The following is a 72,089-nucleotide window of genomic DNA, read 5'->3' as shown; positions in this document are numbered from 1 at the left end:
CGATGCCACCGAGTGCTTTGCAGCAAATGGACCTTTTAGGTGGTCAGATGGGTGGTGATGGTGGCACTGAAAGAGCAACACGATCCGTGTTTGTAGGTAAGAACCTCAAATCAGCGAGATTTTTTTTTGGTGTCTTCGTTTTGCCAATGAACCGGCGAATAATTTCTAGCAATTTAGAATATCTTTATTGGAACCAGGTGTTGGAAATAGCAACATTTGTGTTTACCTGGAGCATTATTACAGGATTTACATAAGATCTCACTGACTTATGACACATTCAACTTTTCTACTCATCTCATGATAACAATATCATTATTTAGCATCAACAAATGAAGTAGTGATTGACAGGAAATTATTTCATTAATAAACTGTTTCATTTGATGATCACATTTTGTTCAAAGAATTTTTTGTAGGAGAATTGGAATATATAAACTTAAAATTAATGTAATATCTTATCTTTTTTTGCAGGCAATATTCCATATGAAGCCACAGAAGAACAGTTGAAAGACATATTTTTACAAGCTGGGCCAGTAGTTAGTTTTAGGCTTGTGTATGATAGAGAGACTGGTAAACCCAAAGGTTATGGTTTCTGTGAATATCAGGATACTGAAACTGCTCAAAGTGCCATGAGAAATCTTAACAATCATGATTTTAATGGAAGACCATTAAGAGTAGGTGTGGCTGCTGGAGAAAACAGTAAAGATGATATGAAAATGGGTATTGCTGGACAAATGATGGAGAGTCCCTATGGTGATCCAGTGGAACCAGAAAAGGCACCTGAAGCTATTTCACAAGCTGTTGCCAGTTTGCCTCCAGAGCAGATGTTCGAGCTGATGAAGCAGATGAAATTATGTATTCAGAATAATCCAAATGAAGCTCGCAACATGCTGCTTGCTAATCCACAACTGGCTTATGCTCTCCTACAAGCCCAAATTGTCATGAAGATTGTGGACCCACAAGTGGCCTTAACTATGCTTTACAGAGAAAATGACCAGAGCACTGCACCAATACAACAGAATAATCCTCCTCAGCCAAATATGGGAATGGGCCCTGGACAACAACAAGTGGGTGCACCAAGACCTTTGATTGGTGGAGTTAATCCTCAAATGGGTGGACCTGGGCCTCAGATGGGTGGCCCAAGACCATTGATGGGCGGCCCTGGTCCTCAAATGAGTGGAACAGGACCACAGCTGGGAGGACCTGGTCCGCAAATGGGTGGTCCTAGACCATTGATGGGCGGAGTTAATCCATCCAATGGGTGGCACTGGGCCTCAAATGGGTAGAGGACCACCAGGACCTGGAATGATGCCAGATATGAGAGGACCCCCAACTTCACGATCAGATGCCGGAGGCCAATTCCCAAATCAAATGGAATCATTAGATCCAAGAATGATGAGTGATAGAAACATGCCCAATAGGTCTATGGCATCCAGTATGCCCAATTCAGGTGGCATGCAACCAAATACTGGAGGCATCCCTGGACTTGGAGGAATGTCAGGAGGTGCCATGCCCAACTTAGCTGGTCTAGCAAACCTTACTTCTGGGTCAGGGACTCAAATTTCATCACAAGACCAAGAAAAGGCTGCACTGATTATGCAGGTTCTGCAATTGACTGATCAGCAGATAGCAATTTTACCTCCGGAGCAAAGACAGAGTATTCTTATTCTAAAAGATCAAATTGCGAAATCTGCCCAGTAAATTCTAATAACTGTAGTTTTTGTAAATCATACTCTGTATTTCTTGATCATTGAATATTGAATCATTGTTAATATGCATTTGTTTACAGTGTTTATTAAATTACTTCATTATTTTTGTTTTTTCTCACTGGACGATATTGATTTCAGTTAAAATGAAACTGATATTAATTCGGATTATGTTCCCCGTTCAATTAGTGTTCCAACAAGTGGATAGATTTTATTGCTGCTGAAAGTGGCTTTAAACCACCAATGTGAATGGATCAAAATTTGACAATCTTCTCTAGTATGCACCTAAAGTGACATTTCCAGTATTTATTATTAATGGAAAGAACTCAACTTTGATAAATGAAAAACAAATATATTTAACATCACATTTGTAAACAAAACAATTATTTTCACTTATATCAACTTTTTTTTAAATCCAGTATTATTAGACACCTCTGTCAAAATGTCCACAAATACACAAAAACCATTCATAATACCATTAAATAGTAATAGCTTTTCTCTAGCCTAAGAATTTCTTAGTCACATACATGTATATTCAAAATGGTTGTTGTTTTCTATGCTCAGAACATATGCCATATCTATTTGAAGAAGGGTTCATCTGTACTGCATAATTCACTGTCAGGAAGAACTTATTTTGAATTCTTTCATTCTTTGAAAACTGCTTCACGTGGTATATAGATATTAACTATCTCATCTACTGCTTTCTCAATAGTTGGATATTCAAATTTAAAACCAGATTCTAATGTTCTTTTTGGCATAACATTCTGTCCTTCCAAAATAACTTTGGCCCTCTCCGGTCCGAAAATTGTATTCATGGCAAACGCTGGAGTAGGAAAAAAAGCAGGCTTGTGCATAGCTTTAGCATAAGCTTTTACAAACTGAGCATAAGTGGTAGCCTCAGGGGCCACTCCATTTAAAATCCCTGATACATTGTCATTTTGTATGGCATGATCAAAGATGCCTGCGATATCACTAAGGTGTATCCATGGTAACCATTGTTTTCCACTGCCTATCACGCCTCCTAGACCCATTTTAAATGGCAAGCGAATATTATCTATCATTCCACCATTTCTTCCAAGTACAACACCTACAATAGCAAGTAAAATATATTAACTTAACTGGGAATTTAACATCCTACCCTGTTCCTCCTGACAGGGCTAATGAAGAAAAGAAAGAAACAACTATATTTTTCAAGGATAACAACTTAGGTTCACAAATAATCCTTTCTACCAGCTGGTTCTTTTCCCTAACTTCTTGACATTGATCTTGAATGAGATTGGTTGACTGGAACCTATTCAAGGTCATTGTACATTCACATCGACCGAGATTAGAACCCCCAACCACCATTTGTTCTATATAACCAATTGAAATCATGTAAAGAACAGATGATGTATGTGCAATGTCAAAACATTAACAAAATCCAGAATGATCCAGCAGCATACCTGATCTGACAGTAACTTGTCTAACACTAACAGAATCCGGTAAATTACTAGCAGCTTCCCAATCCTTGGTTAATTTAGATAAAAAATCATATTCTTCACATTTATTATCTTCATCATATACTTTATTTTCATCTGGTGGATAATAAGCTTTAAAATATATATAAAAAATACATTTAGGTTACTGGTAATATAAATATGATTAATTCTGGATATTGGAAAAATAATGCACCTCTTGTAAATTTGGTGTGGGTGCCATAGTTTGAATCCTCAAGGTAAAAATTTCTTATCAATGGCCCAGTGACGGCTTTTCAACCCCTATCACCACACCCGCTTAGAATTTTGAGCTGAGTAGAATCAAAATGTAAATGTCTGAAGGAATCTCAATAATTTTAATGGTTCATAGTAAACAGATATTATTCCGTGCAATACATACCAACACCAGACATAGTGACAAAAACTTGTGGTTTCTTCTCGGCCTTAACAATGGCATCAGCTAACTTCTTAGTAGTATCTATTCTACTTCTTCTTACTTCTTCTTTAAAATCTTCAGAAAATCTACAAAAATTATGTCACAATTCAATTTACGCCTCAATATTTATCATAAATTTTAAAATTGTAAACTAATTGAAAATAAAACGATATTTTGTCTGATTAACAGCAAAGCTATAACAAAAAGGAGCACATCAAAATTACCTTTTCAGTGGATTGAGAATATTTTCACCTGAGAGATTGACAACTGCAATACAGTTCTCAGGCAAACCTCGTCTTTCCAAATCATTCTAAAAGGTAAAAAATATAAGAGGTATAACAATGGTTATAAACCTTTACCTACAGCTCTAGGGCTTCATATTCATGTTTTGAGTCTTCCTATGCTTTATACGGAAGTCAACTGTCATAATGAGGAGTTTGTATCCAAAACACCTGTCAACAGCACGAGATGAGCTTTTGTCTAATATACATCATTGTATTAATCTTCCATGACCACATTAAAAGTAAATTTTACCCAAGTTATTCTCTTTTCTCCAGAACTTCTAGAAACCAGTATTGAATTGATGTTATGTTTCATACGTAAATGTTTGACTAGTTCTTTACCAATAAATCCACTACCTCCTCCTGTGCAAAAAAAAAAAAAGATTTTATTAGGATGTACACATTGTATGAGATGTAGCCAACATTGATAAAAAAAATTTCAGGATTATAATTTAATGAATTTGAATAAAAATAGTCTTGTAGGACTGCATATGTCTGTCCATTCATAAAATGCTACATCTGTCCACTTCCTTCCCTTCATGATTGTAAGCTGACACATGCTTTTCACTTCCAGTCATTTCCATTGAACTTATCTTTGACTTTATTATTTCAAAGTGCTCTACTATATGCTGAATAGCCATATATAATAAAATAAAATATATGAAGTTTTACGTGGTAATCAAAATATAGGGACCTAGCTGGAGTCAGTGATACTTTTATTTTTGAGCCTTTGGGGAAGCAACATCCAACACTGAGGGACTGACACTACACAACTTAGCCAGTGCAGTAAGAGTCAGTACCGGTACACTCAATAGCCCATATGAGTCCATGTACCCGAAGACTACATACCAATAAGGACATTGAAGTAGGCATTTGCCTTAAGTGCAGGATTCATGATTAGTATTTATTATGCAGCACTGGGCATTAGATACCCTGAGCCTACAGGTAGAACTGTCCTTTCATAACATTCACTGTTTTAGTCTTTTCTACGCATGCTCCAAAATCGACCTTCACCTCAAAATCAAAACTTCCGGTTTAGTAAACAGGACGGCCATGAAAATGAAATATTGATGTTTATCATATCAAAGTAAGAGAATATATGACAAAAACTTTGAGACATTTTTTTTTCAAATTGTGTCACCTTTCCTTTACCAGTGTAAGAAACGGGTGTATATTTTACAGGTAGTGAAGGCAGTGAGATTTTACTGACAAATATGTCAGCCATTTTTTTTATGCCAACTCTCTAGGATAGGATGTAATATGAATGAATCAAAACAACTCGAGGCTAGGCGAAATTAAAGATGTACCGGTAATGAAAAGGTTTAAGATGTTGATCTTTATACAACGTTTAAGAAACCAACATATAACTGTACACTGTGTGAGAAAGTCTCTGATATTACTAAAGCCATGGGTATTAGGCCTAAAGTGACAAAGTGAGATTTTTCATTCTGTCAAATCATGCATGTATCATTTCAAAATTTAATTTAATTGCTACTCATTTCCTTTAGAATGTCTGAGGCCCATAGACTTGAATGTTCGCAAGGGCAAGTAATAATCTGCGTATAGTGTATTGTTGTAGTAATGGAAGTGTTTGGGTTTTATTCAGAAGCCTGGTGTGGAATGAAATATATAAGTTTTGAAATGATATAGTCATCCTATGCACTCAATAATAACTTATAAAGGTTTGATCGACTAACTTAATGAAATGATATCATAGGTTATATGATTGCAGACAGTTCCTGTGATGACACCATATCACCCCAATATCACATACCTGGCATTAATACCAACAACACTAAATAGGTTTATTCTTGTGCATTTCAGTTGCTCTACCAGTATTAACAAGTTATGCCAGCTATATCACTAGAAAGAGTACCGTTACCTAGTCTTCAAACCTATACCTCTATTTCTGTCATATTGTTGGCATGCTGTTTATTCTATGCTCACCAAACTGTCACCAATGAAGATGCAATTCTGGGAGTGGCAAACAATGCTGACCTCAAGATGATATGGAGTGAGATGGAAAGCAAAGACACTCCCACACCTCAGGAAGATTTGGCAGCTTTCCTGAAGGAAGATGTGAATTTGACAGAATCCACAGAGCCACCTGATCAGAGCAGTAAAGAATATAATGAAAATACTAGAGTGCCTTTAGATGATGAAGATTCTACGCTAAAGTTCCCTGAAGAAAATCTCAATATTACTTTGCCTTATGATGACTATATGTGGAACATGATTTTTGTGTTAACTACCGAAGTCTGGTGTGTTTGGGTAAGTTTGATTAGGTTAAAACTGTATTCAAATTGCCATTTTTTGAAATTTGGTTTATGGTCAAATGATGACAAAATTGAAGGGAATGGAGAAACTAATCTTTGAATTTTTGTTATGGTCAAGGTTTCTTCATCAGTCAATTGTTGATTTAATGTTCAAAACATCCAATTCAGAGAATCCTTATACCTAATAATATTGTAAATTTGATTATATTTTCATTTTGTAGACTCTTGTCAATACAACCTATTGTATATTGATATTATTAGCCAAGGGTATACAGAAAATCATATTTGGTGAATTGAGAGTTAGTGAACAACAGGTAATGATATATTGGGTTTGTGGGTTTTTTTTTTTAAATAAGATGTTAAAGGATTTTTTTAGCTAAGCTTTTCAGTAATAGTGTTCACAGCTCACCATCAAAATTTGAGCCTTTAAATCCAAGTGTGTATAGAATTATTCATGTTTGAAAGTTAACTCATCTTTTTGTGAGACTCTGCTATATATATAGAAAAGACATATAGAAATAGAAAGTAAACTTTCTAGTTTGAGGTATATTTGAAGGGATTTCTTTCATACATTTCTAGTACTTCTGAAGACTATTTACATATATTCAAGACCAAAATCAACCACCAACAATGGTGAACCTTGGCCTTTTAGCTAATTTAAACCAGCAAAATAATTTAAGTGATATTTGATGTCCTTATTTTTGTGAAATGTTTTTATATTTTCAGCATTTAAAAGACAAGTTTTGGAATTTCGTATTTTATAAGTTTATATTTATATTTGGTGTTATGAATGTACAGACTATGGAAGAAGTAGTACTGTGGGTTGCTTGGTTCTCTTCACTTGGCTTTTTCCATCTCATGACTCAGTTGTCTAAAGATAGATTTGAATATGTAAGTATTTAGTTCAAACATTGCTGACTATGAAGTGTGTTATTGTCAAAAACTCTAGGCAATGTATATGAAAAAATGTCCAATTTTAAAATTTTTAATGTCATATTTTGTGTTTTGTTCTTTACAGTTGTCATTCTCTCCTACTACATCAAGAGCATCTCATATCAAGTTATTATTATTATTATCTATTGTTCTAATATCATGTGGAGGTCTGATGGCTGTATGTATTTACACTGGTTTTAATGCTGGATTAACTATATTCTCATTTATGGCAGCAGAGGTAAGTTATTGCAAGCGATAGACAAGGATTCTCAAGCTACAGATTTTTAAAATCTAAAATTATAGTCAACAATTTTTAATGGAGGAATAAATTCTTGGTTATTTTAAGCTGGTCTGCACTAAGCATGATTAAATACCAAAAAGGAATACTTTGAACATATACAACATTGATATTGTGACGTTGAAAGGATTAGGGCTTTCCATTCGCGACCTTCCAATTAATTAAAAAAAAAAAAAACAGCCTGTCAATCTTGACTTGGGAACCTCTATTAAAAATGTCAAAAAAATTTTGTCACTATATATAGTGTGCACTTCCAGTATATCAAGCTTTTTTAGGTTAAAAAAAAACTAAATTTAAGAATTCTGAATTTAACAGTGTTAGATATACTGATTTAAGTAATATATTGATTTAAATTTCAGTGTATACTGTTAAGTATAAGGACTTTATATGTTCTTGTAAGGTAAGTTTTATATAATACTATTTTGACCTATTGTAATTTTCACCTGTTGATAATGATATGCGCATCTGTGTTTTTAAAAAAACTATCTCGTGGGGGTAAAAAAGTCTTAATTGTATTAACTATGGGTATTTTTGGTGAAAGTTTTGTACAATAATGGTGACAATGTGGCTTAATTTGTTCTGGATAAATTTCAGTGACCTGTTAGTAAAGAATTGATCAGAAACTTGACGAAAAAAATTTTGGGTCATTTACAGACAGTTTCTCTTTAAGCTTCTAGCCTAATAAATGACTTTGAGTACATGATCATTTTGGTTTATAATTGTATTGGTTCCATGCATTAATTACAGGTATTTCATTCATCTGTATGATATGAATATGGAAGGTGTATGGGAAAATAGATCTACCTATGTATATTTTACTGAACTGGTATTTGAATTAGCAGCACTCTCTGTTGATTTCTCACACCATCTTCATATGTTGGTAAGTAGCACTCACCATTTAGAAGGATTTCTTTTGTTATGTGTAGGGAACATTTATGGCTTCTATTTGCATTATTTAAGTTTTGTCAGATGTCTCAATGTGATCCATGTAAATATAGAAAAGCTTAACTATTTTATGACATTACTATCTTAAAAGCTGATATTTAGTTTATAAGGGACACTGATAGCATTGATTTTCCTATTTCAATTGTAAATGGTTATTGCACTTGGTTATTATTTGCATCCTTTTTTCCACCTAGGAAAGATTTGCTGCCAAACAACTTGTTAAGCTACTCAGTTGGTTCAATCAACTTGATTCACTAATTAATTTATTTTTGCAGCTCTGGGGTAATATTTTCCTCAGTATGGCTAGTTTAGTGATCTGTATGCAGTTACGTTACTTGTTCTATGAGTTCCAGAGAAGAATTAAAAGACATAAGAATTATCTGAGAGTTGTGAAAAATATGGACGCCAAGTAAGTGAAAAATATAAAGATAATCACTGGCATATTGAATTATGTTCTTTACATTTTCTAACGTAAATAATTTTTTTTTTTTTTTCTGCTGCCATTGATGTATGTGCTTGATTACCAAAGGGAGGTAATGTGCATCTTTAGTTTTTAAACAGTAAAAAAAAATCTACTGATGCATCCCCCTGTGTGACTGTATACAAATTCTTATTTTTAACATGATCACCCTTTGTTTTTTTTTGGTAATTTTTGCAGATTTCCTATGGCAACAGTTGAGGAATTAGAAAAGAATGCAGATAATTGTGCTATTTGTTGGGAAAAAATGGATGCTGCTCGAAAATTACCATGTGGTCACCTCTTTCACAAGTAAGCTCTAATTTTTTGGAATATTTCATAATTTTTTTCATTAAATGTGAAATTATCTTGTGCTCAGTCTGTAGATCATCAATCGTTCATGAAAGTCTTTTTTGATTGATTTTGTTTATGCTACATTGGAGGTATGAGAACACTTCTGTTTGGCTAGCAACCATGGAATCAATGGTTATTTTTATGTGTTTCAGTGCTTGTTTGAGATCATCATTAGAACAAGATACAGCCTGTCCAACATGTCGAATGTCTTTGGGTGATGATCAACCTCATGGTAGAGATGGTGCTATACCATTACCAAACCCTAACCCAAATAATGAAAATCAAGCACAAAATCAAGCTAATAATCAAGCATTGGTTAACCACTTCTTTCATTTTGATGGTAAGTTAATGCCCCCTATTATTAGTTCTTTTACTGGACAAATGCTGCCTATTTCGTCATAACTATGTGAATAAAGCAAAAAAAATGTTCCTAATTTGAGATGACTGGCAATTACAACCAATTCGATATCCCTTATCAGTATTTTTCAGGTAATGGTATGATTCATGATTGGCTGCTATAAAAAGCTTGTAGCACCACTAGAACATTACAGCAGTTGATACCTTGTTAGATTATAATGGAGAAGAAAAATATCAGAATTCAGACTATCCTAGTACTATGATTCTCAATGTCTGAATGTATAAAAGTATTAATTATTACTATAGGTTCTCGCTATGTTAGCTGGTTACCAAGTTTCTCAGTAGAAGTAACACATACCAGTTTACTACCTGGTCAACAACAACCACATATACAAACTTCACAGTTAGATAATATGGTAAGACTTTCATTCCTCTAAATTACTTACATATTATAGTTTACTTCACATACCAAGTTGTATCATAGAAACAAGATCAAAATAGTTAATATTGTCAAAAAATCTTGAATCCTTTCAACAATAGCGGTCTTTCTACCAGTTACATACCTGGCATAGGTCGAGATAATACTTGAAAGTCAAATTTTTCAACCCAGGTTTCCCCCTGTCAGTGATGCAGGTAAGAGGGACTGACATGGAAAAAGCGTCTTGTTCTTCTGATGGGACAATAAACCGAGGTCCTGTGTGCTACAACAGAAATCAAAAAAAGAGCAGGCTGATGCCACTCTCCTGGCAAATTTTCCCTCATTCCACACTGCATAGTGTTGCCTGTCTTCATTTGCCCACATGGTGCAGAAAAGTAAGACATTTTCTACCAATTACATAATTGTGTAGCAGCCGGCAAAACCAAGTAACATCTCATAAAATACACTTTAAGTCATATTTCTGAGGATCTATGATGTATCATATACTTCAAAAGATATTTGTAAAAAAAGCCTTGCAGTCATTTTTTGTATATTCACTTAAAACATCTTACCAAACCAGTAATTTTGTACTGGTGAGCACTATGCAGTTGTCTTGAGGATGTCTTGATTGTGTAAGGAGTAGTTAGAACAGTAATAGTAAGATGTTTATATTTTATTCAGGCTAGACAAGTACAGAATGTGTTCCCTACTATGCCACTACCTACTATTATAGATGATTTACGTACTACTAGATCAGTAGATTTAACTATAGATAATATATTAGAAGGCAGACTTGTAGCTCCACCTGTAAGTTATGGACCTTTATTCTTATCTGTGAGCTTTATAACAGTAATAAAGCGCAATCCTAGCTAACCCTCTCACTTTTCAAAATTAAAGTACTACATCAGGTTACTCTGCAATTAAATGAATGCACACTATGGAGGTGCCAATTTTTGCCACTATTGAGGTGATTTACCTACAAAGTTAGTTCCAATATTATGATATGTGGAATTTGCATTGGAAGACGTTTTTACCCTTTGAATTTGTTCAAAATATATTTCATGCTCTAAAAATTATTTTTTGTATTAACAATATGAAACTCTGACGGTTAAAGTCTCGGCATGTATGTTCATTCAATGTTGTCGTATTTTAGTCAACATCTCTAAGTTTGAGAACAGATTCCAGTGAAGCACAAGGTCTTGATTCCATTCCAGTCATGTCCGAGGTAATGGTGTTTTAGCTAAGATTCCTTGATCTCATCTAATCTTGATGTTTCATTATTTACCCATTTCATTGATAATTCATCCTTTATGAGTGGTGCTGCCTTATAAAGACACGTGTAAGAGACCTTTACTGGCCATTAAGGCGAAAGAAAGATCTAACTTAGAATTCATTCATTATTGTGTCTTGTGATATCACAAAATGTAAGGGAATTATGTTTGTTCAGTAACTTGCTATCCTGGTAAAATTTTCCTCATTGCACACTGCAACTGCAGTCATTACAACCAGAAACTGGGATGTAAATCTCATTTCATGTCATTTCTTACAGCCTACAACCACTACAACAACAACAGTTCAATCTTCTAACTTTCCTTCAACAAGCAACTTACAGCAACCAGAAGATCTCTTAAACTTTCTGACAATAGACAGTATGGAGAATGAGTTTATAGATGATGATGAGGATGATGATGATGATATGATGGCTGAGAGTTATCTCCCCAGTTCTGTGTCTGCTACTAATGAAATATCACTGTAAGTATTAAGATATAAACCTTTGAAATATTCAATTTCCAAAGTAAAGCTGGTAGTGTTGCTTTGCTCATATGCCGAGGGTTCATCCCCTTAACCAGTTGTCCTGATGGGGATATTTTATCCAAAACATGTCACCGGCATTAAGAGATCCTCAATCATTCAATCATAAAGCTTTGAGGTAAGTGCAGAATTTAAACACTTGGAAGATACCACAGCATGCTACGCACAAATTATTTAAAATATCTGGCGTCCAAGTTTTTAAGCAGGTATATTCTACATGAGAGCTTGGATTAAGAATAGTTTATTGAAGTATAGTTAGTCCAGTGAGGCTGATTTATATTAAGACCTGTGAAATCTTTTTTTTTCAATTATAGAGATGATGGTAGTACTTCATTACATACATCTGGTGGAAGATTTTCAAAATCATCTCAAGAAAGAATGGATATGTTAAATATAAGAAAAAATAATATGTTGGCACACGCAAGAAGGTAAATTATTTTTAGTTAAACCTTATCTATGAAGATGAAATACAGTTTTCCTAAATTGACTAATTTAGAGGTCACCATGCTGATAAAGTTTTAAAGGTTTAGATGGCTGCTTACTACTAGACCTACAAGGTGCAAGAGTCCAAGTTTTTCTAATGAAGTTATTTCTATTGCAGGCGTTACCTCTCAAAAACAACTGGTACCACAGATACTACTGATAGTACCATTGAACCACCACATACAGCAGAGTTTGATACCACATCAGATAACCCACAAAGACACCAGATATTACAAGCCACTCAGAGACGTTTACATCAGGACATACCTTACCACGATCACACCAGTTAACTTTTTATATCACCAACAAGGTAATATTTCTGGGCTCATTTAAATCACTGTTAGCAGGGTTCAGGTTAGAGCTGTTTCAGACAGTTTCACTGCCAAACTATTTGGTTTGCAACTTCTAACTAATTGTCATCATGAGTATGAAGAAATCCTCTAAACTTGGGCAGGACAGTCAAATTTTGAGCTTTTTCGAACTAAAATTACAGACATTTGAGGTGGATATAACAAGGAAAATTAACTAAAAAATTAAAAGATCAAAAGGTGAGCTGTGGTTGCTTCAGTAAGGTTTCAACTCAATTTTTCGAAAATTTTCTTGTGAGAACTCTCTAGGACTCTCCATGAGATGCCTGCAGCTATGACATCTCCACAGAGTTGCCGCATTGTCTAAAAGGTGGCCACCCCTTTGAGTATGTCTGTGATCTATTGTACCCCCAGTCTCTTAACTAATCCATGCAACTTAGCGGTTTCAAATTCACTGTTGCTGAGAGCTGGAATGAATTACACACATTATTGCATTATTGGTAATCCATCATTTCATGTTGAAAAATACGCCAATTTTAGTTGTCATGAATTTAACCTGGTTATTGTGTTATGATTTATTTCTTGTCGAACTGAATTAATGCTTTAATATTGAATGAAAGAGATTTTTATTTAGATATCAAAGAACCTATGATAGAACTATTTACTATAATCCTGTTTCTATTAATAATATATTACATTTTCAAATTATATTGATATTTAAAGGATTGTAAAGAGGTTTTCTAAACTCTTATGTATATCAGGGACACTGATAGCATTTGCATCATTCTAATTTTCAATCGAATGTTTGCAGTTCCTGCAATTCCACTAAAACTAAGCTTCTTATGACGTCAATATCGCAAAGTGCCTTATATGATATAAGCAAATTTTGCAATGGTGACGTCATCATTAGTTTTTGTAGAGTTGCAGGAACCACAAGCATTTGACTCAAAATCAGACTGGTGCAGAATTTACAAGTTTAGAAACCTCTTTACAAAGAAATGATCAGTGGAATGCAAGGATGCACTTTATCCTATTCATAGCCCATTGAATAAATCATATCATTTTGCTTTTGATTTCTTTTTTTGTGATAATTTCTTTTGTGATATACTTTGCATATTTTCCAGTCATGTTTATATTGGGAATATTTTTGGAGAATTTTGATTCTATTTTCTTTGAAGTTTGTTATTATATTTATGTTCTCTTGTCTTTGGAAGTGTATAACAGTAATTGAGTAAATTGTATATATCTATTTTAAGGTAATGTAACTAACTTAACAACTTTGACTCTATTCCACAGTTTTTAATCAAGATTCAAATGTTAGGATAAGGGTTTAGGTATTAATACACCTACATCTTAGGGCCCTGATTACCAACACCCCCGAAGGTACCCAAGAGGTATTATTGAAATATCTTGACAATGTCTATAACTTTGAAGTAAATAAATCCATAATCGGTCATATAAGAAATATTAAAACAGAACCTGAAACATGTTGTTACAAAGAAATTCATGGTTGCCATCTTCAGACTGATCCCTAAGGAAATTTGATGAGTTCTTGTGTCTGCACTTCAAGACAAGTTCAGATCTGTTTCTATTGTAATATTTTTATATCGCTCTACAATTGATGTATTGAGCACTATTTAATCAGTGAAAATATTTTATTATGTAAGACATATTATCAATAATATTACTAAATTTGTATTTATTAAAAACGAGACTTAATTGATTTGAAGTAAATGTTTTGTTTTGTATGATTTAAATCCTAAAATAACTTTATGAAAAGAAAAGTGTATATTCATTTAGTCAGTTGACAGTGTCCCTTTAACATAAAAAAATATATTCTGCTTTGTGTTTTTCAGTGCCGATTTTTCATCCTATTTTCCTAAAGCTAAGAATGTTTAAGGAATTGCATGGTGCATTAAAAGCATAATATTTCTAAATTATTTTCATTTCTATTTCAAATCATAAAAAAAGCATGTATTTTTTCTAGTCCAATTTTAACCTTTTGACATCTTGAAAATTATAAAAAAAATATATATTCAAACTTGTTTTGAGATATTTGATAGGATAGGCTCCACCTTGAAGATAATGCTTTAGATATGTGTGTTAATACATATATGTCCTTGAAATTATCAAATTGTAAAGAAAAAGTTAAGAAAAAGATATAGAATTCTAACCAAATGAAGTTTTTGTATGCATGTAGATAGACCATTCTACATGATTTTAATTACTTTGAATGCTGATATTGATTCTTGAGGTTCGAGAATTTGTTCAATTCCTCAAAATACAACAATCAGAATTTTTTGTTTGATGTCGAATTGAGCGACTTTTTTGCCATTAATCTTAGTACTGTCCTCAAATCAATCTAGGATGGCTACTATTTGTATTAATCTCTTAATTATTACTATGAGGGTTTTATACTGAATCAAGCACAACTCTCCGTCTTCACAATGTCAAACTGCTTAATACCTTGACTTCATTAGGCTCATCTTGCATTACGGAAGTTAGTAACTGCAGCGATTTGATTGGATTGTACTCCACTGAATACAGTCAATCTAACCCTCGACGGAAAGTTTGTAAACAATAATAGTTATAACATTTACAGTCTTTCTGTCCAGGGCTCTGATTGGCTGTATTTGGTAGCATACAATTCAATCAGCTTGCTGCATTCTGTAATACAAGAAAAGGTAGCTATTGCGGTCAAGGTATTAGATGCAGTTCGTGATAGCTTGACATTATGGAGATAACCTTTTCCACACTGTATGTTTTGTATATACTTATATTGTATAAATATTTTTGTATATTAATTGTATAAAGATGAATATTACTAATTTGTGTTGAAGAAAAAATGATAGGGCAAATTACTACAGTGCTTTGAATTCATTTAATTATGATATTAATTACGTTTCATATTTGGTTAGTTAGATTTGAATTTTTTTTATAAATATAACAGTTTTAAAAGCTTAAATAAAAGGTTCCATAAGATTTTTGATTAAATTGATTATGACCCTTATTCTCAAACTTTAATCATGGTATTTAGTTTTCATTTGTTAAATATTTATTTGAATTCGGATGAAGATTTTGTTATATATCTGTTTTGGGTGGTGTTTCCGGTACCATATTTGTAAAACTACATTTTTGTTGTCTTGTCAAGAATCATATATCAATGCAATTAACATTTTTCGATCATGTTGCGCATGTAACTGTATCTTATGAAATAAAAAATAATGGTTTCTGCCTTATGTTTATTTTCTACGAATGCTCAAGTATTTATCAGATTGCTTTCAAAACTAATCTATCCCTGATGTTTTTGTACATACCATGAATTCATAATTATGTATAGCTTATAGTATATTTATCTAGTCACTACCACTAATGCTTAAAAAACTTTTAATTGTTTCTCAATAAAACCTGATTCTCAGTTTGTCTACAAATAAAGCATAGTATAAAATGAAATGAAATTTAACTTTTGGAGCAAATTGTCACTGGTTGTCTAGCAAATGACAACAGGCCTGCATAGTTGAAAAATACGAAATAATTTTTCAGCAAATGAAAGCATTTTGTGCAGAGTTTTAGCAACTTCTCGTTACATGAGAAAAAATTATCATGTGCTTTATTTGTCGATTACAAACAATCAGTTGTTTTGTGTTTTGTTATTGCCCCTTCCCATTACAAAAAAAGAAATGAAATACATAACAAATTTATTCTAAATACATGTACATGATTGGAATTTGAAGTTGACAACCCTCTTTCGCTCAGATGAAATCCATAATTCACAGTATAGTTCTTTGATGAAAATTTTTAAGAATATCTGAAAAATACAAACAATATTGTCAGATATTTGTAAAGAAAAGAAGTAATTTTGGATATTTTTCACTGATTATTTAAGCCATTATGACATAAACAGTCAGTCAAAGGAACAGACTGCTCTTTGAAAATTGTGTGTAATGTTTCTGGCTATTTTCTTTCAATGAGCACAAAATTTGCCAGGACAGCAGTATTTATCTATCTCTTTCATGGAGTCAGCACAAAGTGCCTTGGTTTATTGTCCCTTGACACTTTTTCCACTTCAGTCTCTCTTTCAGTCCTTCATGAGTGTGGCCATTACTTTCATCAATGTAGCTTTATTGTCTTACTGGACATCCTTAAAAATTACAAGACAAAACACTCTTACCAAAATAATTTAACCAATAAAGTTAACAACAACTAAATGAAGAATAACATGGGCAAAAACAAAGTCAGCAAAAGCTCTTTCAGGACTGATACCAGAGAAATCTGATTTATTCAATGGATTTACTTGTAATCTTAGACAAACTGAAAAAAATTGAAAAATTTTCATTATAATTATATTGTGGAAGAAAGGACTGCTGATGATAATCAACATTGGTTTAATACGAGACCGAGAGTGCATGATCGTCCTAGCACAGCATTAAATGGTTTCAGCAAATCCAAATGTCTTGGCAACAGCCAACTAGAAATGATGCAGACAGAGCAAGAGGAATCTCCAGCCCCAGGAATGAGGGGTGTTCTCCGGAGCAGAAAATGTTGAAATCTTAAATTAATCAAATTAATGTTTGTTAGTGCACAATTTCTTCAATTGACCAAAGGAAATGCTCTTCTTTGTTTCAATGTTCCTCTCTGGTGCTGTGTTCCTTCACAGAGCCAGAAAAATCTTAGCAAACTCTTCAAATGGAAAGAGATTAAGATTACCTCCTAATACAAAGGTTCCTACTGTTGAAATAAAACCAGATAAGAAGGAGTTGAATGGAAAGGTTCCAACCAGTGCACAGTACACAAACTGAATAATGCCTGTCAAAAGTACATAAACCAGGTATGCATCAATAATTTTTAACTTTTTAGGTGTTGAATGAACATATTCGTCGTATAATTTTCCTAAAACGGACACTAAACTTTCAGGCATTTTGATAATATTTTAATTTTTCTTCTAACTCAACGTGGCAAACTTTGTTTTGCTCTGCCGGCTTCTCAGTCTTGATTATCAAGGTTTGTTTTGAAACGAGATTTGACCATTGAACTTGATAATGCTGTCTACAACAAATTGCCGAGGTTTCCCGATATTTGTCCACTAATATTTCCATTCTTAATTTTCATACCTTAAATTAGACTTTTTCAAAGCTATATTGAGTAAAATGAGACTTTGATTTAAAAATAATGCTTATTTGAAAGTAGATATTAAAATTTAACCACGTGACTTTCTCTGGCGTACAACCCTGATCACGTGACTTTCATACTCGCCATCTTGGCCCAAATATTTGTCAAAATAACGATGTAATTAACTGAAAATACCACAATATGTAAGTGTCAGTTCATTATGAAAATTAAGAAATATATTGTGCTATATGTAAGGAAGTCCCTTTAATGTGGTTCAACTGTTTTTTCTCCTAATGTCTATACTAACATTGGTTCCAAAGATTTAGGCAGCTGTCAAGAACTCGAATCGCGCGTTTGTTTTGTTTCATCAGACCATGTGGCTCCATTCATTACCATATTTAGAAAACGGCACCATTCTCAAATGTCTAAAATTTCTATCTTTTCTCACATCAATCATATTCTAATAAAAAAGATTTGGAATATTGGATGTAAGTTTAAAGTAAATTTGTTGAAATTGGCTGACATGTTATGATTTAAAGTAAATGCTCAATTCACATTCTCTTAGCCATGTCATAGTAATTCCCCACCCTGTACCCATTCCACCTCAATAAAAAAACGTAGAATATAGAGTTAGACTGCAACTCTTTCGTGCCCAGGAAAAAATTATAGATGTCAAGTTGGGTTTCACATTTCTAAACTTAAAATGAACTAATATTGTTGTCATTACTAAGTGAACAGGGTGCAGGTGTAGGCCTATTTTGCTTCACAAATCTTGAATTTTGATTTTGGTATATTAACTAGCAATTGAATATTGGACCTGGCTATACACATCACAAAGCCTAGTAAGAACTGCTTATGTACAGAGGATGAATGGGAAGCCAGTTTATCAAATTAATTGGTCTTTTAAATCTTTCGTACCAGTAATAGTTTATGAATCAACCCATGCTGGAGGATTCCTTGAATTATTTTGAAATCAATCGAATGAGCTTATCACATAAGCTTTTCATAAATGGGGTCTAAAATGAATATAAAAATCCTGTGTATTAAGCACTTTTTTATAAGATATTTTGACTAATAGTTAAAAAACTAGTGACACTGCCATTTGAAGTTGAATGACTAGTCAACAAAGGTTCCTTAGCAAATATGCACATTCAAAAAAGTGGAAAGGATCCTTTGATGTTAATTAATGAGAAAGTTTAAATGTCCACTTAATATTTTATTTATTTCTGTTTCAGATAAAATGGGTTAGACAAACTCTCAAAACTATACCAGAATCAACTGTAGATCTGATATGAGCTGCATTTAGTTTGAAAATGACATCTGAAATGGTTGACAGATCTGAATTGATAAATATTGAAAATGAAATACAGACCCCATCATCTGCACCTGAACCTAAGTTGCTTGAATCTATGGACATTCAAAGCATCTCAATACCTAATGCTACTGGAGGAGAAACAGTCTATATCATTGAAAAAGTTCATAAAGGTCCAGTTGATAATGTTCCAGTTCACAACCCTATCAGTAAAACCCCTGTTGCCCTTAACACTGAATCAAAGATGCACATTATCAATGATTTTCAAGACACCCAAGCCTCCTTGGATGGTGAAGTCATTCACATCAATGTGGAATCCAGTGTAGATGTGAAGACAACTAAAAGTGAAGCAGAGTCTGAAGTCACTCCTGGTGTATTTCAATGTGAGAGTTGTGACTATTCTAGTAACAATAAACACTATCTCAAACAACATGTTGACTTAGTACACATATCTGGTAGACCATATAAATGTCCATTTTGTGACTATGCTGGAAAGAGAAACCACTCTCTACGAGAACATTTAGTGGTGCACTCAAATGAAAGACCTTATGAATGTAATCACTGTAATGCTACATTTAGAAAAAAGGGACACCTTACCAACCATGTAAAACTTCATGCTTCCCCCAAATTGATAAAGTGTGCCCTTTGTACAGATACAGAGACTCTCCTTACAGACCAGAAAAGCTACCTTGAGCATATGCAATCCGTCCATAAAACCAATAAACTCTTTGCTTGCGATGTATGTGAATTCGTCACCCAAACAGAAGAAAGCATCAGGGACCATATTGCCCATCATAACTCAGACACCAATATTTATCAGTGTGGTATGTGCTCATTTGTCACAAAGGACTACCCATTAATCGAAGCTCACCTTGAATCTCATTCAAACCAGCCACCAAAAACTAGTCCCCCAGTAACAGAAGTAACTTTGCAATCTCTTCAAACAGCTAGACCTGTACTTATAAAGTGTTCAGAATGTGGATTCACAGCAAGCGAAACAGAAAAAATGAAAGAGCACATGATTCAGCACATTGAGCAAGATGAAGCATCAAATGTAAGCAGTAAACCAAAGAAAGACCCTCAATCATTAGTACCATCAAGAGCATCTTATAAGTGTACAGATTGTTCTTTTGTCAGTAATGAGGCCACTGCTTTTATTCATCACATGCTTATTCACAAAAGAAATGCAAAAGAAAAGGGACAGAAAGAAGCTGTCAAGGCCTTGTACAACATCAAACCAGTATCTAAAGAAAACAGCTGCAAGACTGCAAATGCTCCTTTTTACCACGACGAAAGTACTGGACGTTTCATTTGCACCATATGCGGTTATGGTTGTGAATATCAAAGAACTATTAAATCTCATATATGGAAGCATTGTGGTAACCAAGATGTTGTCTATCCAATGTTTCAGAACGGACCTTTGAGTGTTTATGAAGATAATGTTAATATCACATCTCAGACAGAATCTATTCAACGAATCATACCACCCAAAGACTTGTTTCTTCCCGTTAAGAAAGCAGTTGCCTCTGTTGATGTTCCTAGTCCGAATTTGAAACCTGGTACAACCATCTGTAAAATAAAAATTTCAGAAGACAAAATGATCGCCTATATGAAGGAGGAGCTGAAACCAGAAGATTCAAATACCAATATCCTCAAAACTGATTCAAAGTCACAGTCTGATCAGTCAATTTTAAAACGTCATTGTCAGAAACAGTCAATTGATCTAGGATCAGAAACGAAATTGCAAGAAGAGAAGCCAAGATCAATAATTCCTTTGTCAGAACAGAAGCAAGTTCTAAGTTTGAAACCGGTGGGAAAAAACTTGACAGCAATTGAACCAAAAGTCACAATCATTAAGATGGACGAAACTACTTCAAAGCCAAGTACCACAAATGAATTAAACACACAAGCTGTAGTAGTAGAGGAGGTGAAGGCCATACCATGTACTCAGGAATTCACTGGCATGAACAGCTTACAAAACAGTCCGAAGAGACCACTTAGTCCTGTTCTTATGGAAAATCCACAAAGAAAGAAATCTAAAACAGAAAAGGAAGATTCTGGGCAAGAGGCAACAAAGACGTCTTCTGAAAAGACTACAGAGAATGTGGAAGTCCAAATAGACACACCCAACAAACCTCAACAATCACATAAAACTGAGCATGCTCATCTATCAGGAAGACCTGAAACAACAGAAAATGGCCCAAGGACAAGATCGAAAGCATCATCAGAGAAAAAGAAAAAAGAAAATGTCCCCATGTCTAATGAAAATGAAATGGAAGCTGAAGATGGTACTGATAAGGGTCAGAGTGGTATGGCACCAAGCGGAATATGCTCTTCATTACTGGCGGTCATCGAACAACTAAGAGAGCGGTCAAAGACGGATGTCGATGTTGAAAATTACAGTAAACTGGGACTTAAAAAGGCAACAGTCAAAAGACGAAGCAGTCGAAAAGATTCTAGTGACGACGAACTACCTCCAGAATTTGCTGAAAGTATTGAGAAGATCAGTGAAGAAGGAGAGCTCCGTTACCGTTGTAAGTTTTGTCACTATAGTAATCCGAAGCCTCTACTTATTAGAATACACATGCGGTTACACAAGAGCAAAAAACCCTTTGAATGTTCTCTCTGTGACTTTGTAGCCAGATCAATGGAAGGTCTACAGATGCACATGATACAGCACTGCAAGGTTCGTACATATCAGTGCAAACTCTGTCCGTCAGCATTTAACTATAAAAGTCAACTAAGAGCCCACATGAGAGCACATACAGAAAAGGATACATACATCTGCGACTTTTGTGACTTTGTAACTGCTAACTTGACAGCTTACCGTCAACACACATTGGTTCATGTTGACAACTCGTCGTTTGCTTGTGTTAAATGTCAAAAGAAATACAGTTCAAAGATCAATCTACTCCGTCACGTCTGCGAAGCGAATCCGGGAGATTCAGTCGAAGAAGAACAAGGATTGAGTTCAGATGAAGAAACCAACCCAGCTACGAAAGAAATGAAATGTCCTCACTGCAGCTTCACCACTATTGACGTATCAGAGTTTACATCTCATTCTACTGCTCATGTTGATGAAGACTTAGTCCCTGTTCCTTTGAAGTGTGAATTGTGTGACTTTACTGCAGTATCTAATCGTAGTCTGAAATCTCACATGAAACGACACATAAATGACCAAAGGTATGTTCAGCAACCTCTTGAACAGTACAAGTGTAATCTCTGTGGGTATGTTTGCCACCATCTTCCCTCTTTGAAATCTCACATGTGGCGCCATGCCAGTGACCGGAATTACAGCTACGAATTCACAAATGATGTCATAAATGCTGCCATCGACTACGATATCCGGATTGATGGTCGGGACATCAATGATCCCGAGATTTTGGATAGAGTTTTGAATTCTGAACGTAAGATTGTTGAAGGAAGATTAAACAACACGGAACAACCAGGTGGTAGAATGCCCGTTTGCTGGGTTACGTTTCGCTGTTGTCAGTGTGGTTTTGAGACCATCAACAAACCAGAGTTGAATGTTCATATGAGGTCTCATTCAGACATTATTAAGCAGACACTGGATGTTTCAAAGACGCCTGGCAAAAGTGTCATTGACTCTGAATTAGAATCTCAAACTGCTCTCTCAACAATTTCAGCAAATTGATTTTGAATTGGTGTTCGTTATATTGTGTGTATTTCCATCAAGTCATTTTCTGGACGTATGAAGTTTTTAGAATACTTTTGTAGTCCTGCTCAAAACACTTCTATTAAATTAACGGTAAACTCAAACTTAACATGGGCTGATATTGCTTATCGGACATATCTACTTACTCCACGATTTATATATATATGTATTGATCTTGTATTTACATGATATCTGGTCACGTGATATGAGTGCCAAAATTTTCTGATATTGACCAGGTAGCATGTTTGATATTTGACCACATAACTATAGTTGAACCAGATCTGACTATTTAGGTTTAGGTTTTGAAGCTACAATCTTTTGAAAAATCAAGTTTTGTCTTGTGACTTAATTCGTTAAGCAACCATTTAGAAGTGGTCTTGTATTTGTGTCAAAACAGGACTGTGAGAAGTGTTCCGTTATTTATTTATCTTGATACTATCCAGTAATGTAATGAAATTGCCTCGCCCACGTATATGTGGAACAGGTATATTTATAGTGCTTAGTTGCGTCATTTCCATTTCCAATGGGTAATGAAACAAAAGACTCTGAGCCGGAAGTCAGAAGGGTGCAAATATAGCATTGTCCGAGGTAGATGTGTGGATATTATTATCAATAATGATTCTATATTTTGAAAATGATCTGATCAAAAATTGGTATCTTTAACTGATTGTTGACTCGACGATGTTGTTAATGTTGTGCCCATGTTCCTTTAAGCAGCATTATAAGGCTTTACTGGCTGATTTAATTACTAATTTGTTTGGCGGAATAGCTCTCTATTAGTTATATTCGTTGGAACAAAGCACGACAGGAATGTTTTCCCTGATTGCAGGAATGTCGATGTCACGCTGCGTTAACGCCATATGCCATTCTTAATGGGTAGAAATGCCGAAAAGTTGCTTATTGGAACTTGTGTTACCTATGTACATTATGTTCAAGAGATTATTATATTTGCATGTTATTTAATGATTTTATATAGACAAGCGGGACAAAGATATTCATGCGCATCTTGGAACGATTCTAAACATGAACAAGAACAGTCGACTGTGACATTAAGTAAAGTAGTAATGAGCTCAATGCACATTTGACCTGTGTAGGTTCAATAACCGTTTATTAGCTTCAGAGACTGTCTTTGTTTAAGTTTAGAATCGTACACAAACAGGTGCAAAAAAATCTTGTCCCGGCGATACCCCGAGTGGAAATTATACCTTGTTAAAGTATCTAATCAATTTCTTAGGTTTAGTTTGGTTCTTTTGGTTGTGTTCTTAGACTTATTAGTCCACTGGTTTTATTTAAGCTGACAGAGATTTAATCTATTGCGTCTGATATATTCTGGCATATCTTATGAAGTTTCTCAAAGTTATTGTAAAGTGGTTTTCTAAAAAAAGAAATGTGTGTGTGTTATTGATAGCAATTATTTGCATCTTTCCAATTTTAAATCGGACGTCTGTGGTTCCTGTGATTCCACAATACCGGAGTGTTTGATGACGTCACTAATCGTGAAATAGTCTTTTTCACACAAGGCCCTTTGCGAAATCATTAAACCCTTAGTTTTAGTGGAATTGCAGGAACAACAGACGTGGTTGATGCTATCAATGTCCCCGATAAATTTCATTTCTTTAGAAAACCTTTTTACAATCCCTTTAAATGTAATATGGATACAGTTACACGTACTTTACCAGCTAATACAGCATATTAAAACCGCTATCCCCTTTAAAATGAAACCAGTGGATTAATCGGGATTGGTTTCCCATGACATTACTTATTTAATTGTTAATTTTATTTAATTAGTTCATTTGACTCTTCACTATGCCCCACGTTGTAAGGTGCTCTTTCATGCCCAGTGCTAAATACCATTACTTAAAGCTGAAGTGTGGATATTTCTAGACATGGAATGTATATCCCTTATCATCTTCACAATGTCAAGATATTACATACTTCATTTTATACCTTGATTTCAATAGCACTTGTAAACGCAGCAATTTGATTGGTTTGTACACTAGCGGTTACAGGCAGTCAGAGCCCTCGACAAACATGACTTAATGTATACGACTTTCTGTTGAGGCTTCTACTTGGTTGTATTCACCAGTGTAAAACCCAATAAAAATGCTGCATTTACAAACTTCGGTGATACTAGACAGGCGGCTATTGCAATCAAGGTATAAGACGAAGTTCGTATTATCTTGATATTGTGAAGGTGATCCCTTGTATATTATTGAGTGTTTTTACATTAATGTTAAAAAATTTGATTTGATCTTGTCGATCGACGAATGAGATTAGGCTTGGTCCTTGGTGCAATTCTTTTCGATTGAAGATAAGGAAATGGAAAAGGCAATGGCAAGAAGCTTTGTGTATAATTACGTACGATTGGTGTATATTATAAAAGCTAGTCATTGTTTTGCAAGATTAGGTTTTCGCCACAACCTCTGCATATTATGAGTCAATTCATGTGTATGAGGCGTTTTTCTTCTCTCCTTAGTTATACTTGCAACGTTTAGATTATCTGTTTATTTGCTCTATACAATGCTCATTCTCACTTTAACCCCTTTTCGGGGAGTTGGTATAAATTTACATAATAGGCGTAACGAAAGGATCATATGACAATGAAGGAGCGACCTTTTTTGAAATTTATCTCATATTTTAAACCTGTTGGTTCTAAAACGAACATGGAAAATGTCGTTACTTCAATATGAAAGTGAATTAAAATTTGACGTATTATGTCGACATGGAATTTGGACTTTCGATTATACATGATTTGTACAAAAGGGGAATACTTTTTGCCCCCGTCGGTGACACCTTTTGGCAGAAATACAAGAATTTGTTTTCTTTTTTTTTAAAGATATTAATTATTTCCTGGCTAGCACTGTTCAAGTTACAGTTGCTTAATTTTTGTTCGATATATTTCGCCGATCTTTTAAATCTTCAATTGTCCATATCTATTTTAAATTATAATCCTACGCTTAGTTAGACTGTAATTAAATTTGGCAATTTAACGGCATAAACTACAACTGTATTTTGTCAGTTAAAAGCTCAAAAGGCATTATCACGTGTAGTAATTTCTGTTGATATCTAGTCTGTATACCGATGCGAATAGTTGAAATTGAGTTTTATCAGCTGAAATAATAAGACTACTATATCCGTTAAGGTTTTTGATGATCATCCTCTAATGTTCAAGATTTTATCTTTGATAACCGTGAGATTTATTCCTTAAGTGTTTATATCTTTATTAAATTCCTTGTTTGAATCAAAAAGGTATTATTGCTGTACTGATTTGTTAGTTCCTATTGGAGCAATGAAATGATCCTACGTTATGAATCTTTCCCAATTAGCACTGATTCCTTGACCCATTTCTGCCCGTCTTCATTAACCCACATTATGTGCAGAAAAGTAGGACGTAAAACTCCATTCAATTCATTTGACTTATTTCCGTGATCTGTATCGAATCTTTTCAGATGAATGATCCACAAGATTCTGAAACTTAGAACATTTTGAAAGGCATACAAAATGGTATATCCATTTATTCTCTGTAACTATTTTCACTATGACATCTATATTCGACACTTATTTGAATATAATTCCACCTCTCATTGAGATATCCTTTGGTAGTAGCAACTTCCGGTTTCAATTACAGAAATAATAGTATGGTCCCAATTATTACGTTCGCCAACATATTTTTATAATATTTGGACTTTTATTGTACGAACCCATGTCCAACCGTCCATCTGTTTCTACAGCGATTGTACCACCATTGATCATGTTTTCTGATGGAACTTTCTGTTTTCATTGTGTTACGAGTGCTATGAGCTTTAAAATTGCTTTCTGAGGTTGAAGGGGTGGACGAATCACTGAAGCCATGTGTAAGATATAACTGGAAGCCCTCAAAAGATTATTTATTTACATTAATATACAAGTCATGTTTGTACATATTTCAAAATTTAAAGAAATTCGAGTATTGACCTATACCAGTTTTCGATTATTATGCTGAATATCCTATAGTGTCCCAGAAATCACAAAATCTTTGTTGGTAGTCGTTATCTACGGTGGAAGCCGGAGTTTGAAAGTGAAGGATGGGATAATTACCTTTCTCGTTATAAGTAGGCCAAACAGGCGCATCTTGTTGGAACTTATCCTGAGGGGATCTTTTATTTGGATCACCATATTTTGCAAAATTTGTCCAATATTGAATGATCAAATCACTCAAAATGAGTTCCTCTGGCGTATATTTGAAACCAGCAAGCGAAGCTGTTTGGTATACAAATGGTATCTCAGATCCGTGGCAAACATGACCCTCGCAAAAAGTAATGTTGCCCCATCCAGGAAAGGAGAAAGCGTGATCCCATAAATACAACCAAGTATTAGCGTTGCCATATTTCACCATTGTCCTAGATGCATTTCTGGTGGAGCAAACAAAGACTAAATCTGTTGAGAGTTTGGTCATTTGGTCACGCTCGTCGGTTGGCATGTCTGGTGGATACATATACAAGATTTGGAACCCGTGTCCAGGGTAAGTGGCAAACACAATCTCGAAATATGATAAGTTGTCAATCCTCTTGTTAAAAGCACTGTAAATATATATTCTGGTTTCTTCTGAAGTGGTCCCTATCATGATAGGTTTCTGTGAGAACTGACCCTGAGCTAGTTTGACCAGAGGTTGCTCATCCAACACTTCTCCATCAACAACAGGACCCCAAGGTTCAAATGCTTCTAATAATTTAACTGAAGCTATCTTTGATCTTGCTTTGAATTGTGCCTCGACTAAGACCTCGGCTGATAAGTTTCTCAAACAGTTAGAATCCAATGGTGGACAGTTGACCAGATTGGAAAATTCGGCACTTAGGAGTAATGCTTCTGGATAGGATTTGTAAGGGATTGTGAAAGGAGAACTCTCAACAATGGCTTGTTGAAACAGAGGTTCACTCTTGGCATTGGTAAGATGAATCATGGTTGACTGACCTCCTGCTGATTGACCATATAGTGTTACCTACAATGACAAAGATGTCATCGTTAATCCATGGAGGAAATTCATCAAAAGGAGCTCCATTGCAGAGTGGCACCATATTTGGACATGACTTTCATTACTAGAGCTCAACCGTTCGCCATATTACCTTGTTAGTTAGATGGTTTAGTGAATTTGGAAGGATCATTTCTCAATTTACTTACTCTGTCAGGATCACCACCAAAAGCTCTAATGTTATCTTGGACCCATTGTAGAGCGAGTTGCTGGTCTCTGAATCCATAGTTTCCTTGTACATCGTCGTCCTTTAAGCCAGTAAATAAAAAACCAAATACGCCTGGCAGAAAAAAAAGAATACAAGCTTGTTTTAACTGTGCTCCGTTCTTCAACATCATGGTATTTTACCAGACGTCTTTGTGGCACCTCAATGTACCGTAAACCGAACCAAAGGGTTCAATGAAAATAGCTCTTACCAAGTCTATATTCGACATTTATATGAATAATTCCACCTCTCATTGAGATAACTTGAGCATCAAACAGAAGAGAATTGGCACTCATATGAACAAAGTTACCACCATGAATATATACCATCACTGCCAATCCAGAAGACGCATTGGTTCCTAGTGGTGTAAAGATATCTAAGTATAGACAATCTTCGGATACCTGAAGTGAATTCAAATTGGATATTACGATGTGGCACCTGTAAGGGATTCCAAAGAGGCGTCTCTATCAATTTATGTTTCCGTGAATTATACTTTAACTTCAACTTACTGGGTTAAAATATACAGATAATGGCGTTCCTGACGCAAATACCTTGCAATGCAAATGCAGATATAATTGGAAATGTACGAAATTACGGAATAAATGTAAAAGTCATAATAAACGCATGCATTTTATACTTGAATGTTTCAGTGATAATGTAAACGTTAATACCAAACGTTTATTAAGACTTATACAACTGAACGCAATGTGGGTAGTATTTGATTGATTTTAGCCAAGAGTGTTCAATAGCCAATCATGTTCGACAACCTAATCACATGCAAATGCACGTGAAAGCCGACAACAGGGAAATCTGGCTAAAGTGAAATATAACAGACGTTGCTTTGATCAAAACAGAATGGCGAAGCTGGAAAGAAGGTTACGGTAGGCTATATACTTTCTTGGTTATCTACCATAATTCCAGGATAAAAGGAGAATTTGCAAACTTGTGAATTAATGGGGATTTGACGCATAAATTTTAAATGGGGCCTGTGTGTCAAAGGTCAATTTATGTGTCTGTTTTCAAAACTTTAAGCATGTGACTTTTTGTTGAAAACCATTTTGCGTTATCTGACCTATTTAACAAACTATAATGTTTTGATAATCGAAGGATGACTAAAGATATCGCAGTGTAAATAATTGTATTTAGATATCATTCACTGTTATGTAGAGCATACACAGTACATGTATAGCTGTATATATAAAAAAAAAATAAGACAAACCTTTTTAGGACATACTGCTGGAGGATTTAAGGCCTCGCAGTGGAACTGAGTACATCCAGATTTCTTTTCAGTAGCTTTATAGACACTTGGACCCCATGCTTTAGGATTTACTGGATTTTTCCATCTGAAAAAAATGAAGTTGTTTATTTAAAACTTGTACATAGTACATTCCAACTATTAAGGATGAATGGCTAGTTCATTTAAGGTGAAAAAAAAATTAAAATATGGAATAAAAAAATATATTTACCAACTTTTTCTCTGGACGAGGTCGCAAAAATACATGCACTAAAGGATAAACAAAGCATCTTCAGAGATACATTGGTAAATTTCCAGAGGACAATCTTGAAAACCGCTTTTAATAAATGTTCCCATATATTGCATTTCCGAGAGCACAGTCACATTCCCTGTATTCAACATTTACATATTATGCTACATTTATATACATTTTATCGTTTTATGTTTTCCAATATTTACAACATTTGGCAATAATGCATTTTATTGATGTATTTTTCTGCACTTAGTAGTATAGTAATCTTTATAACACCTATCTTAAGTTCAAATCATTGCAACTTTTATGAAATAATACTTCCTTTCGCACTTTGTTAACCGGTTCGATTTCCACTTGAATAAGAAATATTCCACTTTCTGACACGAATCCCTTGTTTGGATTGCGTTGTTTATCTGTAACAAAGCAGTATCCGTCATCCTGTCCTACATGAAACTTCCAAAAAACCTTCTCTTTCGAAAACGCTCTACTGCAACATATTCTGTTCAGCATCGTCATCTTGTAGTTAACAATACAGTACTCTATGTATGGGTTTTCTTTACGTGGAAACTTTATACTTACACAAACATTTCCACGGTCATTTTGCATAGCAAATAATTTGAAGGTTAGACCATGTGTAATATAGCTGAGTTCATTGTAATATCTTTGGTCTGGATTTTTTATTTTATTTAAATCAAAAACAAAGTAATCAGGAGCAGCCATCTTGTTCTTTTGTAGCCCATTTTCTGGCAGTGTTGGTACAGCCTTCATGTTCTTTAAAGGTCCTTTACCTGGTTGTTTTGTAGTAGATTTAGAACTATCTACTGGCAGTTTTGATGTAGGTTTGGAACTATCTACTGGCAGTTTTGGTGTAGGTTTGGAACTATCTACTGGCAGTTTTAATGTAGGTTTGGAACTATCTACTGGCTGTTTTGATGTAGGTTTGGAACTATCTACTGGCAGTTTTGCTGTAGGTTTGGAACTATCTACTGGCAGTGCTGATGCAGGTTTTGGCAATGTTAATGTAGAACTATTTTCTGGCAGTGCTAATTTAGTCTTTTGACTGTCAGTTATGTTAAAATCTGATAATTTGCGAGGGACATTTTGAAATCCAAACATTGTTTCAACTCTTGGGGGTCCTTTCTTTTCAAATTTCAAGTAACTGATTTCCGTATCCTCTTTAGAGTTGACGTCAATTTCCAACTTTTCAAATGATAAATTGTATCTTAACATTGGAACAGTTTGTGTTTCTGTGATATGAGGAACACTTCCCTTTAAGTATTCTTGTCGGCGCTTGAGTTCCTCCATTCTCCCTCTTAGCTCCTCTTTATTTTTGTTAAAGTTGATCACAATATTGTTTTTCAAATCTTCTCCAAGTTCAATGAGTTGATTAGCCAGTAGGTTGATTTCATCGTCGACAGTTTGGATTGCATGTCTCTTAGAATCCTCAAGTTTTGCTACAGCATTGTGATATGCACAATAATTCTTTTCAAGCGAATCTATTTTCTGTTGAAGGTTTGTTTGTGTTTGTTTGTACTTGCCTAAAATGCTTTCGCGAGTGTCTATAAAATCAACACAAGTATGATTTCTGTGATACTTCAATATACATTTCGAACAGGCTTTGGTATCACAATCTATACAAAAATAGTCAACAACGCTTTCTGCATGAAGATCACATTTATTGTTACTGGTCGCCTGTTCACCTGACGATGTTTCTAACGCAAAGTTTGTTTGAAATTTTGTTATACCTCTCTTCGGTATAACCACCTTCTGTCTGCACACTGGACAGTGAAAATATAAATTCTTTTTACCAATGTAACTCTGTAAACACTCTAGACAAAAGGAATGACCACATTGTAGAATTTTAGGACTCTTAAAACTTGACACGCATATAGGACACTCAGGCGAAGACGCCATATTGAATGAATTATTATGGAGCAAATGTGACAGCTTTTGATAAGATTGCGATTGGTTATACAGGCAATCTATTTTAAATAAATAAAACGCTCCAATAAGCTTAACTTCAGACTTGAAATGTGTAGGCCTACTTGAGTTCATGAGCTGTAATGGGGTTAACTTGCACTTGCATTTCCTTATTAGTTTGTCAAAACGCTGGAATGTGGAATGTTCACATTAATCAATAAATATAAAAAATACCCTGCATTGATATACATTAAACTTTGTCAATACTACGATTTAATCAGTGATATATCCATTAAAGCAGTGCTTCTCAACGGGGGGGGGGTGTGAATTCAGCACGGTTAATGATGTACTCACACAGAAGTGTGGTTCGTTGAAGATAATTGACGTCATATACCCCAAAGATACAGAAATCGTGAACGAACATTCGGCCCAAGGGCCACATTAAACTCAATATGTAGATGTGTATTGATTTATTTATATCCATTCATGGTTAATCCTTCAGTACATTGTTCGATTGAAATACGTTTCAAAATGACGGTTTATTTTGGGGAGGAATAGATATTGAAGAATTATTTCGGGAGGAAATGACCTCACTGCGAATTCAGCACGGTTAATGATGTACTCACACAGAAATGTGGTTCGTTGAAGATAATTGACGTCATATACCCCAAAGATACAGAAATCGTGAACAAACATTCGGCCCAAGGGCCACATTAAACTCAATATGTAGATGTGTATTGATTTATTTATATCCATTCATGGTTAATCCTTCAGTACATTGTTCGATTGAAATACGTTTCAAAATGACGGTTTATTTTGGGGAGGAATAGATATTGAAGAATTATTTCGGGAGGAAATGACCTCACTGCGGTTGAGAAACATTGAATTTTAAAGCCAACTATATCACTGTGAAAAATCATATGAAAAATTGAACCAGTTCGTATATGATTAAATGATGGTTTAAGTATCCTAAATTGGTAGGCGTATATACATGATATCCCAATGGTAATTGAATTTAAACATGTTTCTTTTCTTGCGTTATTGCCCTCCTTCAGCCAAAACGCAGCAAAAAAGCTAATGGCAGAGAGACACGACGGTCGGATATTGAAAAGAATTTGAAATCAAAACACGATGTTGATCATATCTAACACGAGTCTGATTTTAGATTCTGATGCTTTAAAGACCATAAGACTATATTAGTATGTTACTTTGTCTTGCACTGAATGTATTTCTGAAAGAATTGCAAAAGATTAATTCAGAAACCACAGAGGTATGAGATAGCCTTATGAGATCTCTCAGTGGTGTGTGTCGCTGATCCCTGATATATCGAGATAAGCAAACGTGGCAGGTACGGAATATGAATAAGACATACACAAAAAAAAAAACCAGAAAATCTGTTACCTCATATCACCTACTGGTGGTGTAGCATAGGGAACTCCAAAAAATACATTAGCTTTGTCCGTAGTCGCACCTTCAATGGACCCATAGGAAGTTTTTACAATGGGCCCGGCACAGCTTCCGATTGCAATCAGCGCATTTAATACAAAAACCAACAACATCATGATGTTGCGTTTACTTTTGTCCAAAATAAATGATGATGAAAAATGAATTTGCAAATTATCTTAAAGATAACCTTTGGTCTGTTAAGGTGATAAAAGCTTTGATTAGAAATGTACTTAGAGTTTTGTAGGTCGGAAGAAAATCACTAAAGATATTTATGCAAGTCATTGAGATCAGATAGATCTTCAGAAGCCTCCTTTGAAAATTGGAACATCACTCTTCCTTGCCCATTTTAATGCTTTCATTAACCATTTTGGTTCTTTTACAATTACATGTACAGAATCAGCTGGTGATAACGGCTTACTGTAAAATGTTTTGTACTTTAGAAAGTCGAGTTCAAAAAGTCGGTTGGGAATCGTGGTTTTACATCATTCTGTGGATAATGCACAATTTCTACAGGATAAACATGACTTCGGTTGAGTAGCTGAAATTGACGAAATTTATTGATGCCGTTCGTCTGAAGATCCAAAGACAGGACAGTCATCTCTCCAATCCACAGAATAACACATTGTAGTGTAGTGTGCACGGAGTCATTTTGCCATCAGCCCCTTATTCATCGAGGCTTTTCAACACGAACAGTCTGTCACAAACAAGACTTTTTGTTCAGAAAAGTAGGATGCAAAACTTCATTTATTGCAGTTACAAACAAGGCTTTGGTTTATGGACCAACACGATCTCTTTTTTCCTTCCCCTCTGAGCTGCACAATTTACAGGGCCTTAGGTTACCATAGCTTTCATCTTTACAATGTCAAGTTATTACGAACTGGGTCTAATACCTTGACTGCAATAGACAACTATTTTACAGCCAATCGGAGCTTCCGACAGAAAGACTGTAAACAATAAAAGCGTATGCAATCAATGGCTATGATTGGCTATATTCGCTAGTGTTACATCCAATCAAATCGCTGCATTTACAAAGCTATTGCAGCCAAGGTATTAGACGCTGTTCGTAATAATTGACATTGTGAATATGCATAGCTTTAGGAAACAACTTTCTCGTCAATGAGGCGAGATGAATAATTTCGGGGTTATCATTAACACAAAATTACATATCCATAAGTTTTATTAAGATGATTTATGAAGTTATTATGAAATAATTCGTACTGGTGAAATATTATGTCAAAATGCAAACATACATGCTTAAATCTTTTGAATTTTTAACACTATCATGATTTACGTTGGTACAGAGCATAAATTTAAAAAAATAATTATTGTGTGTCAAATGACTGGCATTTAACATGATTTGTTTCTGGATATCATATAAACAAGAAAATAACCAATCTGATCTGAATGCAGATTTGGATGTTTAGTTTTGTGTTGTCTTTCTGCGGGCTACTACACTTGCAATCTATGATCTGGAATTTTGAACCATGTCATAAATTATGATAGCCAATCAAAAACGCTCTTAAAAGAAGTTAAATACTAGAGCATTTGATTAGTTGAATATAAAAGGGTTCAGAACAAGAGTTGCTATAAAACATGTCAGATCATGGATGACATGTGGAATCACCTACAGACAAAGCATGAAATTAAACATCTCGATTTGCATATTCAGCAGATTGGTTAATAACTACCAACAAAATGAAATGGGGATAAACAAATGCTAACTATAACAATAACAGAAAAACTAAACTATAACATTGAGAGAAACTCTTTCTCTACAGCATCAGCAATTTCATCATCAACAGAACCAATAGAGTCTTTGTCAGTGTCACTTTTCTCGGACTCTGGGGAAAACGCTTCAACATTTTTTTGATATTTGTCCAGTTCATTTTCAGAGTCCTCATCTGGCACCGGGGCATCACTGTCTTCTGTTTCTATTTTATTCTGAAGCGACAAAGAGGTAGATTTCTTTTTCCAGCCTTTAGGGAAGTTTCCTTGCAGACTGTCATCTGTGGAAGAATCTTCAGGAGTAGAGCAGATTACTTTTGTTCTATTTCTCTGATCTCTTTCTTCTTCATCTTCATCGGAATCTCCATCATCATCTTCATCCAAAAGATTCTCGACTTCTTTATCCATACACTCTATATCTTCATCAGAGAAGGAGTACAGTGGGTTGAAACTTGCTGCAAAGGATTGGTTTTCAAGTGCTGCCGATGGTTCTTCTTCAGAGCGAGAACGTTTGGATGAAGAAGATTGACTTGAGTCCTCCTGAAGAAACACAACATCAGAATCATCAGACTTCCTCTTTTTGTGTTTCTTACCCAGCCTCTTCTTCAGGCTTTCAAGATCTTGTACAGGGCTTTCACAAGATACTCCTGATAGGTCATCAGTAACAGGGAACAACCTCTCGTCCACTCTTTCCCACCGATAAGAACAACTCATTAACCACTCTAAGTTCACAATCTTAATTCTTTTCAATTTTTTGGCAAATTTGTATTTGGCAGTACCTGCCTTTGACGCTATCAAATGGGTTGTGGATTCTTCTGCACTGTCTGTAGGTAGAATGATATTTTGATGGATTGTAGCACCTAATGATTTGGCGATGACATAAGCACGTGATTTTTCTGGAGCCATGTTTAAAGGAACAATTCCACTGAACACAATATTAACACCTTTTAACACTTTTCGCTTGACATATGGAATGACATTTTTCATATTTGGCAAGTCTGAGATATCGTCTTTGTTCTTCATCTGGTCATAAAAGTCATAATATGCTTTGTGAATTCTAGTCAAAATGTCTGTTAGATAATACAAGTAATCATCATCATCTACCCACTCGATTTCCTCTTCTTCACTCACCTGAGTGGTAAGTGGTTCCTTGTTCTTACTTCCTGTGCTACCGGTATTATCCTCTTTGGATGAAGAATCTTGATTGGAATTCTTATCATTCTCATCACTCTTATTTGAATTAAGGTCACTCTTATCATCATCTTTCATATCTACATCATTAGTGTCTTCGGAAGTTTGCACCTCTGTTGGTGACTCTGAAGCAATTGTTACTGATTTGTTGGTTTGCTGGGCACTGGAATCATCTACCTTTTCTACAGATTTGTCATTAGACTCACTATTAACTGTCTTGTCAGTAGTATTATCAGGTTGTTTTTCATCTGTTCCTACAGCATCTGCAGATGTGGTAGCAGATTCCTTGCCCTCTTTCACAGATTCCATACTGACAGATCTCCGAATCTCATGATTGACCGGAATATCATCATTTTCAGTTTTAGTGAGTCCAGGAGGAGCATTGATATCAGCAGTACCTTGAAAGAAATGATATGGTTTGACATGGATCAGATTGGGAGCATAGTTCCATACATCTTCTCTGTCATCAATAATAGCTACCATACAATCACCACATGGAAACAATGCTCTGAAAAAATTCAAATCAAACATATTAGCATTTCAGAGTATATTGTTGTATTGATGTGTATTCGAGAAACAAATTGTGTTTGAGAATGTCCACAAATCAATAAAACATAAATTTGTGTTTAATTCATACAAATGTTGAATGCTGCTTGCTGCGAAACTGTTCATTCCCGGCTTTTAGTTGGAAAGATTGAATAACAAATAACTAGAAAAATTATTGCATACATGATATCATAGTGTTTTAAGGCTGTGTCCTAAACAATATTAATGTTACCACAGGCCAATTGAGCAGGGAATGTATGCCAAACTGACATGTAATTGCCATTTCTGAGGATTTGTGGGCTATTCCAAAGTAAAGATTGTATACACTCTTCACAGTCTGTATGATATGTCTGGATATACATATATGCAAAAATGTTGTCAGATCAAGAGTGGCTGAAGTAAATCAGACAAAATAAATGTAACAAAGTATCTCAGATCTTTATTGTACCAAATTAAAACTTACTTGAGATTAGCAGTTTTTGACATGGCATCAAAACATTCATCTCTAGACAGGATACGATGAGAGAAATATTTCCCATCAGGATCTATAAATCTAGCTATGGTATGGGCATACATCCGTACTCCAAATGTACAGATATGTAATTCATACATCTCAGAAATTTTCTTTAAGAAGTCTTTAGTTCCAGGACGGAATTTTGTATGATACCACAGTAACTTTCTGCCATGCCATAATTGAAAATGGTAAACATCCTGTAAAAAGAAACAGAATAATTTGACTAACTACCATTAAATGAAAAGTAAAGATAGTGGACCACAGCCATATACGCCCACTACGGCATGCGGATGGTAAATATTCAAGATTTTGGAGCAAGGGCAATAACTCTGCTTCTAACGGTCGAAAACAGCTCAAATTAGAACTTGATCTTCGTTTTATGAATATGTATACACATACCGAATTTCATTTGATTCCATCAAAAAAGCTAGTTTTTAGAGCGTTTACAAGCAAATGCTTATGGACGGACCGACGGACGGACAGGGGTGCCCACAATATGCGTCCACATAGAGAGATGTGGGCATATAAAAAAGTATAAAATGTATTCTAATTGGATAAACATGATGTCCTTTCAATTAGCAACAGTCAAATACATTCCTTTGTCTAAGTGTCTTTCCGAAGCCACACATTCAATGAAATTTCTGGGTTTTTTCAATTGTTTTTGTCAAATCTAAAAATTTAACACCTTTTTTTTGAAAATTATGATACCTTGCATGAGGTCAGTTAGACAACAATATCTGTGCTTTCTATTCATAAATTCTTTGAACTACATGATGTGTGTTTATCAAACATCATAACTATTTTTCAACATACCAACAGTAAACCTACCTTTAGTTTGTTTGGTATAGAATCATTGGTGGTATGTATTAATGTTTGATCTAAATCAACTAACAAAGCTAACTTTCTGGACTCTAATAACCGATTCTCATCAGCTTTCCCTAGTTCAAGAGCAACCTAAAAAACAAAAAATATATAGATAGAAAAAAAGTGTTCAAGTATATATGGGTTTTTGTTAATAGTCCTTAAAATTCGTAATATTTAATGAATCAATTTAAGTGATTATAAAGAATATTACCTCTTCACTAACTATTAACTCTGGTATACAATGTACCATAGCAACTGAAGCCTGTACTGGCTCTTTACGGTCACCAGCTAAACCTAATTCACTGAAATAAACAAATTATGTCAGCGATACTTAATTCATCATTGTATAATTATACAGGCAAAATTATTTGGTAAGAATTTAATTTACTTCTAATTCTGTTTAAGTCTAAACACTTTAGAACATACCTTTGGTTTCAATCAAAGGATATTTTTGAAAGATAACTGTTGTCATGAATGCCATGTATAGATCATATCGTATATGCTCTTTATGCACAGTGAAATGAAAATGGCATATGAAAAGCCACATCTATTTCATTGACTAATTAACACATCCAAATTTAATTATAAGCCGATTTCATATATAATTTGTTCCCAGAACCCAAAAGTCTGTTTAAAATTTAGACATACCATCTGAGATCAGCACCACATTCTGCGCACATATCTTTCATTACAGTTGGATGTGTACAAACAGTACTTGATTGAGGCTCTATTTCTAGCAAGTTAGCTCTGAAATACATAAAAAATTCAAATAATTAGATATTTCAATACTAAGGGGAGGTGACAGATATACTGCCGAGATATATATGTCAACCTTCTTACATATCAACATCCTATGAAGTGGAAAATCAGTTGGTAACAAAATCATAGCGATTGTGGCTTGTAGGGGCTGTCAGAAGCATAAAATTAGCACTCTTATTACAACTACAAGTGGTGTCTTTGATTCAAAGGCATTGGCCAGAATCTTCATCTCTTCGGTTTCTGTTCTATATCATACTATAGATTTTGTTCTCTCACTTGAACAATAACACAATTACTTTTACTTCTAAGAGGCAAGCCATTTTAATGAGAAACAATGCAAAAATTACCCGGGTTGACAGAGTTGTCCTTCCTTGACGCAAATTTTCTTCACAAATCCATCGTCTGGTGCCTTCAGTTTGAGAGGAAGTTTGTCTGTCTCTTGTTCTTCAGTTTGATATAGTGCCAATAAAACTCCCTTCGATACATGTGTGCCTTGACGAACTTTCCATTTTGTTATTTTCACTGGTTTTTCACCAGGAACAACTAACTTCATAATGTCGGGTTCCATTTTGTTTTGTCTCGATTAACCTGTCGCACTAAACGTAAATAAACACTTTACAGTTGGCTACAGCATTATGTATTTTCTAAAACTATTCGATTAAGAAAAGCTAATCTTTTCAAATAGATTTTAATTGCGTGTATATGTGTCGAAGTTAAGTTTACATTAGCAAATATCTTTCAGTATTAAGTGAAATATTATTGTATGCACTCAACTTACTCACGAGACGTGATTGACCGAGACTTATTTTGTTGTTCTGTTGCGCGTAAAACGCGGATATAATACGACTTTCTTATTTTGCATAGAATCCATTGATAGGCCTTCAGAGTGTAAATGTAAAGGCGATACAAAATATAAGAACCATTACCACTTTTCTGACTGCTATGATCGATTTTTAGAGAGACTAACAATGACGTTTGAATCGGAGGGTGGAGAAGGGGCTACATAGTTTTTTTTTTAAAGGGAAATAAATAAATAAATAAATAGGTCTTAACTGCAGACAATTTATTTTACGAGACTTGTAAAATCATAATAAGAATTCCTTTTCAAACGGAATTGGAATAAATATTTTCAACCTTTATACATTTCTCATGCTTTTGTTTGTTTGCCATCTGAGCTATATTTAGTTTTGATTGTGTTTTAGCAGGGATCGCTTTCGTCTTTATGGTAGCTTTTCTTGAATATGAATACAGACATGCTACTAAAAAAGCAATCAATAATGTCAATGCAGAAGGTCCTATGATGAGCAAATCTAAACGAATGTCCTTTTCTTTTTCTTGATAATTTTTTGAGACTGATGTCGTCGTAGCTTTGTCGTTCTCTCCATCAAAGTAAAAAAGCAGATCGAAATTGCTAGGAAAGGCTATGTTACGCTTTAAGAACATCTCTTTAACTGGATTGAAGTTGACTTGAAGCCATTCCTCGTCACTTTTGTTTGTCCCTTCTTCACAGTCTTTCAGTTCATAACACAATGCTTCATGCGATCTTCGACTTTTGGGCAACTTCCGGCATTTACTGACAGCTCTCCGTATTTTGGCGGAAAGTTTATCTATCCATTTACTTCTATCAGTGACGGTTTCACCAAGCTCAAATATTGAGTTCAGATTGATAATTTGAGAAACTCCTTCCTCTCCTGTAAGCTCGGAAACCATGGTTTCCATGTCATTTTCGGGATCACGTTTTGGCGTCGACAAGTCTGGATCTTTGTAGGATTCACTCGGAGTATGTAGAGGATCTTGCTCTATATACGCAATTGTTGGTTCAATATAGATCTTTCTGATATAATCAAACATCTTTCTCCGCCGAGGAGAAGCATTCATTGGTTTGCTGTTTGTAAACAGATGGCGATTAAGATGCGGCCAATTCGTAATCATATCGGGTATCTTGTGGATATCTTCGTTCTCTTTTGTCGGGCGAACTTCTAATCGGTCAAGGAAACCAATGTGTATTGCTGATGTGTTCACCAAAGATCGAATTGAAGAAGCCTTGGCTGCAACTTTAGGCACTGAAGATGTCTTGGTAGAAACAGTACTCATAGAAAATAGTTTGGTAAAAACGTTAGGGATATAAATTGGCTTGGTAGTAACTTTAAGCGTAGAAAATGACTTGGTTGAACCTTTTGGCGTAGAAAATGACTTTGTAGTAACTTTTGGCGTAGAAAATGACTTGGTTGAATCTTTTGGCGTAGAAAATGACTTGGTTGAATCTTTTGGCGCAGAAAATGTCTTGGTTGAATCTTTTGGCGTAGAAAATGACTTGGTTGAATCTTTTGGCGTAGAAAATGACTTGGTTGAATCTTTAGGGAAAGAAAATGACTTTGTAGTAACTTTTGGCGTAGAAAATGACTTGGTTGAATCTTTTGGCGTAGAAAATGACTTGGTTGAATCTTTAGGGGAAGAAAATGTCTTGGTTGAATCTTGTGGCGTAGAAAATGGCTTGGTAGTAACCTTAGACGTAGAAAATGGTTTGGTAGAAACTACTTCGAATACTCTTCTTCCCCTACCATCCGTTGGTAATCTGTTACGAATTGATTCCACGACCTTACTGACACTTTGCAGGCCTTCACTAGTTGGTACATTGTTGCTGACATTACACGGTACACCACTATCTTCACAAAGTGGGAAAGCTGTTCCCGGAACCAACAAAAAAGCTAACAGTAAAATCATTATGGAAACTCTGCGAAACAACTGAGTCACAGTTACCTGAAGAGTGTTATATACTGATGTAATTAGAGACCAAACGTTTACCGAAAACGAGACTAAAGAGGCAAATTGTGCCTTGTAGCAACCTGATTTGTTTTATAAAGTTGGATATCGCGTCCTAAATGCTTGTGTGGAAAATCTGGAAATCTAAAATTCACTTGATCAATACTCATATTTTGTGAATTTTTTAAGGAATTATGCGATTTTCGTAATTTTTAGTACTGCTGAAGACTATTTACATATATTCATGACCATATTAATCCCCGAAATGGCGAATCTGTCCCTTTAAATGCCTATAATCTCTTAGGTGGCTCAATCTCGGACAATATTTTGATCTAAATATATAACCTAAATGAACGTGTTTTTTCTGTTCTCACATCTTCGTTACGTCGTATGCATTCGAACGTGATTTTGGTTAATTGTTCGGACTTATGAATTGGTTTAACTATTTTATGCCTTAAAATATTGTATGCGTTTGTTATCAAAGGGAGATAATGTTAATTGTTGTTAAATGTTATTGTGGTCTGGATTTGCAATTGATAGTGGATATACATCTTTAATTAAGAATCTCATTTTAATTAAGAACTTGATCATTGAAATTTAAACCTTATATCACATGACAATTAGTAACGTTGGTCTAATGATTACAAACGTTGTTATATTTTGGATTTTTAAATCTAAATTATATCATTATTTACACCCGAATCAAAAATGAATTATAGCTAACAATATACTTATTGCTTAAGATAGTACAACTTAACACGTCCGCCCTATTCAACTATCCTATCAAATTTAAGATTATGCATAATTTTCCTCATTGTACACTGTATGATGATGCCCATTCGCTAACTTAATCCAGTGTTGAACAATACATTTTGCATTGAGTTCATCTTTACATTATCATGCACCGTATAGATATAAAACATTCTGTGCTCTGAAAGACTTGGTACATTCTGAGAAATCTTAATTAAAATGCCATTAATGCCTTTAGATAATGGAACTGAAATAAAGAAACAAATTAACTTATTTATTTTATGTCTTCAAAAGACTCTGTGAATATTTGACCGATTTGGTGGTTGATAAAAACGCCTCAAATATCAGGTTGAATGTAATGAATATCTTCACGATATGCACGTGCATATTCATATCTGTGTCCATTATATCTAAATGGTGGACTTCTGTCGTAACAAAGTGAATATAGTTGATAGCCGGTGTTAAATCTAATTACCAGTGAACTGAAGTCATTAATTAAGAGATTTATAAAGAATAATAGGTGCAAGTGTTAAAATTAACTGGATCAAAGTTCAAGGACACACATTGTTATGATATTACCAGACCGAAAATTTCTGACACGAAAAAACGACTCTATAATTTTTTTATGCCCAAAGAGGATTATTGTATTTTGTGATGGATTATTATTGTGATATACGGAATTTTATATTGTGATAAATGCCTTGGAAGTCCTTTGAATTACTTTTAGTAAGGCTGAAATACATTTTTATATTGTGATAGTGCTGTATACTATGGCTGATACAACTATCAAGGCTGATATACATTCTTATTTTGTGCTAGTGGTAAGGCTGAAATACATTGTGATAGTGCTACAAACAAAGGTTTTGATATGATGAAGCTAATATACAAATTGCATTGTGATAGTGCTACACACCAAGGCTATGCACAAATAAGGCTGATATACATATACATATATTGTGATAAATGAAATGAACGTCTTTTGGCAAGGCTGAAATACATGTTTATATTGTGATAGTGCTACACACTAAGGCTATGCACAAATAAGGCTGATGTACATTTTATATTGTGATATTGCTACACACCAAGGCTATCCAATAAGGGTAAAATACATTTTTATATTGTGATAGATGCCAGGGACTTAATTTGGTAAGGCTGAAATACATGTTTATATTGTGATATTTCTATAAAATAAGCTGAAATACATGTTTGTATTGTGATAGTGTACACACTGAGGCTATGCTATATCCGGATTTCTTTAGCCCACATGGTGTAGAAAAGTAGGACGTAAAACTCATTCATTTCATTTCAATTAAGGTTGTGCAATGAGATTAATGTATATTTTTACATTATGTTAGGTACGGGACTTTGATATGGAATCAACTTGAATGTCGAGGCTTCTATCGGTTAAAGGAGCGTTTTCAGGTAATTCAGTTATATCATAACACAACATAATTAACATAAACATACCAAACAACTACATTACATTCGCCGATATCTGTCTGTCAGTCCCAATCTGTCCATCCAGTCTGCATACAATGGTAATGGTATCCTCGACTAAATGGTGATATTCCTGATAGAAACGTTAGCCCAACTGAACCCCACTTCTTGTAAAAGTTATGTTGAAAATGGGATTGATTTAATTTTTTTAAGTTCTATTATCATTATCTGTGTTTCACCATTTGTGCGCAATGCGGCAGTCAGTCTGGTTTTCGGTGGTTTAAAGACTTTTCTTGATTTAACTACCGAAAACACGACTAATATTGTCACTGTTGAGCTGAATTAAATATTGAGTATTTAAGCCCATCATAAATGTCCATGTATGTACAGTCTGGATAAAAAAAGACTTTTTGACCTTTCTTGACCGGTCACTCATTGGAATTCTGCTGGTAATTCTCTTCTAATTTAGCTAATTATGAATTAATTATGGACATGTGAGACAAACTGGTATTTTCCCAAGTCATTAGAACACCTCTACGTTCTAATCATATAAGTTTCATAAATGAAAATAAGGGAATTCATCTTTAAAGAATAGACGTAACAATTTAAATTTAGCAAAAATTCACACTCGTTAGGAATTGAATGTAGTCATTTTAAAAGGATATTAAGATGGAGGTCTTTATCTGTCGTATTTACTATTTCAGTATTGGCAACGAAATTTTTGAAACAAATGTGTTTGTTTTTTTTTAGATCAGTAAAGATCTAATGTTATACGTATATATTCAAATAATTAGATTCATCTAAAAGGAATACAGTCGCCTTAATATTTGAATTTTTCGTTGATATACATGAGCTCTCTTTCAGTTGTCCGTATCACTTTTTAGAATGAAAATACGACACGACGTCGGATTCATCCGTTACACTTAAAATGCGGAAGTGACGACAGTCTTTAACATCGTAACTTGTGGCAATTTTAGTGTGATTTAAAGAAAAAAACCTTAACGACTTCGTCCCTTGATCAAAATTAAGATAATGTTCACAACGTAAAGTTGGCCATAACTCATAAGTTTGTTGTATTGTCAAAATCTATAGGTTTATGTCATTTTCATGCTTGATAATATATCAAATATAGCGGAACAGGCTGTAAATCAAAAACTTTTAAACCATGATTTCGGTGTATAAATGCATCAAAAATTATATCTATGTAAATTATATATTATATGTGATATTTTTTTGCAGAATACTATGTAAAAGGGCCATTTCTCAAATATTGCGCAGCTTGGAGGAAAGTTTTGTACTGATAACCACCTAAACATTATAAATAGCCTCAAAATAACAAATTTTGTGTTTAATGACGTTTTTTTTTCTCCCGATACTTTATTAAATAATTTCTATATTTTGATCACTTTAAGAGAAATAATTCAAACTCTACTTTCATTTATTTCAATAGTTCCCTTAAATTCATTCTTTCTCTTTCAGAATCGAAAACCACAAAATGTCACAACTGAAAACTTTGATAGCTTTTCTCAGAACCGTTTGTCACCAATGTTTCAATAAAGTCGCTCTCCGTAAAATCTTTAGGTATGACGTAAAACTCCATTCATTTCATTACATTTGTCTTAAAATATTTAATTTGTGATCCATTATGTTATTGACGAGTTTCATCACGTAATAAGACAAACCTACAGATTTGAATAAATAATTACAGCAGTTCGATGTTTTCTAACTAATGACCATGTTTATATGACCAACTGGCATTTGATTGTAAATGTGTGCACTTCGAGTTTCGTCTGATTTTCCTATGACACAACACCCAGCTGGATAGCCCGATCCACCACCAGGTGCTCCGAGGGGCATTCCTCCAGCACCAAGGCTATCGGGGCCAGATTTGATCTAAAATAAAATAAAAAGTGGTTGAAAATGTACTGAAAACATATTTTGGAAATATAAGTCATAATGATCAAATATTATTTATACAAAAAAAAAAAAAAAATATAAAAATAACTTGGTTTGTATTGCTCTGAAGTTATTAACCGAATGCGTTTTTTAGCATTATGTTTGTAGCATTATGTTTGTAGCATTATGTTTGTAGCATTGTGTTTGTAGCATTATGTCTTTATTATTATGATTTTAGTAGCATCATAGTTTCCTATAATTATGTTTTTAGTAGCATTATATATTTCCTAGAAATATGTTTTAGTAGCATTATATATTTCCTAGCATTATGTTTTTAGTAGCGTTATTTATTTCCTAGCATTATGTTTTAGTAGCATTATATAGTTCCTAGCATTATATATTTCCTAGCATTATGTTTTTAGTAGCATTATACTTTGTTTTAGTTGCATTATGTTTAAGGTACATTATGTTTTTCCAAGAGTTATGTTATTGTTTACCATAAAACTTATATAACTTACCACCAGAGCTTTTCCAACTATGGTCAGTGGTCCAATAATTGATGTGTTAGGTATCTCAAACGTTTGAAATATGTTGCCTTCTGCATCTTCACGTACATTACCAAAGTCACCCAAGCGCCTAGAAATATGTTAATGAACAATATAGGACACTGCATATTCTTTTTGGGACAGGGACTCTGTATATGACAGTCGTAAACGACGAATTATAACCACAACCAATGACTCACTGCAGTGAAAATGTAAATGTATTTTTGATTCGGTAAACAGACACGATTATCCTTCTATTTCGATAAGACATAAATTTTATTTGGTATTTATCTCTGCTATCCGATGATTCTTGCGGTGTATACAAGGTAGCTTTTAATGCCTTTTGAGCTTTTAATTTGAGCTCACAGACATAAAATAGAAACCGTTTCGAGCAGCACTTTCCCTCTTCGGACCTATGTTATGTCAACTCCGCACCTCTGTAGGAAAACTCACAAAGAGTGGTGGCCTTCATATATCATTTGGTGGTACGGTTCAGAGAATTGACAAGGTGGTTCACAGGACAGATTCGCCATCCGTTTGACCAATTGTTCGGTAGTCTCCGAAACGGCATTTCCTTTTTAGCTAAGCTAACCAGTAAAGTGTTCACGACTCGAAATTGGAGCCTTCTGACGTGTGTCCAGAATTATCCGCATTTGTAAATGTTGAATCTGTCCCTTTAAGAACTCAATGATAAGAAATTTGACTAACCGCACAGCACTTTGTCTACCTCCATGTGCCATTTGGTAGGGGTTAAAGATCCGACCAGCAGAGCTACAATGACCTCTCATATCTCCGTATTCATGTACATGTAAACCGTGTTCGAACATCATATTTTCAGGATTAAACCCAAACAACTTGACGTTTACCATCAAATTACCGATTGGTGTACACATAGGATCCTAAAAGTAAGGAAACGATAAAATATTAGACCTCTTGAAAGGAATTGTAAAGAGGATTACTAAATTTTGTTTGTGTATCGGGAACACTGATAGCATCAATTTGCATTAGTCCAATTTTCAGTCAGACGTCTGTGGTTCCTGAAATTCCACAGAATAAAATCGCAAATTATGCTTTTTCACAAGTCCCTTCGCGATTAATGACGTCATCAAACACGTCTATAATAAATACATAAAAAATTTCGAAAACCTTTTTACAATCCCTGTTAGAGTTCTAGACAATCTACACTAAGAACTTTGCACATTGTATGAACAATTTAAACGTATGACGTGAAAACCACGCCGCCATACGTCACTCAAAACCCGTAATCGGGATACTATGGGGTTACTTCAAGCACTCCATCGCACAAAATGTAAGTGTATTGAAAATATACGCACCACTTGCTGTGAGAAATCTACACTTCCATAAACTTTTATTTCTTCAATCCTGTTCATAGTACATGTTGCATAGACTGAAAATATTAATTGGTAATTCTGAATTGTCATTTGATTATGATCAACTTAATAAATCTTGCGTTCAGTCTTAATTAGACATGTGAATAAGGTAAACAAATTTTATGTCCAGTTTGGCAATAAAAAAGTTGGATTTATCATCTTAACTGTGAACCTTTTAATATCTACACAAGAATAAAAGTAGCATCGCTTACCTTGTCCAAGGGCACATGCTGGATCAACATTGCCGCCAAATTGGTCCATACCCATTGCCGGATCTTGGAAACCATGGGGCATAGGTTGCATGTCTGGTGGTGGCATAAATGACATATCCCCCATTTGATTTCCTGGCATTAATTGAGAAACTGCCGCTTGTCCCATTGCCGAATATGGTGGCATATCCGGGCCCATCTGTGGCATTGGTTGCATTGCTGTTAGATCAGGCGGCATTGGTTGCATTGCTGTTAGATCTGGCGGCATTGGTTGCATTGCTGTTAGATCAGGCGGCATTGGTTGCATTAGATCAGGCGTCATTGGAGGTCCCACAACTGGAGTCTGCGATCCAGACGATATTTGAGATCCATCTGAAAAGGTTTTAGTCATTTGCTGCATTAATGAAGGTTGGCTCATAGGTGGATATGGCGGCATATCCGGTGACATTTGTTGCATACTGGCAGGATCCATAGGACCAGGGATAGGATTCATCGGGTCAGCAATTTGACCTGGGTTCATTCCACGTTCTGACCCATCTGTAAATGCTTTCATCATTGGGGGAGAAGCCATATCTGGTGTTTGAGGTGAATTAAAAATCTTTGGATTAGTTGTGAATACTGGCATTGTTTGCTGTGTAACTGGTTTTGGAATATCTGGTTGTTGTAATTGTAGTCTTGGTACTTCTTGTTGTTTTATCTGGAGTTTTGCCATTTGTTGCTGTTGTGGTTGTTGTTGTTGTGGCTGTTGTTGTTGTGGCTTTTGTTGAAGATTTTGTTGCTGAGGACTTTGTTGTTGTACCAATGGATATTTACGTGGTGCTGGTTGTATTTTAGAAACAGATTGTGGTTCTTTTGATCTGTTTGGTGTCAGCCGAGGAACTTTTGAAAGGTCATTTTTGCCTCTAGAAGGGATTTTAGCTGCTTGCGAGAAAATACGAGAAATCTGTGGTAACTTAGCTAATACTTTACTCCTGGGAACATTCAGTATCTGAGAAATAGTTTCAATCTGACTTGATGACACTCTAGAATCTGTTGAAATCACTGGTAGGATTGTACGTGATTTGGACTCGCGATCTCTGGACGAAAGTTTATTTAGCTCCGTTATAACATCGCGAGATGAACTGCGGCTTAAATCTGAAAGACGATTTCTTGGTGAATTCGCCTTGTTGTCTGCATCTCTTCCAGTGTAATCCGTAAATCGATCTCTAGGTGGACTTCGAGTTAAATTGAACAACCTGTCTTTTGACGGATTAAGGTTTAAATCTGACAACAGATCGATCGAGGTTATCCTCTTTACGTTCGAAGGACGTTGTCGTTTAGAGGTCGATTGTTTTTTGCTGCCTCTTTTTGGAACTTTAACAACTTGCGGAACTAAAATGTATCCTTCAGTTTGTGGGTTTCCGGATTCAGATTTGGTTCTCGCCATGCCTTTGTTGACCGACGGTTGTGGAATGTGAACCACCGTTCGAGTGTCTGGTTTTTTGCCATCTGTTGCAAATAGCTCACTCAATCCTGGATAAAGAGATGTGTATTAAATAAAAGTTTAAACAAATAAGTAAGCTTATGCAACTGATTGAAATCATATTTTTTTTAGCTTCTTTAAACAAGCTTTAGCTTCTATTTATGTAAATATGTCGTCGTCTTTATGTAAGTATGTCGCCGTCTTTATGTAAGTATGTCGTCGCCTTTATGGAAATATATGGCGCCGTGTTTATGTAAATATTATGTCGCCGTCTTTATGTAAGTATGTCGCCGTCTTTATGTAAGTATGTTGTCGTCTTTATGGAAATCTATGGCGCCGTCTTTATGTAAATATGTCGTTGGCTTTATGGAAATATGTCGTCGTATTTTTCTTTTTTTAGCGTTCGATTCTTATATTTAAATGTCATGGAAATCAGCGTTCGTAATGTAGCACGGTTACAATTAACGTCAAGGAATGTTTCTGACAGAGAACTCAATACAAAAATCGTAGTCCACATAAAAAATCTTGTTGACAATAGCTTCAAAATCGCTTTGTTTCAAAAAAACAAAAAACAAAAAAAAAACCAGTGAGGCGCATTTTTTTGTGACGTGAAGATATAGTGTTCAGTTATTTTATCCATTCTTTTGATTACCAATGTGTTTTGTTCTCAGATAACTTATTAAAAGATACTTACTGAATTCTGTCTGAGCATAGCTGCTATTTAAACATCCTAATATCAAGACGAATATGCATATGGGTACCTCCATTTTACCTTCACATCAATTTAGTGATAGCCTGCCTTGACATCTATAGCAACTATAGATTTCCCCTAGGCTCAGTAAAATAAATAATCTCCAGTCACTCATACATTTTTGATGTTTCTGGCGTTTTAAAAGCAATTCACAAATTTAGGAAATGTGTTTGATTTATGTATGTGCAGTAAAACATTTATAACGACAGATTATAACACGTCGGGGATGAAAAAATTATAAATAGCAAAATTTTATGTTTAGTTTAAATTTTATTGTTCGACTTGAATGTTGTTTTGAATTTTTGTTACATTTTCTTTTTGTGCTTAGTCGATCGGTTGTGAGAATTACTCGAGGCCCTGCGTACTACAGACTGTGCACATTAAAGATCTCTCGACAGATGGAAATCGAATGAGAGCAGGCTAATGCCTCTGTCCTGACAAAACTTCCCCACCGTCTTCATTAGCCTACATGGTACAGAAAAGTCGGACGTAAAACTCTATTCATTTTATTTTTTTTGCGTCTTAGAGACCTCATTAAAGAAAACAATTGGCCCACAGCTTTGAGACGTAAATAGTATTGGTACGCCCGAAGCACCATTTCGTTTTATAAATAACACAAGATGGCTCTAGGGTAATTAATGTAGGCCTACACCGTATCAAAAGTAAGCAATGATTGTCAACCTATATGGCCAGGGCTGGTTTGTGACGTTTGACAATTCATTTTTCCCGGCACATCCGTTATCAACACGCGTATGTTATTATAGAAAATGTAAAGGTTTTATGATTTTCTTTTATGTGATTCGGGGACAACGAGAGCATCAATTTGCACCATTCCATTTCAAGCAGGCGTCTGTGGTTCCTGAAATTTTACTAAAACTAAGTGTTTGATGACGCCATTATCTGTTAAGGGCCTTTTAGCATAATATTATTTGTCGAATGGTGATGTTATCACACACTGAGTTTTAGTGGAATTGCAGGAACCACAGACGTCTGATTGAAAATTGGAATGTTGCGACTTGATGCTATCAGTATTCCCGATACACATAAATAAATTAGAACACCTTTTTCAAATCGTGTCTGGGGTTCATATGTACTAAGGTATTGTATTTAAAATATCTATAAGGCATCAAGATCGCTCTCATGATATACAGTTCGCCTTTAAGCTATTATTAGTTAATTCCCTTGGTATGCTATAATTATATTAATAATTAATCATCCAATTAATAGTCTAGACTGATATATGACGTATTCGACAACACCATATTATTAAAATATATATCATTTTTAATTGTCCAGGGTTTTCTTTTTAATATACCATCTAAAAGTTTAAATAAGAAACAGAACATATATTGTTCATTGTATTGTATAAGCTACTTCCCTTAAAATGTAATTTTTTTTATATTTATTATGCTTTGCTATAAAATAACCTTACATTCAAGTTTGGATCATTTTTAGTATCGAAGCAATACCGTTTTCATTACATTTTATTCGGACAAAGTCAAGTTTGTGGAACGTGATTAGGTTTCAGGGAAGGGAGGGCTTGATTCTGCCAAATGTACAGGCCTGGATGGAACAAAACAAATTGAAAGTGGTCTGGATCGACAGGGCAGTTTTCTTCTGGTTTTCGATGCCTTGCACTACGTTATTGTAATATACACATTTTCATCGTAATACATAGAAGGGAAATTACTCGTTTGGTCGTTTGTGTTGAAGGAATTATTGTATGTGCCAGCATAAGAACAGAAATTGTTCTGTCTCTCGGTGCTAACATTATACTTTATTTGAATCATACTGTGAATTTCGTCTTCCACAATGTCATTGAATGGAATAGGCCTAATGCTTGTTTTATGAACATCATTAATTTGATGATAAATTCAAAAAAATAAATTTTTTTAGGGAATACTGAAACTGTTTGATATTAATAATCAGAATATCATAAAAGTTTCATATTATATCTTTTTAACTTAATACAATCATCTAGTTCTGGAGCTTCGCACAGAGTCAGAACGACCAATAACACAGCAAGCTAGTCTTGAACCAGAGTTACCAGTTCGTCGACTCTCGTCGTTAATACCCGAACCCAAATCATCTTGTAGTGCGTGCAACTGAAAAAAAAAAAAACAATGACGTAATTGAATGTTTAAAATGCTAAATCTACGTCTCTACTAGCGCCCATTACCCGGTTTCCCACTGTCAGTGATTCAGGTAAGAGGAGCTGCCATGGCAAAAGCGTCTAGTCGTGCGGATGGGACAATAAACACGTGTTCTACAGGCTGTGCACGTTGAAGATGCCTCCGCAGTTGGCCAAATTTCCCTCATTACATTCTGCATGGCGTTGCCCGTCTTCATTAGCACACAGGAAAGGTAAGACGTAAAAATCAAACCATTTCATTTCATTTTTACTACGCACTGTGGTGCGTGTCTTCAAAAAACTCAACTCACTAAGTATGTATTCCCCTCCTCCCTGCTTCCCCTTAAAGAAGACATAATATAATAATTTGAATAATAATAGTTACCACGACAGCTCGGCCAATAACTGATCGGGGTCCTACTATTGAAGTTTGTGGTACTGGAAACTCTGCTATAATGTTACCATTGCCATCCTCTCGTACATTGCCAAAATCACCAATGTGTCTGCAAAAGGGAAGATTTATTTCTTAAACTCCTTATTTTACACACAAGTAAGCTGTTTTAGAGGAGAAACTACGATAAACGTCGATTGATAGATCCTTTGCAGCAATGATATGCTTCTGAGAAATAAGATAAAATTCCACTGAACATGTACATAATCGCTGATCATTCAAAATCACTAAACTCACCTTAGATTACCCCGTCTTCTACCATGATCCCGTTCAAAGGGGTTATAGTGCGGGCCAGCTGCTTGGCATTGGTCACTTAAATCACCAAATTTGTGGACGTGAAGACCATGATCTAGTAACCCATCATCTGATTCAAGACCCATGATTTGTATAAAGACTTCCAAATCGCCAATTGGTACGCAATAAGGATTCTGAAAGACATGGGTGTTAATTTGGGCAATATTATTACTGATGACATGACATCAAACGTCGGAGAGGTTTGACTCCGGCGTCATTCATGACAGAGGTACCTTTACAGATACAATTAAAACTTTGTTATGACCTTTGGGCTTAAGCACGACTCGTGGCAGAAATTGTACTCTGACATCACTTATGTACATGACCGTTTGAAATAGACTGGACTCTGACATCACAAAGAGAGGTTGTACATGATGTCACCCTCGACCGTTGTTGGACTTTGACATCACCCGTCACCAAGGAGAGGCCGGACTTGGACATTACTCATGATAACAGAGGTTGTCCTGTCAGATTGGACTATAGAATCACGAGTGATAGAAGGAACCCTCAGATCAGTCGTGACAGAGGTTGAACTCATTAGATCACAAGTGAGTTGTTTTACTTCTCGTTTTGAAAGGAATATACAATTTGTTTAGAAAGCCCAAGAGTTGAACTGATATAGAAATATTACCAACCACTTGTTGAGAGAAGTCAATTCTACCCTCAATTTCATTACGAATATCGTTACCACCACCACCTTTCATCAAACAAGTTGCATACACTACAAGTAAATATCATTTCTCGTTTTGTTTTCAAATGATAATGGTTACATTTGCATACACATTAAAAAGGTAGATTCTTATTGTCTTATGCCCATCTCTGTTACTTTCCGTCAGAATTTGTTAGTGAGAAAATGGAGCTTCTGATTTGACACGCATTTGATTGAACCTGATGATTTGAACATGAAAAGTTACAATGACAGTAAGCAATATTTTGACTATTAGTTTATTAGTTGATGCCTGTGCTTATTCTAAAAGGTAAGTGCAATAAAGACTGCAGTTTCCATCTGCATCTGCACCCCAACTCATGTACTATCACAAAGAAAATATCGGTCTGTCTGTGAATTCAGATAATAATGTTCATATCAGTCATATGGAGGACACAATTTTTTTTAGAAATGAAGCTTGCTTGCACTGGGAAGGTATGCATTGGGATTATTTGGGGTACATTTATTGAGTTTACATACCTATACCAGTAGGACAAGGTACATTAGAGGGTGTGGTTCGTGCTGAATATCGACGTGCAGTTGGTCTTCTTCTGCGGCTGACTGAAATAGTAATATGTTTTAAGTCAACGCTAGAACCGAATAGTGTCTTTTGTCGTCACATAATTTGATCTAGTTATCATGTCACTTTGCATCAGCTTGCCTCGACAATGGCGCTCATGCGTTATGTATGAGTATTAAAAATGGAGATATTCGGATATTCGGGGATTTTATAATCTCACAAGTAATCTGACCTAATTTGAGTGAGTATCAGAAGATGGTTCATATAGGTTAAGGGTATGAACGGGCAAAAAAAACTTGATGAGCTGATCGGACAGATTATTGTCTGAGAATAGGGTACAAATTAAACATGGAAATTTGCGTATGAAAATAAACAAGTAATTAGTTCTGCTGAGAGAGTTATTTCGTGCGTTATTTCTTGATTTGAACTATAATTTGTATGTAATGCACGAGTGATTGTAATTTTTATGAATCCCCTGTGTCTATTGACTAGTCTGTGTCAATATTCATTTATTCAAATTGATCTTTCCAGCTCACAATTCTCTTTGGTTTCATTAGAGTACGATATATTGGACAAAAATAAATGGTTAAACTGTTAAGTAACATCTAGACGTATTCTTAGTTTGTGTAAGACCCCGAGCACAGCAGGATATAAAGATGGTAAAATGTTATTTAGGCTTAAAAATGATGTTCCCGGTTTTAAAATTACTTAGTTCAATTTTAAATCTTGCTTCACTAATAGCTTTGTCATTTGGACATTATAAAATAAGTATTTCAAATTATACGCTGTGAAAAATGTCAAAGCTTTGCCTTAACATCGGAGGAAGTAGCCCGACTAATGTACCCTTACCCTGCTCACCGATTCATTGAAATCCGGAATTGTACTTCCGTTAACTATCCGTTTTTTTATGCTTGTCTCTACATCAGATCTGAACACAACAGATCGCCACTTTCCCTGAAATACTGTTTGCTACTTTCTCTGTTCCACAATGGCTTGAACACAACAGAAACTAAACAGCAATAGCTCTGCCTCTCTTCTAGCCTCTTGATATCATGAAAGTTGTCCGGCCGATAACTGTCAAAATAGTTTCGGATACTGAAACTTGCTTACCTGAAATGTCTATTGTCATAGACCAAATAAAGCATGCCACTAATAAAAAGACCTTCATCGTTTCAATCGTTTCGTCTCCCGTCTTAAACTGGAGAATTGATAATACTCAAATAGAAATAAATTGTTATTACTATAGATAACACATTACTTTTCGTTGATGAACATAAATTAAAATTTGGTAATGTGGTATAATGATTGGGCATTAATGGTAGATTGTCAGAGCTTTTTCATGGGGCAATCCATTTCTTCTAGGGATGGGGCATATAAAAAAATGTATTTTGGAATTGTTTAGGGTGCCTGGTATGGGGCCCTAGAAATGACTTTTGCCCGCCCCCCCCCCACCATCACCCCCAGTTTCAAATGTCTTCTATTAGCGTATAGTGCTGTGAGATCCCTTGGTTCTTCTACCTAATGATTAATAGAAACACCACTGCTTCGCATGACTAATACTATTTACGGTTTGTTTATTATACATGTAACTGCTTCTCTTAGGGATGTTGATTGTCTACAATGCAAATGAAAAAGGATAATAGATTTATTTAGTTATTTATATGACTAGACAAGAATTCTCGGGACAATATTATTGTTAGAACGTTCAAATTGGAAAATATTTACTCTGTGAACCACAATGTCTGTAACTTTTTTTTATCTACATTGATGAAAAGTCTAGTATGGGAGATTTGTGCCAAACTGGAACTTCAAGGCCTCGGCGAGAAATAAAAATAGAGGCGAGCATTTCGTTTAAAAATGTGTCAACCTGGATAGTCATAAAGGTTTAAAACAATGGACTATTTTCTTGGTCTCTCTGGAGTGGTTCAAATGAACACAATGGCTTCTTAGTTCTTTGTTAGTTACCGCCCTTGACTAAAAACTAAAAGTGACATAGAAGCGCAGGACTTTAAATTGTAACTATCCCTATTTCAGAACGTAACCATTACAGGTTAGACAGTATTAGTTTGTGATTATGAATATTTGTGTTATTCAGGAGTAAGGTTAATTTATAAGTAAACAGCATCTTATACAATGAAGGGTATTTAATTACATCTTTGTAAACATAATTTATATACACGACCGTTTGGTACGTTTCAGTTAAGGTATATTTTCCAAGGCTCACAGCGCAATGTTTCTTTATTCAGATATGCAGGGGTGTAAGTAGAAAATGCCTGTTGGGTGGGGAGGGGGGTACAAGCTTCTCTCCGAGGTCTTCAAATAAGGCCTTCACAGGCAAGATGGGAGGGCCATGGCCCGATGATGCTCCCCCTGAATTGCCCTCTAAGTTCGTACACAAGAGTAGAAGAAACCGTGTATACCTAATTACTTATACAATGGTGTATCGAGGGGAGGGTGTTGATATTCTTATTTTCATTTCGATTTGATTAATTTAATATTCAGATTTCTGTACTAAAGTTACAATTCCATGGAGCAATTTTTAATCCCAAATACAGTATACTCTGCGTCATCCTACATACATTGCAAATTGGATTTTGGTTCTATGCCAAAGGGTACATTCAAACCTCAGTTGTCCTCATTATCTTTGGTACGGAATCGCTCTATTGGAATAGTTCAAAGACTAGAGTATGAATTGGGGTATATCTTAAAGTAATAAAGTAATAACAAAATTCTATTTATTTATTTAATTATATTCAACCACAAAAGATCTAATTGATAATTAATATCTCTTGCGGGATTCGGCGTAACCAATAACACAACAAGCTAGTCTTCTTCCAGAGTTACCATTCAGTCGGCTTTCTGCGTTACCGCCACGACCTAAGTCATCCCGTCCTGAATGCAACTGAGATGGACAAAACAATGTACATGCATATGACTAATAATGTCTCAAGCTCTTTCGCAAATCTGATCTGGGAATGCAGCATCAAGATTCGACATCTGATCCCGCCAGGACTACGCTAAAAATGGAAATTGTTCCACCAAAGCCTGTCAAGACGTCTTTTAACGTCTGCAGCCTACGGACCACTGTTTATTTTCCAATTCCAACGATTAGACTTTAACCTCTCCAACCTAAAGCACTGTCAGAGGTAAGCATACTTTAAACGTATCTATCTCGAATCTTTAGTGAGATGGGTCCATTTAAATTCAAAAACGACGATTACTTACAACCACAGCTCTTCCAACTATTTCTACTAATGATGTTTGTTCCACACGGAAATTTTCCTTAATATTACCCCTGCGGTCTGTCCGAACATTTCCCAAATCACCAAGATGTCTGGAATAATAAATGAGTAAAGTAACATTAAAACATTTATTTCATAGCAACACTTCAACAATGACTATAAAGTGATATTCTTCTACCAAGCAGAGTCTGTACCTCTCTCTGCAACATGATTTCTTGTCTTCCTGAGCAAGATTTCGTCGTAAATTGAATGAACGGCGCGTTTTATTTGAATTTCCGGACACACCATCCTGCTATGAAATGAAATTACGTTTTCCGCCGTACTTTTCCAGCACCTTATTTGGCCAACAGAGACGCAAATTCTTCATTCTAAAGGTGGTCCTTTGGCTACTTACAGGTGTACATTGACCATCAATCTGAATGGCCACACTTACCTTGGATTACCACGCCTATCGCCATGGTCTTTTCCAAGTGGGTTATAGTGAGGACCAGCTGCGAGACATTGTTTTCTTAAGTCACCAAATTGATGAACATGAAGACCATGAAATCGCCTTCGTCTGCCGTCATTATCATCTTTACCACCATTATCACCACGATCACGACCATCCCGATTATTATCACCATCACCATTCACACCCTTAAGTCGTACACGGACTTTTAATTCACTAGTTGGCGTGCAATCCCTATCCTGAATTACAGAGGATAAGAAAATTTCCAAGATAAACATTTTACATGATGACACATAGGAAGGCCCATCAGAAACACTTTACATAAAAAATAAACAAACGTCTTTCAAGATATTTTGTTGCTCGATAATTGCTTCTGCTAAAAAAGAGAATTTGAAAATGATATTCATGTTTTAACTATATGTTTGACAAAAACAAACATTTTTTTACTGATATACCAATTCACACTATAAGACTTGTTACCAACCACTTTTTGAGAAAAGTAAATGTTGCCTCTGACTCCACCATTATTATCATTACCATCTCTACGATCATCATTGCCGTCTCTACGATCATCATTACCATCATTATCTCGGCCTCTACGACTCACATTACGACCGCCTCTTATCGTCTCTATCGTCTCCTCTTTTATCATCGCCACCATCACCACCTCGGTCATCACCACGACCGTCATCGTCACCCCTTTGTTTCATGTAACAGGTGGCATAAACTGAAATCAAGATCACGGAATGGTGTGTGATGATAATTACTGGTTGATGTCGCTAGCAAGCAAGGCGTCAACATGCTCCTGGAACTCTTGATGCCACCATCACCATACACCCCCTTCCGAGAGTCCGTCTTGCTATTAGTTGTTGTTTAGTGTTACTCATCTTTAAATGTATATAGCACAACGCAAGTTTTGGATTATTTCTTTAAGTGTTATTAAGTGGGTAATTCTGGATTGTCTGGTCTTTATCGAGCCGAAGTTAAAAGAGTACTTACCAACACCAGATGAACATTCTGATTTATGGAATGGAAATGATTCTGGACGACTGTCTGGAATGCAATATGACAATAAAGCCTTACAAATTCTTTAAGTCAAGTCTAATGAATTCATTCCTTATTACTAGGATCAGATTGACACAACATATAACAAAGTACCTACTGTTGAATCCTATTATCAAGAACTTATTCTGTTACTAAATGTGACACACGATTATCGAGGGAGTCCGCTGATGCTCCTGACATCAAATGAGCTCTTGGCAAAATGCTATGCGACCAAATTTTCTCAAAGCAGAATTTTCTACCTCATCTTGTCACCCTGACCATAAAATTGCTTTTTTTTCATGTCTAAACATAACTGAAAATATCGAAGATTAACAGAAGAAAACTACCCATCCAATTAAGGGGATTGCAAAGAGCTGCCACTGACACACGTAAAAATGTAGGAAAACCTTTTCAATTCCTTTTGAATAATAGGGTATCTCCTTTTCCAATTTCTAAACATAGATCTACATCACCATAGACCTGTATATTAGGAGAATTCACTTACCTCAAAATGTATTAAAAGATAGCAAAAAGTTGCTTACCTGAAATGTCTACTATCAACGACAACATAAAGCATGTCACTAATAAAAAGACCTTCATCGTGGCCGTTTTCAGAAGACTTGTCATTTTTCGTTATTTTACCGGCATTTAAATGAGAAATAATTTGCCCCGAGGATTACAAATTCGCATTAAAAAGAAAAAAAATTTGCATCAATACATCAATTAAATTAGGCTGTGTACTGGGTATAATATGATATAAAAAAAAGTTTATAAAAAGGAACAACAAACATTGTATTGATGTCACAATGCCAAAAAACCCCCGAAAAAATCATGTGTTGTTGAAACCAACTTGTTCTGTTTCGTTTGAAGGAATTTCTATATATTATATTGCTTTGGTACATATGTGCTCATCGAGCTTAGTGCATAACTGTCTGCAGCAAATATATGACCCAAAAATATTGTAATGGTTTCAACCATTCGATGATAAATTTTAAAAAAGAATTTAGTCAAGTTTTTCTTCTTTGGAATACTGGCCCCCGTAAATAATAATATTAAGAATATCATTAAAGTTTCATATTATATTTTTTTTTAACTTCAGAACGACCAATAACACAGCAAACTAGTCTTGAAGCGGAGTTACCATTTCGTCGACTTTCTTCTTTAATGCCCGAACCCATGATCTAGTAACCCATCATCTGATTCAAGACCCATGATTTGTACAAAGACTTCCAAATCGCCAATTGGTACGCAGTAAGGATTCTGAAAGACATGGGTGTTAATTTGGACAATATTATTAATTATGACTTATTGGGTCTTGACTGTGGCATCATTCGTGACAAGAGGTACCTTTACAGTTACAAGTAAGGCTCTGACCAAAGTTGGGCTCAACCATGACTCGTGGCAGAAATTGTACCTTAACATCAATCGTGTACAGTTAGGACTCCGATTTTACTTGTAACAGTGGTTGTACTTTGATATACCTCTTGAGATATCACTCCTGACAGTAGCTGAACTTTAACATCACTAAGAGACATGATATCACCCAGAACCTGAGCACAACAGGATATAAAGATGGTTAAATGTTACTCTAGCCTCAGATCAGAGAATGTGCGCAAGCTTAAAAATGAGATTCCAGGTGTTAAAATTAGTCTTGAAATCTTGTTTCTCTATTATCATTTGACACTATGAAATATATTTCAATACATACGTTGCAAATTCCCTTATTGAATTAGCTTTTGTCATTGAAAAAGGTCAAAGTTTTGTCTGAACATCGGAGGAAGTAGCCCGATTAATCGAGCCTTACGCAGTTCCTCTGACGCGATATTCGGATAGGATACTGAAACTAGATAGGGCTACCGAGAAAGTTACTTAACTGAAACTTTTCACCGAAATCCGGAATATTACTAACGTTAACTTTCCGTATTTCCTGAAATACTGTGGTCGATTGTCAGAGCTTTTTCAAGGGAGAAATCCATTTCTTCTAGGGATGGTGCGTATAAAAATACGTATTTTGGAATTGTTGAGGGTGCCTGGTAAATGACTTTTGCCCGGCTCCCCCACCCCACCCCACCCCAGTCTTATATTAACGTATAGTGCTGAGAGACCCTCGTTTCCTCTACCTAATGATTAATAGAAACACCACTGCTTCGCATGACTAATACTATTTACGGTTTGTTTATTATACATGTAACTGCTTCTCTTAGGGATGTTGATTGTCTACAATGCAAATGAAAAAGGATAATAGATTTATTTAGTTATTTATATGACTAGACAAGAATTCTCGGGACAATATTATTGTTAGAACGTTCAAATTGGAAAATATTTACTCTGTGAACCACAATGTCTGTAACTTTTTTTTATCTACATTGATGAAAAGTCCAGTATGGGAGATTTGACAACCTGGATAGTCATAAGGGTTTGAAAAAATGGACTATTTTCTTGGTCTCTATTTAATTACATCTTTGTAAACATAATTTATATACACGACCGTTTGGTACGTTTCAGATAAGTTATATTTTCCAAGGCTCACAGCACAATGTTTCTTTATTTAGATAGGCAGGGGTGTAAGTAGAAAATGGCTGCTGAGTGAGGGGGTGGGGGGGGGGGGGGGGGTAAAAATGAGAGGTTCTCTCCGAGGTGAGGCGAATAGTCAACGGATTTCGGATGGTCTGAATTTTGAGCATTTGGAGGGTTAAATTTTCACCTCAAAAAAGACCCCTCACAGGAAAGATGGTAGGGCCATGGCTCGATGGTTTGTTTTCCAGATTTCTGTAGTAAAGTTACCATTTCATGGAGCAATTTTCGGGCCAGCAATGCAGATGTAAAATGAGAGGTTCTCTCCGAGGTGAGGCGAATAGTCAACGGATTTCGGATGGTCTGAATTTTGAGCATTTGGAGGGTTAAATTTTAATGAGAGGTTCTCTCCGAGGTGAGGCGAATAGTCAACGGATTTCGGATGGTCTGAATTTTGAGCATTTGGAGGGTTAAATTTTCACCTCAAAAAAGACCCCTCACAGGAAAGATGGTAGGGCCATGGCTCGATGGTTTGTTTTCCAGATTTCTGTAGTAAAGTTACCATTTCATGGAGCAATTTTCGGGCCAGCAATGCAGATGTAAATTTCGGCCTGTGTCAAACAATCGCCGAAATATAAACCCCAGATATGCCCTGAATCTTTGGCGCGTAATCTCAATATCCATAGTTCTAGACTAGAGTAATGAGTTATATCTTAATTTTATATTAATGTTATTTTATTCAACCACAAAGATCTAATTGATAATTATTATCACTTTCGTGAATCGGCGTAACCAATAACACAACAAGCTAGTCTTCTTCCTGCGTTCTTTCTTGAATGCAACTGAAATGGACAAAAAATATACATGCATATGAGTAATAGTGTTTCAAGCTTGTTCGAAAATCTGATCTCTTTAACCAAACAATTCAGAACTACGCTAAATAAGGAAATTGTTCCATCAAAGCCTGACAAAGCGTCTTTTAACGTCTACAGTCTGGAATAGGTCTACTCGTGTCACTGTTTATTCTCATTCAGTGTTTAACATCTCCGAAAGCACTGTCAGGGGTAAGCATACTTTAAACATATCTATCTCGAATCTTTAGTGAGATACATAACGGATCGCATTTAAATTCAAAAACGACGATTACTTACAACAACAGCTCTTCCAACTATTTCTACTAATGATGTTTGTTTCACACGGAAATTTTCTTGAATATTACCCCTGCGATTTGATCGGAAATTTCCCAGCTTGCGTAAGTGAGGACCAGCTGCAAGACATCGGTTTCTTAAGTCGCCAAATTTATGCACATGAAGACCAAGAAATCGCCTTCGTCTGCCGTCATCATCATCATCACCACCACCATTATCACCACGATCACGACCATCCCGATCATCATCATCACCACCATTCACACCCCTGAGTCGTACACGGACCTTTAATTCACTAGTTGGCCTGCAGTTGCTGTCCTGCATTATACAGAATAAGAAAATTTCCAAAATAAATCGATTTAAAATTTAACATTATGAGACTTATGAAGGTCCATCAGAAGCATTTTACATAAAAATGTCAATATGCCAAAAAATTTGGCCGATTGCTTCTGCTAAAAAAAGAATTTCAAAATGATATTCATGTTATAAGTATACAATCACAAACATATATTGACTGATATACCAATTCACACTTTAAGACTTGTTACCAACCACTTTTTGAGAAAAGTAAATGTTGCCTCTGACTCCACCATCATTATCATTACCATCTCTACGATCATCATTACCATCTCTACGATCATCATTGCCGTCTCTACGATCATCATTACCATCATTATCTCGGTCTCTACGACCACCTCTGTCATCGTCTCTATCGTCTCCTCTTCTATCATCGCCTCCATCACCACCTCGGTCATCACCACCATCGTCATCGCCACCCCTTTGTTTCATGTAACAGGTGGCATACACTGAAATTAAGATCACGGAATGGTGTGTCATGCATCATGTCCAAACCACACCCGCATTTATCATACTTCCTCGGGGCCGTGTTACTAATTTTTATACGCCCACATTATAATGTGGGCGTATATTGTCGTCACCCATGTCCGTCCGTCGGTCCGTCGGTCCGTCCGTCCGTCCGTCCGTCCGTCCGTCTGTCGGTCCGTCGGTCCGTCTGTCCACAATTGGCTTGTGAACGCGATAGAGACTACAGTTTTCATCTGATTGTTCATTTATATTGATGAGATCTTGGACAAGTTCGATATTCACGATTTTTCGATGAACGGTTTTTGAGCTATTGCCCTTGACTTAGCCAAAACGCGTCAAAATTTAAATGAAACTTGGTATGATCATTTATAATGATGAGATCTTAGTCAAGATTAAACTTGACAATTTTTCGATCAAAGGAATTTGAGTTATTGCCCATGACTTAGTAAAAACGCATCAAAATTTCTTAGCGTTAGAGGTGACAGTTTATGTCAGAATTTTATTAAATAATGTGCGTTTGTTTAAATCAACAATATCTTGCACAAATTAAATTTTTGGTATGATTTGACACAGATAGGTGACCGCCCTTGATATACTGAAAATGTGGGCTTATCTTGCTAGGCAACCACTTGTTAAATGTATATAGCACAACGCAAGTTTTGGATTATTTGTATAAGTGTTATAATAGAGGTAATTCTGGATTGTCTGGTCTTTATCGAACCGAACTTAAAAGAGTACTTACCAACACCAGATGAACATTCTGATTTAAGGAATGGAAATAATTCTGGACGACTGTCTGGAATGCAATATGATAAGACGTTATAAATTATTTAATTCACTTCCTTATTACTAGGATCAGATTGATACAACATATACCAAAGTACCAACTGTTGAGTCCTATTATCGAGGACTGTTTTTCAAGCGAGTCCGTTGATGCTCTTGGTAAAATGCTATGTGCCAAAATTTTTACAAAGTAGAATTTTCTACCACATTTTGTCATCCCTGACTATAGTATTGTGTTTTTTTTACATGTATAAGCATAACTGAAAATATCGAAGATTAACAGAAGAAAACTACCCATCCAATTAAGGGGATTGCAAAGAGGTGTCCCCGTAAAAATGTAGAAAACCTTTTCAATTCCTTTTGAATAATAGGGTATCTCCTTTTCCAATTTCTAAACATAGATCTACACAACCATAGACCTGTATATTAGGAGAATTCACTTACCTCAAAATGTATTAAAAGATAGCAAAAAGTTGCTTACCTGAAATGTCTACTATCAACGACAACATAAAGCATGTCACTAATAAAAAGACCTTCATCGTGGCCGTTTTCAGAAAACTTGTCATTTTTCGTTATTTTCCCGGCATTTAAATGAGAAATAATTTGCCCCGAGGATTACAAATTCGCATTAAAAAAAAAAAAAAATTTGCATCGATACATCAATTATATCAGGCTGTGTACTGGGTATAATATGATATAAAAAAAAGTTTATAAAAAGGAACAACAAACATTGTATTGATGTCACAATGCCAAAAAAAAAGTCATTTCAGCAAAATTGTAGTATTGAATTTAAAAAATCATGTGTTGTATAAACCGACCTGTTCTGTTTTGTTTGAAGGAATGTCTATATATGATATTGCTTTGGTACATATGTGCTCATCGGGCTTAGTGTATAACTGTCTGCAGCAATTATATGACCCAAAAATATTGTAATGGTTTCAACCGAATGGTCCTGAGCACCAAGAAACTACTTATGTACGAGTTATATTTTCACCGTTATTGAAAGTAATATGACCAATAATAGTTATATCCTCGCTCGAAGACCTAAATCGACGAAGGTTTCAAAATGACTCATTAAATATGACGTAAAACTCCAGTCATATCATTTCAAATTGAGTCATTATGTTGCTACAGTTGACAGTGATTTGCATCCATTTTATAATTACCATGTCTTTGGAACTTGATGGAGCCGCGGTGGCTCAGTGAGTTAGACGCTTGCTCGCTAACCTGAAGCTCCAGGGTTCAATCCCGGCATAGGTCGAGATAATACCTTCGGATTTTTCAATGTCAGTGATGCAGGTGAGAGGGGCTGACATGGAAAAAGCGTCTAGTCGTTCGGATGGGACAATAAACCGGGGCCCCGTGTGCTACAGGCTGTGCACGTTAAAGATCCCTCGACAGTTGGAAATCGAAAAAGAGGAGGCCGCTGTTCTGGAAAAATTAGCCTCGTTGCCCGTCTTCATTAGCCCACATGATGCATAAAAGTAGGACGTAAAACTCCATTCATTTCATTTTCATTTCATTTGGAACCTGACAAATGCTGATATCAGTTTCAAACGTTGGTTTTACCATGTTCTAGATCAGAATATATATAAGTGTCCTTTTTGGTGAAAATTGCAAATTTCGAACATTACACCGCGTAAGACTTCTGGCCAATTCCTTGATATTTTTTATTGATTATTGTTTCATGTTGTGTTTTTGCTGGAATACAATATATTTTCTTTTATATAGAAATTTCCAGACTATCACCCTTTAAGATGGATAGTAATCATCATCTGGTCACAAGCTGTTAAACATTATTTTTAAAGACGATTTAAATCACCTAATTATTGTAAGACAATCATTAAAAACCCTTAGGAACACTAATTGTCTGCGAATCAAGTAAAAAAGGAAAGCAGATTTATTTAAGCCTACTTAAGAAAGTCTCAAGATATTTGTTTCGGTCTATACTACTCTTGAAGGACATTTGTTTTTTTGCATCTTGGTTAATTTTGATCGATTTGAACATTATGTAATTACAATCATTCTTTATATAGACAAGTATATGGTTAAAACAAAGATCAATTGTATTTTAACTTTGATGAAAACGATTTTATTACTTTTTCACTAGATGACTGACGATATTTTTGGAATAAAAACTTCAATTTTTAGTAGTCTTCCTTACTTGAAATTGATCGATAAAAATGTAGGTACGTGTAGTACAATTGCTTCATTTTTTCATTCCTCTTTATATACCCCCACATTATAATGTCGCCCGTCCACAATTGACTTGTGAACACAATAGAGAATCTGATTTGAATGAAATTTATATTAATAAGATCTTGGACAAGTTCGACGATGTTTCGATGAACGGTTTTTGAGTTATTACCCTTGACTTATGAAAAATGCGTCAAAATTTGGTTGTGAACACAAGAGAGACTACAATTTTCATCCAATTTAAATGAAATTTGGTGTGAAGATTTATAATGATGAGATCTTGGACAAGTTCGAACTTTGCTATCTTTCGCTGAACGGTTTTTGAGTTATTGCCCTTGGCTTATGAAAAACGCGTCAAAATGTGTTTGTGAACACAATAGATACCACAATTCTCTTCCGATTTAAATGAAATTTAGTGTGATCAATTATAATGATGAGATCTTAGACAAGTTTGAATTTGACGATCTTTCGATGAGCGTTTTAAATTATTGCCCTTGTTTTTTGAAAAACGCGTCAAAATTTGTTTGTAGAGTAGAGAGTACAGTTTTCATCCAATTTAAATGAAATTTGGTATGATCATTTATAATGATGAGATCTTAGTCAAGATTGAATTTGGCAATTTTTCGATAAACGGAATTTGAGTTATTGCCTTTGACTCAAAATTTGTTGAGGTGACAGTTTATTTTTATTAAATAAATTAAATATTAAATAATGTGTGTTTGTTTAAATCAAAATATCTTGCAAAAATTAGATTTTTGGTATGATTTGACACAGATAGGTGACCGCCCTTGATATACTGAAAAATGTATCAGGAAAGTGGGCGTATCTTGTTAGGCAACCACTTGTTTCCATTTGTAGACAATTTATTTGAAAATGTCCTCGAATTATTCATGCGTGTAAATTCAATCTATATTTAATCCATATTATGCTATCTATAGTCAAACTGGGCGAAGATATCGTATTAATATGTTTTCTGGTATATAACAGGGTGATAATGGTCTGGTAAACGCAAGTGTAGTCCACAAATACATAGTACGAGTTCTTATTTTCATTTACAAATTATGAAATTTTATAGTGATTCAAATATTGATGATAAATGTATTCCTCTCGTTAGTTGATTTCGTTATGGCATGTCATTTTCTTACATTGATATTCGTCGTTGGGCTTTCCAACAACCGTACTCGCCAAAACCCTCTGGTTGTGCATTGCTTGGAAATTTCCTTGATTCATGTTCAGCTGAGTAAGTGGTTAAGCTTCCTTGATAGTTAGGAAAATCTGCTAGAAAATATGTAATATATCATCTATAAGCAAGTTTGTGCTTCTCGACCTTGACCGTTAGGAAACGCTGGTTGAAAATGTATGAACTATATTAGCAAGTTTGTGCTTCTCGACCTTGGCTAGTATAAGGAGTTTTACGGACGGGTGCCACGCTGAACAAGTCTTATAGTGATTAAGATGGGGGTGGGGGTAGTTTTTACTGATGAACAGAAGAATAGAAATATACTAACATGATTCATGTTCTGTTTTAATATTTGTATATTGCTCTACAATGATTGATGTATTGAACACTATTTTAACAGTGAAAATATTTTATTATTGTAGTAAAGATAAATGTAATATTTAAAATTATGAATCCTGAGTGTTAAGTTTTCACTGGACAATTTTTTAAAGAACCTTCATTACCGGAACTCGTAGTATATTCCTTACTCTCTTTTCGCTTTGTGCAGGCGAAAAGTCGCCGAACAGCACTGTTAATACAGTTGTTGCAGCGATAATATACAATTGGATTCATGATAGAATTGAAATACGCCCATAATTCACATATTCTCAGAATTCTATACAGATTTGGACCATCTAAGAGATTAAAAAACAAATAAATCACAAAGAAGGGTGTCCAACTGACCAAAAAACATGATAAAATTAGACCAATAGTTTTAGTGGCAGCTTTGTCGATTGACGTTATTTTTAGAGCATTTTTGTCCGTGAAATTATACGATCTTCTCTTGATTTCCTGATAAATTCGAACATACAAACCACAAATGATGAAGGTTGGAATATAAAAGCTTATGAGACTGGACATAATTCTGTATTTCATGTTGGTAAACCAGTTCGTTTCACAATATAGACACTCAACGTTGTCTTTTTCCATCAAATGACTCTTGCTGAAAATTACTGGAAAAGCAAGTACGGCTGGTATGATCCAAGATATTCCTATTAAAACATACATGACACTGGTGGGAATAGAACGATGGTATAACGGTTTGCATATAGCCAAAAAACGGTCTATACCCATCATAACAATATGAAATATAGACGAAGTGCAAAACATCACATCCAAAAAATACCCGGAGAGACACAAAATGTCCGTTAGGGTGACGGAAGGATTCCATAAAGTATACATATGGTGTGGAAGGGCAAAAATACCAACTGACATGTCCGCTACAGCCATCGAACCAACTAATCCAAAAATTATTCGAGTTTGTGTTTGTTCATGCTTTTTCCTTTTAAGTATTATTGCAGCTAATATGATGAAGTTACCACAAATCGCGCCTAATTCAATAACGGCTAGAAACATGGTCGTAAGAATTTTTTCTGTGTATCCGGTATAGTTAAAATTTGACACGTTATTCCCACAACTATTATTCTGCATCACTGTGATGTTACTTAAAGCCATTTTAGTTTACGTTTCAGTATCTTCCTTGATACCGTTAAATCAGGTAATAACTTAATCCGTGACAATGTCGTTCTTGATGTAAACAATCCACCAAACGCTTCTGTATATGTTCCAGAAGCAATTTATCCCCATTTGTCAGTTTTCTGTTAATTTTTTCAAACGAGACTAGTATATTTACTGCATTACGTCAAATTCTTCTGTACACATCTGTCAGATAATAAATGCAAGGGTGCCAATTCCTTCCTTTGAATCATCTGATTACGTTCAAGTTATACAGAAATACACTCCAATATGCTCGTATTTGTTAAAATATCTTGTTTACTCAAATTATAGAGTAATTTCATTGTATCCTGACAAGTTTATTAACACACTAAAGGTGACATACATTTTGAAGTCTATAAGTCATGTTCTGTGCAGGGTAATAGTTTTGTAATTGCATTCCCATTATTTATATATGACAATAGCCAACATAGTTTTCAATTCCATGCTTTAATAAGTCTAGAATTATAATCCTTTATGGAAAACGCCCATTACATATCCTTGGTACGTTGTTTCCAATTTCCATTCTTGAAATACAACAATTTGTTATTCTCACAATGCAACAATGTTTCTGACTTTAAATAACTGCAATACAACAATGTTCCAATTTTCAATTCCTTTAATGCAAAAATTTGTTATTCAAGCAATACAGCAATTTCTTATTCATGCAATATCACAATGTTCCAATTTGTTATTCCCACATTACAACAATGTTCCAATTTGTTATTCATGCATGCAATAATGTTCTAAATTGTAATTCCCGAAATAAAACAACTTTCAAATTGGTTATTTGTGCCATACAACAATGTTCCAATTTGTTATTCCTTCAATACAACAATGTTCTGATATGTCCTTTCCCACAATACATCAATGTTCAATATAATTCCTGCAATACAAAATTGTTCCAACTTTCAATTTCTCCAATATTCAATGTTCGAATTTTGTTATTCCTGCAATACAACAAAGGTACCGTATCCTATTTAATACATGCAATACGACAATGTTCCAATTACTTAGTTATTCCCTGAAATACAACTCTGTTCTACTTTGTTATTCCTGAAATACAACAATATTCCATTTAGTTATTCCAACAATATAACAATGTTCCAAGATACAATTTCTGCAATACATTAATGTTCTAATTTGTTATTCCTGAAATACAACAATATTCCATTTAGTTATTCTTGCAATACAACAATGTTCCAAGATACAATTTCTACAATACATTTATGTTCCAGTTTGTTATTCCTGAAATACAACAATATTCCATTTAGTTATTCCTGAAATATAACAATGTTCCAAGATACCATTTCTGCAATACATTAATGTTCTAATTTGTTATTCCTGAAATACAACAATATTCCATTTATTTATTCCTGCAATACAACAATGTTCGAAGATTCAATTTCTCCAATATATTTATGTTCCAGTTTGTTATTCCTGAAATACAACAATATTCCATTTAGTTATTCCTGTTACAATGTTCCAAGATACAATTTTTACAAATGCATTTATGTTCCAATTTGTTATTCCTGCTATACTTAATGATGATGTCTGGGAAATCTCAACTTTAAAATATATATAAAGAGATCAAATATTTAGTCCTAGACCAGTTAGATAAATGTTGTGTAATGAAATTAACTGCACATCATTTTATCATGCTGTCTTAGGCTCCGGAATAGCTACATGTCTATCAGATAGTTTTAAAATTATATCAGGGTTATGTAACCTAATCTACTTACCTACCCGTTACTCTGTGTGCTAGTTTAATAATGATACAGAAGTTGCTGTCCACACAAGTCCATTATAACGTTAATATCACATCAAAACCCAACAATTTCCCTGAGGTATTGTAGCAATTAAACAAAATTGAGTCAGCGATCTATATGTTCTGTGTTGGGTTCTATATGGTCTCTCACATTACTAAATTATGCATGCTAACTATGAGAGAGGTTTCAATCACTTGCGTGACATTCTGAGTGGTATTTATTTTCGAAGTTATACTTAAAAGATATCATTAGACGCTCCGTCGACACTGAAGATTTTCATGTCGAGCATGGTCAGAGTTTCAAACACTGCTTATGGCATCAAAATTTTCAAATTAAAGCCTGCTTGGATATGTTCATATGCCACTTTGAACGCATTTTTTGGCAACACATTAAGTTTATGAACAAATGAAATTGTAAAGCCTACAATAGTCCAAAACGGACAATAGTCCAGGCCCCGTATTCTCGAAACGATCTTAGCGCTAGGATATCCTAGAATCAATGTTAGACGATAAGAACTTCGGACATCCTAGCGCTAAGATTGTTTCGAGAATACCTGGCCAGTATATTCAGCAGAAAATATAAATGTAAATAAATTTCATTCTGTTTTTTTTTCCAACTTTAAAGGCACTTTTTCGGACTGAACATATCTGTTTAAGGACATGAGTCAATTCTATTAAGAATTGTCAACAAGAACAGATGGACGTAACTGCGACAAATTATGGAAACTTTGTTGATGTAAGCTACCTAAACGCCTGTATGGAATTTCTTATGCTGGCCATATTTCCTGAAATTGTGATGGTTCTTGCTGTTTTTGTGATTCATTCTAATGTTCTAGTTAATCAACGTAAATACTAAAAATATTGGGTCTTACGTGCAGTTAGTTCTTCTTTTAAGCAGTCTCATCGAATTCCCCAATCCGATAAATAAATTCCAATCGGCACTAAACAAAAGGATTTAATGTGTATTTAGACTAGCATAAAGAGTACAGATATTTATCAGTGGAAATGCCATTGTTATTAGTTAATTGAGGAAATGTGTAATTATACGATTACAGAATGTCATTAACATCCACCCTAGTTCACATCTCCAATGATAAACAGTGCTTTAATTAAAGATCATGTATAATTCTTGTTGTTTTTAACCATTGTCAGCATTTTAGAAAAGAGAGAATGACTTATTTGACCTTGCAGAAGCTTTTAGCTACTGGTTTTGAAAGTTTGGCTTTGGCTGCAAGCACAATCGGTCCGATGTAAGTTACATCTATGCGAGGATTGCGACAGATGGAAATGAAAAAAATGAAATGAAAAATGAAATGAAATTAAAAATGAAATGAATGAAGATTTACGTCCACATTTTCTGCACCATGCGGGCTAATGAAGAAGTCAACACCTTGAAGACGCCAACACCTTGCAGGAAGCAAGTAGGAAATTTAAACATTAAAATGAGTTCCGGCTCATTCAAAAATGAAAGGAATGACAAAGCTTGATCACACGTCACTCTTGTCAACCACATTATCTTTAATTCGTCACTTGAGTGTGAATTATACACCCAACACACTACAATTAAGCATGATATCGCCGAGTTTTACTAATGACAATTTCTAATTAAAATGTGTTATTGTTTATCATGAATTATTTATATGTCTACAGCTTCAGCACGTATACGTTTTCAATCGAATTATTTCAACTTTTTTTAAATCGGTTGAAGCTTTTAACGTGAGATTTGCTAATGGTAAGTTAGTAAAGCAGATATTGATTAACCCTTCTATTCACAATTTTAACATGAATATCGCCGTGCACTCGT

At 35.0% G+C, this 72,089-nt stretch overlaps 11 protein-coding genes across 11 annotated transcripts in view; 2 read left to right on the top strand and 9 right to left on the bottom strand.

The window, feature by feature from the left end:
• The window catches only part of LOTGIDRAFT_219736 (hypothetical protein), a 4,939-nt gene extending 66 nt beyond the window's left edge, over nucleotides 1-4,873 (bottom strand). The window contains exons 1-7 of the mRNA XM_009063198.1: nucleotides 4,745-4,873; nucleotides 4,149-4,258; nucleotides 3,839-3,924; nucleotides 3,579-3,700; nucleotides 3,146-3,292; nucleotides 469-2,790; nucleotides 1-96 (exon numbers count right to left, since the gene is read on the bottom strand). The exon at nucleotides 1-96 is cut by the window's left edge and continues 66 nt beyond it. Coding sequence (XP_009061446.1) covers nucleotides 2,348-2,790; nucleotides 3,146-3,292; nucleotides 3,579-3,700; nucleotides 3,839-3,924; nucleotides 4,149-4,258; nucleotides 4,745-4,790 — 954 coding nt within the window. The 5' untranslated portion in view covers nucleotides 4,791-4,873 and the 3' untranslated portion in view covers nucleotides 1-96; nucleotides 469-2,347. The remainder of the gene's footprint in view (nucleotides 97-468; nucleotides 2,791-3,145; nucleotides 3,293-3,578; nucleotides 3,701-3,838; nucleotides 3,925-4,148; nucleotides 4,259-4,744) is intronic.
• An 870-nt stretch (nucleotides 4,874-5,743) lies between these two features.
• Nucleotides 5,744-10,737, top strand: LOTGIDRAFT_92759 (hypothetical protein; the record flags this gene model as incomplete). Its single annotated transcript, XM_009063197.1, has 12 exons — nucleotides 5,744-5,909; nucleotides 6,084-6,166; nucleotides 6,393-6,485; nucleotides 6,898-7,062; nucleotides 7,190-7,342; nucleotides 7,762-7,802; nucleotides 8,150-8,282; nucleotides 8,623-8,756; nucleotides 9,006-9,116; nucleotides 9,311-9,498; nucleotides 9,822-9,931; nucleotides 10,615-10,737. Coding segments are annotated over 12 exons (1,500 nt in total), but the record flags the coding sequence as incomplete, so codon positions are not given.
• Nucleotides 10,738-16,218: 5,481 nt separating this feature from the next.
• On the bottom strand, nucleotides 16,219-17,519 carry LOTGIDRAFT_193969 (hypothetical protein). The gene is made up of 2 exons (XM_009063196.1): nucleotides 17,244-17,519; nucleotides 16,219-16,847 (listed from the first exon to the last, which is right to left on the bottom strand). The coding sequence occupies exons 1-2, from the start codon at nucleotides 17,452-17,454 to the stop codon at nucleotides 16,717-16,719; spliced, it is 342 nt and encodes a 113-aa protein (XP_009061444.1). The 5' UTR covers nucleotides 17,455-17,519; the 3' UTR covers nucleotides 16,219-16,716.
• Nucleotides 17,520-19,321: 1,802 nt separating this feature from the next.
• On the top strand, nucleotides 19,322-22,252 carry LOTGIDRAFT_73245 (hypothetical protein; the record flags this gene model as incomplete). The annotated part of the gene is made up of 3 exons (XM_009063148.1): nucleotides 19,322-19,663; nucleotides 21,479-21,851; nucleotides 21,906-22,252. Coding segments are annotated over 3 exons (1,062 nt in total), but the record flags the coding sequence as incomplete, so codon positions are not given.
• Nucleotides 22,253-26,771: 4,519 nt separating this feature from the next.
• LOTGIDRAFT_72137 (hypothetical protein) lies at nucleotides 26,772-32,755 on the bottom strand (the record flags this gene model as incomplete). Its single annotated transcript, XM_009063147.1, has 5 exons — nucleotides 26,772-27,611; nucleotides 27,791-27,921; nucleotides 28,058-28,284; nucleotides 29,112-29,189; nucleotides 32,655-32,755. Coding segments are annotated over 5 exons (1,377 nt in total), but the record flags the coding sequence as incomplete, so codon positions are not given.
• A 1,690-nt stretch (nucleotides 32,756-34,445) lies between these two features.
• On the bottom strand, nucleotides 34,446-38,866 carry LOTGIDRAFT_179207 (hypothetical protein; the record flags this gene model as incomplete). The annotated part of the gene is made up of 8 exons (XM_009063195.1): nucleotides 34,446-34,879; nucleotides 35,018-35,740; nucleotides 35,822-36,123; nucleotides 36,625-36,872; nucleotides 37,504-37,629; nucleotides 37,751-37,841; nucleotides 38,188-38,286; nucleotides 38,646-38,866. 8 exons carry the CDS (start codon nucleotides 38,864-38,866, stop codon nucleotides 34,446-34,448), a joined length of 2,244 nt encoding a protein of 747 aa, XP_009061443.1.
• A 1,445-nt stretch (nucleotides 38,867-40,311) lies between these two features.
• On the bottom strand, nucleotides 40,312-40,833 carry LOTGIDRAFT_76282 (hypothetical protein; the record flags this gene model as incomplete). Its single annotated transcript, XM_009063150.1, has 1 exon — nucleotides 40,312-40,833. A coding segment is annotated over one exon (522 nt), but the record flags the coding sequence as incomplete, so codon positions are not given.
• Nucleotides 40,834-45,045: 4,212 nt separating this feature from the next.
• On the bottom strand, nucleotides 45,046-46,510 carry LOTGIDRAFT_101611 (hypothetical protein; the record flags this gene model as incomplete). Its single annotated transcript, XM_009063194.1, has 3 exons — nucleotides 45,046-45,141; nucleotides 45,663-45,780; nucleotides 46,398-46,510. Coding segments are annotated over 3 exons (327 nt in total), but the record flags the coding sequence as incomplete, so codon positions are not given.
• Nucleotides 46,511-51,475: 4,965 nt separating this feature from the next.
• On the bottom strand, nucleotides 51,476-52,464 carry LOTGIDRAFT_126999 (hypothetical protein; the record flags this gene model as incomplete). Its single annotated transcript, XM_009063193.1, has 3 exons — nucleotides 51,476-51,607; nucleotides 52,019-52,136; nucleotides 52,322-52,464. 3 exons carry the CDS (start codon nucleotides 52,462-52,464, stop codon nucleotides 51,476-51,478), a joined length of 393 nt encoding a protein of 130 aa, XP_009061441.1.
• Nucleotides 52,465-56,383: 3,919 nt separating this feature from the next.
• Nucleotides 56,384-58,938, bottom strand: LOTGIDRAFT_166129 (hypothetical protein; the record flags this gene model as incomplete). Its single annotated transcript, XM_009063192.1, has 6 exons — nucleotides 56,384-56,506; nucleotides 56,830-56,938; nucleotides 57,280-57,533; nucleotides 57,779-57,993; nucleotides 58,294-58,347; nucleotides 58,881-58,938. 6 exons carry the CDS (start codon nucleotides 58,936-58,938, stop codon nucleotides 56,384-56,386), a joined length of 813 nt encoding a protein of 270 aa, XP_009061440.1.
• Nucleotides 58,939-61,567: 2,629 nt separating this feature from the next.
• LOTGIDRAFT_234845 (hypothetical protein) lies at nucleotides 61,568-64,160 on the bottom strand. Its single transcript, XM_009063191.1, has 5 exons — nucleotides 64,090-64,160; nucleotides 63,568-63,621; nucleotides 62,553-62,806; nucleotides 62,004-62,318; nucleotides 61,568-61,694 (listed from the first exon to the last, which is right to left on the bottom strand). Exons 1-5 carry the CDS (start codon nucleotides 64,145-64,147, stop codon nucleotides 61,623-61,625), a joined length of 753 nt encoding a protein of 250 aa, XP_009061439.1. The 5' UTR covers nucleotides 64,148-64,160; the 3' UTR covers nucleotides 61,568-61,622.
• Between the last annotated feature and the right edge of the window lie 7,929 nt (nucleotides 64,161-72,089).

This window comes from Lottia gigantea (assembly GCF_000327385.1).
Source record: "Lottia gigantea unplaced genomic scaffold LOTGIsca_56, whole genome shotgun sequence".
Lineage (NCBI taxonomy): Eukaryota > Metazoa > Mollusca > Gastropoda > Lottiidae > Lottia > Lottia gigantea.
Note: the sequence above shows the minus strand (reverse complement) of the source record. Positions and strands in the feature narration are given on the sequence as shown.

Bases quoted from the DNA above. Each gene is read 5' to 3' on its own strand.
- LOTGIDRAFT_234845 (XM_009063191.1), bottom strand. From the start codon at position 64,147: ATGAAGGTCTTTTTATTAGTGACATGCTTTATGTTGTCGTTGATAGTA. The intron at 62,807-63,567 runs GTAAGTACTCTT...TCTTAATTTCAG, and splicing joins AGAATGTTCATCTGGTGTTG to TGTATGCCACCTGTTACATG. The intron at 61,695-62,003 runs GTAAGTAATCGT...TGTCCATTTCAG, and splicing joins TAGTTGGAAGAGCTGTTGTT to TTGCATTCAAGAAAGAACGC.
- LOTGIDRAFT_193969 (XM_009063196.1), bottom strand. From the start codon at position 17,454: ATGCCTGAAAGTTTAGTGTCCGTTTTAGGAAAATTATACGACGAATAT. The intron at 16,848-17,243 runs GTAATCTTAATC...AATTTTTTTCAG, and splicing joins AGGAACCTTTGTATTAGGAG to TTTGTCTAAGATTACAAGTA.